Genomic DNA, 72,089 nt, shown 5'->3' with positions numbered 1-72,089 from the left:
ACATAAGACTGGAGATTCTAGGGAAAAAAAAAAAAAAAAAACACATTTTCTAGAGATGAGTTTAACAAGTAGGAACTTTCACCCTTTTTTAGTAGCTGATCTGTGTGACTTACCTGCCTTCAGCCTGGGCAGTCAACATACCAAGGCCCCAAACCCTTACTCACCATCCACTAAACACCTGCTGTGGGCCGGGCGCCGACCACCCAACACCCAGTCTGCACTGCTATTCTCGAACGAGGAGACGCAATGGAACAACTGAGTTTCGAACCTCTCTGGGGTCGAATCTCAACTCCAGGACTCATATGTCACCTTGCACAAGGTATTTCTCCGTGCTCAGTTGCCTCATCTGTCCAGTGAGAGTACCCATCACAGCTCCTCACGTAAGACCATCAGCGTAAATGAGCTCAAGCCTGTAAAGGGCTGAGGACACAGCCTGGCAAACAGTAAGCACTGAGTAAATGTTGGCCATCACACGTGTGTGCTGCTACTGAATTTACAGTCTGTATGTGACACCTACGGAGCGCCAGGCACGGCGCTCAAAGGAGAAGGTTTAGTGATGAGTAAGACCAAGCGCTCCAATGGGTCAGAGTCTAGAAAGAGTGAGGCTTACAAAAGCAGTGATTACAGCAGAGGGAAGTGATTCTGCATTAATACTGATGAAGGAGGGCGAGTGTCTGTGGTGGGATTTGTGGGTGCCAGGTACCAGGTAAAGCTAGCATATACTCCATCCTCCCTCCCCCAGAGCTTTAGGGAGACACCCTAGGTTCTAGGTTCTACTTAAGGAACCAAGGTCCCTCAGCAAGGGATGCAGCTGGTGTCTTGATTCAGACCAGAGGCCGCACTTGTAACGCGTGAGCTCTACTGGGGGCACAAGGAGGAAAAAAGCTCGTCCCCCAGGGGGTGAGTGGGGAGGCCGTGCAGAGGACTCAACCTTTAAAGGATCTGTCATTTAAAGGATGCTGAGAAAGAGAAGGGTTTCCGGGCGGGTGAGGGGACACGTGATGCAAGGTCGAGCGGTGGGAATGGTTCGGCCATTTACAGAGAACGGTGAAAAGTTGTCTTGCCAGAAGCAGAGGGCAAGTGTGCGAGCTCCGACCCTAAAGAGGCCTTGAACGCCGAGTACAGTGTTCAGACTTGTTGCTGGAAAAGCCGGAATCAATGAAGTTTCTAATCAGGGGGATGCTGAGCAAAAGGAAGCAGCCTCCCCCCCCACCTCCACTCCTCTGTACCTCTCACCCCCGGCCCCCAGGAATCTGGGCCAAGGCAGGATCCGCAGGCTTCTAATTAACACACCCCGTCAAGGAGCCGGTCCGGCCTCCATATGGTGCGTAAATAATTTACAGTGACGGAGCGTGTTTATGTGGGATGGCAGCCAGCCGCCTCGCTCCTTCAGCCTCAGTGCTTCCTCTCGCTCGGCTGGCCAGCAAGTTCCCCCAGGACCCACAGGGAGGAGTCGGAGGCCCAGGGGCACCCAAAGACTCCTTCCAGCATGGTCCGCCCCTGGGGAGGCAGAGATTTCACAGTCCGGGAAGGCTGCGGAGCCCCCCAGGGAAATCAAGTCTAACCCTGTGAAGGCCTGACGGGGCCTTTGTGTGTTCTCAGCACATTTCTCAGAAACAGGCCGGAGAGGTCTGACATGGGCGAGGGGACAGGGCTGAGGGCAGGACCCCCAGACGTGAGAGGCAGGGTGCTGGAGGCATGGTGCACTGGGCTGCCGCCGGAGGCTGCAGTGGGGGGCCCGGCCCAGCTTGGTCATCAGCTGCTTCGGCAAGGCAGTCACTGCGCCTTATTTCCCTCCCTGCCCACGAAGCGGGTCCCAGAGCACCCTTAAGCCTATGTACCATCTCTCCCTCCATGGCAAACATTACATCAGTCTACCAAACGCAGTCATCATGAATGTGATTGCGATTCATAAGAAAAAAAAACAGACTTTTGTCTCCGTCCCTGTTCCAGACACAGATCTCCTAAGACCCTTGGAACTTCCTAAGTGAGGGGGTGATTGAGATATCTCTTGTTATGTTAAATGAGGTACGTTTTGGAAAGCCCCTAAGTCACCTAAGGCTGAGGGCTGGTTGCCAGGATTGGAAACTTCAGCTCCACCCTCTGACCTCCTGAGATTAGAACGGCCTTGAGGTTGAGTTCTGTGGCCAATGGCCAATGATTGAATCAATTTTGCCTATCTAATGAAGCCTCTATAAAACCCCAAAGAAGAAGGGTGTAGGAGAGCTTCCAGATTGGTCAACCGGAACACCTGACATGCTGCTGGCCCAAAAAAACTCCAGGGGGACAGGATTTCCTGCGTTTGGGAACCTGGTCCTATGGGTCTCTTCACCTGGCTGTTAAGTCATATCCTTTAATATCCTTTGTAATAAACCAGCAATCCAGTGAATAACCCGGTTTCTTGAGTCGCGTGAGCTGCCCTCGCAAATTTATCGAACCCGAGGAGAAGATTATGGGAACCTCTGATTTATAACCCATCAGTCAGAGCACAGGGACAAACCTGGACCTGTGGCTGGCATCTCAAGTGGGAACAGTCTTGTGGGACTGAGCCCTCAGTCTGTAGCAACTGATGTGACCTCAGATAGACATAGATAGTGTCAGAATTGAGATTCTAGGACACCCTGGTGTCGCAGAGAATTGCTTGATGGTGTCAGAAAAAACACACATCTAAATTGGTGTCAGAATCATAGCAAAGAAAGCAAAATAATCTCCAATTTAAAATCTTCCTATAATCCATGCCCAAGTCACACTCGACGACACTGGGACACCAAGTTTCATTAGATGTACATTTGTATCTAAACCAAGTTGGTGAGATGTTGTGAATTCAAGTGCGAATGGAAGCTCCTTCAGGACGAATAGAAAAATGCCTTTTGCTCAAATGGTTAATGGAAATGGTTAAATTGGAAAAGGATTGCCATCAGATAGGATTAGCAAGAGAGCTTCCAGAGTTTACCTATCTAGGCTTGGATTTTACTAAACTCTTGCTGCAACTCTGAATTATCTTGTTAAATATAATAACTTGTAATATTGAGCAACAGAAATACTTGGCAGGGGCTTACTATTGCTCAGAAGCAAACAAGTACGCAAGTGTGCGCGCACGCGCGCGCGCACACACACACACACACACACACACACCCCAATTCTCATTATTCATGGTAATTATGTTCTATAAAGTTGCCAGGAACATTGAATTAGGGAATGCCGTATCATTGCTCCTAGGGGAAATGAAAGGTTAGGGTCTGGGAGCCTCTGGCCACATTTTCATCAACCCATTAATACATAACCGTGTTGTGTGTGTTTCTGTTTAAAGGCACCTTATTCAACACATATTGTTGATTCATTAGCACTGCACTCATGGCCTACAGCTCTGGATCTCATGATCGAATGCAGCTTATCTCACACACCTGTTTTCTCCAGAAGGCACATCACAGCTTCTGTGCTCCCGACCACAGACAGTGCTTCAGAACATGGTACTGACAGACTGCAAAAAGGACCCTGGTTTCAGGACAAGAGCTGAAACACGAAGTCAGAGCATCATCCCACCCGGAACATGTCAGGTGAGTCCAATTTTGTCACGGCTCTGCACATGTCCTTGTATGGCTAAAAGGGCCACGAGTATTGATTGGGGGGGTTCCAAGAAAATATTAGCCAGTAGGCAAGTGTACAAATACAGAACCCACAAATCATGAGGTTCAACTATGTGCACGTGTGTACATATGTATATATTGCAGGTACATATAATATTGTGTGTGTGATATATATGATATATATGTATTATATGTGTGTGTGATATATATAGTGTGTGTATAATATATACATATATACGTATTATATACGTGTGTATAATATATATATAGTGTGTGTAATATATATGATATATAAATTATATACGTGTGTGTGTAAGATATACATATATATATTATATACGTGTGTGATATATAGTGTAAGATATACATATATATGTATTATATACGTGTGTGTAATATATAGTGTGTAAGATATACATATATAGTATTATATATGTGTGTGTAATATATAGTGTGTGTGTGTAAGATATACATATATAGTATTATATACGTGTTTGTAATATATATAGTGTGCGTAATATATATGATATATATATGTATTGTGTGTGTGATATATATAGTGTGTGTATAATATATACATATATATGTATTATATACGTGTGTGTAATATAGTGTGTGTATAATATATACGTATATGTATTATATACATGTGTGTAATATATATATGCTATATATATGTATTGTATGTGTGTGATATATATAGTGTATGTATAATATATACATATATATGTATTATATACGTGTGTGTAATATATATATAGTGTGTTGTAATATATATGTATAGTACATATACATTTCATACTTGACTGTGGTCCGCAGGGATGCCGGCCACCGGAGCTCCCTCCACTGGCTTCCCAGGGCCCTCCAGGGACTCAGGGCACAGCTACAACCACGCTTGGCAGCTCCAGGATGGCTGAGCTGGAATATTACTCTGAGCGGCACTCACACCACACCTCATGCAGTGAGCGCTGAGCCAAAGCTTTTTCTGTGCACTCTTGCAAACAGCCTATGCTGCCCTCTGCCCAGAAGTCATGCCCTCACATGACCTCCTGGTTAGTGACCACTAAGGCCCGAAGGCGCACGCAGCCCCCTTGTCCTTGAAGCCCTACCTGAATTCCACTCCGGCACTGCCCCAGTATCATCCTGTGTGGTAATGAAATTCCCTGTATCGCCTGTTTCCTCACCTAGACCGCTAGACCCAAAAGGCAGAACCCCTGCCTTGTGCATCTTCATATTCCTAGCCCCCAGCATAGCTCTCCATGACCGGGAGCTGTGGAGTTTCTGGAATCGTGGACGCCAGAAACGGCACGGACGATCACGACCAGCCAGCCCCAGGACACTCAAAGGCGGGGGGTAGGGGCAGGGTGGGGGGGTCTGGGATCCAGCAGAAGCAGCAGCCTCACCTGGGAGCTCGATAGAAATGCAGATTCCCTGGCCCCTCTCCAGAACCTTCAGAAACGGAATTTCTGGGATGGGGCCCAGCAATCTGTATGGTAACAAGTTTTCTAGAATATTCTTATGCCTACTAAGTTTTAAAAGCTCGGAATCTGTTCTGCTCCCCATCCCCGTAGAGACTTGGTGAAGGAACCTATTTCCCCAAAGCTATACATTTGGTTAAGGGCATCCCATGGGGAGGAAGTCAATAGGTGCCCTCGCCGAAGGCAACCCTTCACAGGGCTTCTCCTCAAGACAAGCATGGCTCTCACTTCGGTTCTCATTCACAGGGCTTCTCTTCTCTGCCCTTCTCTTATTCCCTCTTCCTCCTCCTCCTCCACCTCTCTCTCTCTCTCTCTCTCTCTCTCTCCCTCTCTCTCTCTCTCCCTTTCTCCCTCCCCACTTCCCTGACCTTCCCTTCTCTCTCTCATCCAGGGGAAATAATTTATACTCTCTGGGCACCTGTTCACCATGCATGTCACGTGGAACTAACCCAGCGTCCCTGGCCAGCTCAGGTCAATCCAGGGAACACATTCCTTGCAAGGGGATGTTTTCGTGATGGCTGGAGAACGGGACCAGGTAATTACAGCAGTCCACTCTGAGGGCAGGAGTTATCTTGAAGCTCTTCCTCCATCCAATTGTCATCCCTGTTTCCTCCCCACCTCCTCCCCCTCCCACCCATGAACCTTGCCACCCCCTCCTTCAGCTGTGACAACAGGATTTGTTTTTCTCTGCAGTGGGCTCTGGGTTATACATACAGGCAACTAGGTGAACGTTCTGGGAGGCCCGTTACGGTTTCTCAGAATGAGTCATTTTTTCAAAAATAACAAAACCTCTCGACATCACTTGATTTCAGCATTCTCGCCAGGCTCTTGTAACCTCTTTTGCAATTGCATTCCAAGCACGCCTGACTTCTTTCTCAGGCCTGATGGCAAGTCCCCCCTCCTCCCGCCCCCCACAGGACTTTGCTGATAGACAAGAACCCAAGCTCAAGATCCACAGGTCCTACTCCAGAGCACACTGACGTTGCAGATGATGGGAGGAAAATGTCTAGAGGCTCCAGGGGGCAGCAGGCGAGGGGGGCATGAGGTCAGAGAGGCTGCCCTGGCTTCTGACCTACAGTGGCTCGCTGGAATTTGAGAAACCACCCTGCTACAGTGCCTTCACCATCCTAACTAGAACAGGCTAGGAATCCCGAGAGAGGTGACTACCATTTTTTTTAACACCTCACAGTGATACAAAGCACACTTCACTTCCATCGCCTCGTGCACAGATAAGGACTATCAAATCTCCCAGAGCCTTGGAGAAATTGAACGTCTTGCCCGGGTTCTCACCATGACGATGGTCTCTGCTTCTGGGGCCAGACGCAGTAGCAGTAGTAACTCGAGGGTAGACTTTATTCGTCAGTGCCGACAGGGAGGGTAGTATTCTGCCCATTTTCCAGATGGAGAAACTGAGGCTCAGAAAGGTTAACTAGCTCAAGATCACACAGTGAAAGCCAGCACTGGAACTGAACCCAAGTGGGCTCGGTTTCAGTGCTTATGTCTTCCAATGCATCCCAGGCAAATACTGCTCTCAAACCACTGTGCACCTTTCTCCACTGCCACTTAGCATCATGGATTTTTTTTTTTTCTTTTTCTTTTTTTTAGAGAGAGAGAGAGCATATGTGAGCAGGGATGGGGGAGGAGGGGCAGAGAGAGAGAGAGAATCTTAAGCAGGCTCCACACGCAGGACAGAGCCCAACGCAGGGCTCCATGTCACGACTCTGAGATCATGACCTGAGTCAAAATCAAAAGTCGGACGCTTCGGGGCGCCTGGGTGGCTCAGTCGTTAAGTGTCTGCCTTCGGCTCAGGTCATGATCCCAGGGTCCTGGGATCGAGCCCCGCATCAGGCTCCCTGCTCTGCAGGAAGCCTGCTTCTCCCTCTCCCACTCCCCCTGCTTGTGTTCCCTCTCTCGCTGTGTCTTTCTCTGTCAAATAAATGAATAAAATCTTAAAAAAAAAAAGTCGGACGCTTCACCGACTGAGCCACCCAGGTGCCCCGTAGCATCATGGATTTTAATTGACACTTGAAGGATCTTTGTCCTGTGAGCTCTTTAAAGCAAGGAGAGTGGTTTGCTCATTTCTGGACCCTAGCACAGAACTCCCTAGGTGATATACACACACAACCACTGCTGGATAAAAGCAGGGGTGAACTCCACCTCTGGCCCTCAGACTGCAAACCTGGACATGTCCCCTCTATACACACCACGACTCCCGTTCCAGAGCCATCAGAGCTTGTGGTCCCTGAGGAACCCCAGATCTAAACTTGACTGCTGTACTTCCCGGCCGTGGTGAAGACACCTCACCCATCTCGGGTCCAGCTTTCTCATTTGTATAAACATGCTGCTGGGCAGGAGATACACAGAGGGCCCCCTGGGCTCTCACAGAAGAAGGTTCTGAACATATGTTGAGTTTTCTCAAGAAGACAGGGTCTCGCACATTGGTTGGTTGAATAGTATTTTTTTTGCAAAAAAAAAAAGGTGGAGCCAAACTCCGGTTTGTACCATCGGCCCAATGGTATTCTTCATATTTACTTTTGTTGCTGTCAGATCCTTGCACAAAGGAGAAGTGGAAACTCAGAGGTCTTAATGCTCTGTGACTAAAATCCTGTGTGAATGAGCTACATCATGCCCACCCAGTATCACTATTGGTTTTTGCTTCCGCTTTGAGAGACATGCTAGATGTCACTTTCCCCCCGCCCCACCGCCTTCCTGTCACCTCCATGCCCAGGCTGAGCTGGGCTGGATGACCCTTCACCATGCTCACCTCTAGGCACACGTCATTTTTGCACCGAAACTGCCTGCTTAGGTACCTATCTGCCAGGAGACGTGCACCCACGCTTGTGCGTCTATTCCAGGCCCCCACTCTGTGCCTGACGGCTCTTCTTATCTGCAACCCTTAACCAGATGCAGCCCAGAGCTGCTCCTTGAGAACTGCTTGACGATCGTACAACGTCACCAATTCCGTACTCCTGCAGGGTCCTTGGCTCTTCTCAGGGCACATCCATCCACATGCTTCCTCCACATGAGAACCCTGAGAACTCGGCAGCCTTTCTCTCCTTATGCCCATTTTTAAGATGAAGATGCTAAGACCCACTGTGCGGACTGACTTATCTACCACTGCACAGCCAGGAAAAGGTAGAGCCCACACTCAAATCACAAAATCACAGACAATGAAGCTTGGGGAAGACCTTGAAGGCCACCTAAAACAGAATTCTTGGGGCGCCTGGGTGGCTCAGTCGGTGAAGCGTCTGCCTTCGGCTCATCATGATCCCAGAGCCTGAGATCAAGTCCCACACCATGGGGAGCCTGCTTCTCCCTCTCCCTCTCCTCCTGCTTGTCGCATTCTCTCTCTCTCTGATAAATAAATAAATAAATAAATAAATAAATAAATAAATAAATAAATAAACAAACAAACAAACCTTTTAAAAAAATTCTTTAACCTGATCTTAGCCAGGAAATCTTTGTTTTTGTTTTTTTCCTTCTTTCCCTAATGAAATCATACAAAAAATCATAATATGAATAGGACCTGCTCTTGATGAAGGAAAAATAGAAAAATTGAACACCCATCAGCTCAGCCCCTCAGCCTACCCTCAAGAGGAAAGGAGAGGTGTTATGAGCCCTGTTGGAGACACCATGGGTCCAAATAAACATTCTAGAATGGCTAGATCTATGTTCGAATCCCATGTTCTTTGCACTATAGCACCCCACCTCCCTGAGGTTACATCCCTCATTCAAAAGCTCCCTCTTGGTCATCTCTGTGTCAAACATTGTGCTAAGTGCTGTCGAGGATGCCAACCAAATATGTTGGGCCGAGGGTCCACGGACCCCCTTTGGTCCCCAATCCTACCATTTCCTGGCTGAGAACCTTGGGGAAGTCACTAGCCTAACCTTGAGCCTTGGCTGCTTCATCTGCAAAATGGCCCCAAGGCTCACATTGAATCAGAGTCAATTGCCCCACGAACATAAAACACTGCAGGACTCGACGTCTGCACACACTACCAAAGCATTGATGGTCTCTGCTCTCTCAGGGCTCTCCACCGTCCAATGAGGAAACCACTAGAAGGGCCTGAGATCACTTTTATGAGGATGTCTCCTTTTTTACCTTAATAACTGTGCCTTTAAACTTAAAGCAGCTTGCCTTGTCTCACAAGGGAGTTGGGTTTGCAGGTATGACCCCGTTTCTGCTAAAGATGTTGATTTAAGGATGAAAAGGGAGCTGACGGGTTGACTTCATCTGGAAGATCCAGAAAGCCAGGGGACAGAAGGGAAACAGAAGCAGTCAACGTGGTGCGTCCAAAGCTCAGGAGCCTGACAAGCAGAGGGCCGAGGAGAGTCCCCAGCGAGGAGGAGGGGCACAGGTAAAGCAGAGGGCGGGGAGGACAGCCACCCTCTCTAAGGCACCTTCTACTCTCCCCACCTCTGGTCGCTGTCTCTCTAGAGGGGATGACAGGTGCCTAGGCAGCAAAAAGTATTCTACCAGGTAGCGCTGTGTGTGTTGGAAGCCTCCCAGATTCCCTGCAGGCTTCGAAGGGGAAAAGGAGACAACGATGTCACAGGCAGAAGCCTCCAGGAGCGGCTTTTCCCCTCTGCATCCAGTATCTTCAGCTTGATCTAAAAGCAGCAGCTTGCTGGCAGGGGCTGCTTCTGCAGGAGCCTCTGATCCAACGTCGAAGCTGTCTATTCTCTTTAACAATGATAATAGTCCTCTAACAGGTGCATTGTGCACCGGTGCCTTTTGCTACATTGCTTCACTGCCTTTTAAATCTCATGTCTTGGGGAAGAAGGCGGCTGGGCAGGGGCCATTAGCCCCCAGTTGCTGGGGGTCACAGAGCACGCAGGGAGAAGCACCTGGACTGGAACCTAAGGGTTTTCACTCTGACTCCAGCCCTCCTTCTAAAGGCCGTTCCTTCTAGAAACATCCAGTAACCTGAGCCCTTTAAGCGGGAGAGGGCTTGCAATGCCCCTTGCCTTGCAGACTCCCCTGGTCAGCCAAAGGGCTCTGGCAGGCTTGGGGCCTCATTGCATGACGACATTGCCCCGGGGCATCAGAGCAGGGCTAAGCCAGCGGCACCCTTGCGAATTCTTGGACTGGCCCCCAGGGCCTTGCCAGCACACCCAGGTCTCTTGTCTTCCCTCTATGGTTGGGTCATGGGTTGGGTCCCCTGGGGCATCCACAGTCTTTCCCTTTCTCTCAGTCCTGGAGCCCTCAGACTGAGGCTAAGTTCAGAGGGCTTGGGGCCAGAGTGGAAGCACCGTCTGACACAAAGCAAGAGGCCAGGGTTCAGCGTTAATTGAGGAGTCTATCCTTCACATCACAGTGTCGGAGTGAGCTGGGCAGTGTATTTGGGACAAGCTCTCCAGCTAACTCATACTGCTTCACCACAGAACCCAGTGCCAAAGAAGGCACTTCATTTTCCAAAGAGGGAGGCAGAGTCCCAGAGGGGATAAGTGCTGGGCAGGGGTGTCAGCGTGTATATCAAAGGAAACTGGGGCTCTGTGACTCTGGCCCAGGACGAGGAACTCTCCACTCTGAGCCTCCTTTCCCACCCTAGGACAGTGTCACTTTGAAAAAAAAAAAAAGATTTTATTTATTTATTTGTCAGAGAGGGAGAGAGAGAGCACAAGCAAGGGGAGCAGCAGTGGGAGAGGGAGAAACAGGCCCCACACTGAGCACGAAGCCCATTGTGGGACTCAGTCCCAGGACCCTGGGATCATGACCTGAGCCGAAGGCAGACGCTTCACTGACTGAGCCACCCAGGCGCCCAACAATGTCACATTTAGGTCCCTTCTAGCTGACAATCTGCTCTACAAGGTGTAAGTCCAGCCTTGGTCCCCTAGAGCCAAGCAGAGTCTCCCGTGGAGGAGGCAGTGCCTCCAAAAGAACAATTCTTCAGAGTCCTTCTTTAACGGAACAGAGGCCAAGCTTTCATAGTCGCACCCCAAAGCCTTGAGATTCCTCATTATCAAAACAGGCATAGAAGACAGAGGAATAAAAAGGACGATTAGGGAAGGCAGGACAAGGGCAAGTGTGGTGCCTATCAGTGTTCATTCCCGTACTCCTTCCTGCTGATTTCCTTCCCAGGGTTTCAGAAGAAGCCAACTTCTGCCCCTGCTCCAGGAGTGAGACCTTGGCTAAGTCCATTGTTGAGGTCCATCTACCAGCAAACAGTGATTGGTCCAAGAGTAGGCACTGGCCCGGTGAGAAAATTTCAGGATGTTTGCTGAAAACATAGGAGAAAAATCATTTTCTGTCTCTTTCTGGTTATAAACGAAGAAGAACATAACCAAGAAAGTACTAAATGCTGGAAGCCATCTTGCAACCAGTAAGAGAACCAGCTTTAAATGAAGTTGACATCATAGGAGGCCGAGTGAAGAAACAGAGACAAACCAGGTCTTCAGAGGCATCTTTGAGCTGCTGGATCAAGCATTGCCTGAAGCACACATTCTAGACTTTTCACTTACATAAGCCAATAAATTCTCTTCATTATATAGAGCTTAGCTCAAACTAGATTTCATTACTTTCAACCAAAAGATTCCTGATACTACCTCCCTCTAGTTCTGAAACATGATATAATGGTTTAGCTGTTCATGGTAATAAGGCTCCTTCATAGGCCATGTCTCAGCTGCTATATTAGCCAGGTCAGTGTTACTTACCTCACTAAAGTCAGGTTGCCTCAGAAAGTGGTGAGCTTCCCATCTCTGGAAGCACTCAAGCAGAGGCATTTTGAGTAGAGAATAATAGCAGATGCTAAGTCTGTGCTAAGCATTCTACAGACAGGATCTCGTTTAGTTCTCACCACAATGCACGTGAGATACTCTGTGTATTATCCTGGTGTTCCAGCATCCTGTCTGCGGAGTCTTCGATTTATCTTCTGCTTCAACTCCACTCTCCTGTCAAGTGTCTTCTTTGGACAATCCCAGCAGCCTCACAGCCAGTCTCTCTCCCTCCAATCCAGCCTGTACCCCCTATCCATCATGCTCAGCCCAGCCCCAGAGGGACCTGTGCAAAATGCAGACTGGCAACGTCTATTCTGCCCTGCGAACACCCTCAGTGGCTCCCCAGTGCCCCCAAAATAAGCCCTCAGCCTTCACGTAATATACTGAAGTGGCTCCAGTAAGTCCTTGCATGGACATTGTCCTGTGTACACCAGAGAGACTACTGCCCCTTCTTCCCCCGCCACCCCCCCCACCCAGCTCATGGCACCACGGGAAGGCACCTGACCAAAGGGCAGCCAGTCGATGGCCAGAAAGGGGACCACCAAGTGACTGTGGCGTTGTGGACGGGATGTTTGTGTCCCCCCCAGAATTCGATATTGAAATCCTCACCCCCACTGTGATGGCATCTGGAGTTGGGGCCTTGGTTCTCATGCCCTCTCTCTCTGCCATGGGAGAAAATAGCTATGACCCAGAAAGCCCATCACCGGACACCAGATCTACTCCTACCTTGATCTTAGACTTCCCAGCCTCCGAACTAAGAAATGCATGCTTGCTGTTGAAGCCACGCAGTCTAGGATGTTTTTGTTACAACAGCTTGAACTGACTAGGACACCTGGCAGGAGTGCTTGGTCCATGGAGGTGAAGGTGAGCACGCAGATCCATCAGACCCTGCTGGTGGCAGGTGTGGTGGGGGGGTAGTTCATGCTTCTCAAATGCTCTGGGCACTCCCCCTCCTCTCCCAACCTTCCTGGCAGTTAGGTGGGGCCATCTGGCTACTTCTCGCCGATGGATTGTGAAGATAAGCATCAAGAATATTAAGAACTAGTGGGCCTCCTCTGTCCCTCTCTTCTCTTGCCATGAGAGACTTTGGAGGCCACACGTTCCAGGGAATACTTTGTGTAATTGTGTAAAGCTACCAGGATTTTAGGGTCTATCTGTTGTCACAGCAGAGCCTAATCTATCCTAACCAGTACACGCTCAAGAATTTGAACTGAAGACACACATTGAGACTTGAACACAAGGGGGTTTCGTGTTAATGTCAAAGCTCTAGGCTGGCAACCAATGAGTTTTGCTACTGTGCAGAAGATGAGATAATTCGGTTACAAAAAGTAGGTTCAGTCCTGAACAATTTTATGTAGAACAGTTTTATGTTTACCTTCCAACCGGGGCGCCTGGGTGGCTCAAGTCAGCTAAGCATCTGCCCTCGGCTCGGGACATGATCCCAGTCCCACATTGGGCTTCCTGCTCAGCGGGGAGTCTGCTTCTCCCTCTGCCTCTCCCCCGGCTTGTGCTTGCTCTCTCTCTCTCTCAAATAAATTTATAGAATCTAAAAAAAAAAAAGTAACTTCCAACCTCTATGAGGCCTGGCTCTCCCAAGGATCTTGTTCACCCTGTGATGCTGGTTATGCTGTATGCCTGGTTCCCTAAGAAGCTTGGCCCTAATTCTGGAAGCTCTTTCATTCCCACATGTATCCTCACAATTGCCCTATTAGTTGAAGTTACCCGATTGCCTCTGCAACCCAAAGAGGCTGCCAACATACCAGACCTTTACGATCTGGCCCCTGCTGACTTCCAACCCCACCTCCTCCATATGTTTCCCAAGACCCCCAGGCCCCAGCCCCAAGCACCAGCCACATTTGCCAAAGTCACCCAGCCCTCTCATGCCTCTGGGCTTCGTAGTTCTTGCTTTAGCCAAGACCACTCTTCCCGCTGCCTCTCTGCCTATTAAAAGGCTGTTTGTCCTTCAAACCCCCGTTCAAAACACTCCTTTCATGAGGCTGCCACCGTTTCTCCATAGTATTTAAACACCAAGTTGATCTGTTTCATTTTGTTCTTACCTCTAAGACAGGTATAGTAATGATTCTTACTTTACAGGGAGGCTGAAGAGCCAAAGGAAACAATGTGAGAGAAAACCCTTAGAAAAATGAAACAGACTGTGTCAACATAAATCCGTACTGTGATTGTCCTCCCCTGCAGGAGCATGTTTCATTCTGGCTGACCTTGTGGTTTGCTGTGTGCCTTCCTCCTTTTCTTGCATCTATTAGGATGGTTTTGGTTGCATAAAGAAATTCTGCCTACCTCAAGCACCCTCTCTATAAGAAAAAATGCAAAGGAAATAAATAGATGGGGTAGCAGTTAAGAGGTGCATCTGGTTACAAGTAATGGAACCCCCCAACAGAGCTGTTTGAAGCATAAAGGATTCTGAGCAAGAAGCCTAAAGGGAAGTTGCTGCCTGATATCTGTGCAGCGCTTGTAACCTTTTCCTCATGCTTACAAGGTTTCTGCCACAGCCCCAGCCATCATGTCCACATCCCAATAAGAAGAAGGAGAGACGTCGAGGGCAGATGGACACTCGTTGGCTAAGCCACATGGCCACCCCTAACCGTAAGGAAGTCTGGGCAGGTGAGCTTTGAGCCTTCCACTTCCTATAATAGAGAAAGCACAGCTGGAAGAGACTTGAGACGTGTGTTGAGTGAACCAACCTAGAGTACCTACCATAAGGAAGCCCTCAGAAAGGGAGAAAAGCTGAAGAGCCAGAAGGCAGGAACTAGCAGGTAGTTAACCTTCAGGGCGCTGCTAACCGAATCACTCAGCTCTTGCCGTGTTTAATTCTTGCGTCACAATTTACTTTCCCAGTGTCCAGTTCTCCAGTTTGAGACAAATGGCCACCCGTTGTCTGGGAGAGTACAGGAGACTTGACTGGAAATACCCCAGTGTGGCATGCGAGGACGGACAGGGAGACCCCATAAAGAAAATGCTAGGGCTGGGCAGACGAGAACCAGTCCTCTTACATTTCCCCTATTAGGGTGTAAGCTCCCCAGAGACAGAGTCGTCTGACTCTCTCATCTGGTAATCTGCCCCTCTATGCGGCCAAATGATTCGCTCACCAAATCCTCCATGACTGGGGTGATTTCACTCTTCAACCTTCCGGGCCAGCTTGTTTTCTCCTCTCTGTTTTGGTTTGCGTCATTATCTTCATCCTCAGAGACAGCATGGGTCTTGAAGCCGGACAGACCAGGGATGGAATTCCAGCTCCTGGAACCCTCCCTCTGTGGCTTTGCTCAAGATACCTTACATCTCTATGCCTCAGTGTTCCTATCCGCAAAATAGGAAGACTTAAACCAACCACACAAGGTTGCTAATAGCAGAATTAAACAACGTGGTGCATATAAAGCCCTCAGCACAGTGCTGGGCACAAAGTGGACACTCCAGCATCAATGGCCCATTAGCATTTTTATGTAGGAATTTTAAGCAATAAGAGTGCAATGAATAACTCCCTATATCCAATTCCCCAAAAATTCCTGTTTGGATTCTTACAGATTGCAGGTTTGATATTGAGGAGAGAGCAAAGTTCTAATCTTTCTAGTTCATCCTAAAAATAGTTAGCTCTTCTCTGTACATTCTGTCAGCTCAGCACTTCCCATCTAGGGAACTGGGAGATTGTGAAAGGCAATCTTTCTAAACAGGGGTCAAATGTTTTTCTTTACCCCAGAGTAACTCACAGAAGATGCACATGAAGGGAAAGAGCTGACCCAGGAGGACAGGGGTCTTCCCACCCAGGCTGGGATCTGGGGTCTGGAGTCTCAAAGATATAAGGCAAATGGTACATGATTCATCCTAGGAAAAGGGATATTTTTCTCATATTTCTTCATTCAATGATTCAAGTTATCTGAAAGACATTTACTGAAAGCTATCAGCTCAGAAACTCGGTAAATGCAGCAGAGACAGAAGTAATTAGGTGCGCCGCCCCTAGAGATTTCATGATAAAGCTATTTGTTGAAATCTTCAAGCATTCAATTATAATAATGCATAATAAATACTATTTTTATTGAGCATTTATTAGGTGCCATTCACAATTCTAAAGCTTTCCACACATCATTTACTTTTCATCCTACCTTAACCTCATGAGGTAATTACTTTATACCCATTCTGCTGATGAAAACAGAGGGGTATATCAAGAGTGAAATAACTTATCTGGGTCCTTTAGAAACTATCTGGAAGGCTTTCCATCATTCCTCCCCACCAGTGTTGGGGGGGCATCTAACAGATGAGGGGTCATCAGTTGTCATAGAAACAGCAAAAGAACTTGAACCTAGTGCCACTTTGCTGCTAGCAAGCTAATAACACCCCCGGACAAGTTCTTCTCCATGCTCAGGCGGCTCTCTCCCCGAGAAGTTCTTTCCCAATAACTTCTCTGTGTAGCTACAACCTATTCATCTTTCAAAGTCCAGCTCCACTGCCACCCCATCAAGAGAACTTTCCAGAATCCCCCATGCACACCACCTAGCTAGGATCTCTCAAACCTCCATGTTGGTCCATGTCTATTGACCTTTGTGTTCTGCCAAAAGTTATGATGGGCTGTGTGTTTGGCTTATTTGTCTCTGTTTAATGAGTTTCCCTCCAAAGCAGAGACATGCTCCAGTCAACTCTCTATCTCCAGACACTGGCATTCATGTGTGGATTAAAGGGGTACTAAACCCATAGTGCTTGGCTCATTGCAAGCCTTGTGCTCAGCAACCACAGACAGAATAGAATTGAATGTGGAAATAGACAAAATGGCAGTGCAAGGAGAATCCATTGCCTCCCAGGGTGGAAGCATGTTGAAAAGATGCCAGCAGGTGCTTCAAATAAGAATGGCCAACAGGTTAGAGAACCAGACCTTCTAAGATTTAACAATTAGACGGCCCTTCGATGTAACCAGCTCTGTCCTCTCAAGCAAGCTGATGGATCCCCCAGTTGCCATCCAGGGTAGATGAAAAACAGAAGTCATATTATTATCTTGTGCAACTTTTGGGGAAAACCACAGCTTCAACTCCTATGGCTTCCACACCCTCTTCTGTCATTCTCTCCCCATTCAACGTTTTCCTCCCATCCACAGGAAAAGCCAAATGTTCCTCGCTTTCAAACCTAGTTCATAAAATCAGATTTACCAAGAGTATAACTCAGGAGTAATGATTTACTTTACCTGAAATCATTTACTAAAAAAAAAAAAAAAAAAAAAAGATTCTTTAATCGGCAAATTACCAACATGGTACATTGAGAGGGCACTTTAACTTTCAGAGACTCAATACATAAGTTTGTTTTTCCCTGAACACATGTCAGGTGCACTACGGGGTCAGCAAAGGCACTGGTGGAGAGAGGATGGAATCTGGGGAGAACTGGGGAGAACTCGAACAGGGGAGGGCTAGTAAGAATCTGGAACCTGACTCCTCCCCCCAGAAACCATCTGCAATGCCTCTAGAGTTGATTTTCACAAAACTATGTGCCTTGAGCTGATCCACCGGAAGTAAAGAGTCCCCGTGATTAAAAGAGTTTAACAAGTGTACCTGCTCTGTTCCTGCCTTTAAAGATCCTGATCATCATTTGGTTATCCGAGACTGTGAGGAAGCCAAAAGTAAAGCAGCTTGTTTCATTTTTATGTAATATTATTATAGAATTTCTAAAAATAGGCTGCAGAATTCCTTTCCAGAGGAGGTAATCTTGAGAAAGACAATAAAGTGAAGCGGGTAAGAGCCTGGTGTCTGCGGCCAGACAGCCTGGGTCTGGATCCCAGCAATGCCCCTCACTCTCTGTGTGACATAAGCACGCTACTCTACCCATGCTCTGTGCTTTCATTTCCTCATCTGGAAAATGTGGATGATAAGAGAACCTACCTCATTAGACAGGGTGGATGTGAGAACTAAAAGCACTAAAATATATACAATTCTTGGAATGGATCCTATATACAGCAAGTGCTCAATAAATATCAATTATTTAGAATGTAAGGCTCATATATTATCCAACAGCATGAAGACACAGTTGTCAAATACCTCAGAACGTTCTTCCTGCTTGGCCCCTAAATTTCTGGAGAACAGGAAAACGTAACCTAACTATACTAGGAAAAACCAGCCAAGAAAACATGAGGTGTAAGGAAGACTTGACTAGGTCTTGGTAGTGATCCATGAGGACCCGCAAACAATGGAGGAGAGAATTGAAGTGGTCCAAGGCTCTTGGTTACTAGCACGGCCTGTGGAGGGCGACCGCTGAGGGTAAAGCCCAGGTACACCCCACACAGGCTGTGTGATCCGAGGCAAGCAACCTCACCTCTCTGTGCCTGGGCATAAGAACAGCACTGACCTTTCAGAATTCTTGTGAGGATCAAATGAACAATTAGGTGAACAGTGTCTGGCTTCTAGCAAGTAAAGTGGAGCCCTGATTATTCTAGTCCTACGGTTGTGATGTCAATCCTTTTGCTTCTCGTTTAGTTTTGTTTTTTCTCGGAAACACACAGCCTCACAGACTCTTAGAGTTAAAAAAAGGATCCAGAGCAAACATCTTTATTTTGCTGACAAAGAAACAAGGCCCAGAAAAAAACAGTCATTTTCCTCAGGTCACATGGCAAGTGGGAGATGAAGGTAAGATGCAACCTTCCTTCCATGAGATGCAGACTAAGATGGGTCACCTTTCCTGGCTGCACAGGCCCCAGGGGAGGAAGCAGGTCTCTAGAGAGAAGCATAAGCATGGCAGGAAGTGGGCACACATTCCCATTCCCAGAGAGCAGGGGAAAACGGTCCCAAATCAAACAGTGTTCCGTTGGGCCCTCAGCCACATGAAGCACTGTTGATTTTCATCCCATGAGCAATGGAAAAGACTAACCGTGATTCCCTCATGCACTCTGCAGTGTTGTCCTTGAAGAACATTTACAGTCAACATCTCACCTGATTTCATCCTCCTGTCAAATTCCTATGGTAGGTGTTGCTATCCTTATTTTTAAAGACTTTCAAGGGCCACCTGGGTGGCTCAGTCGGTTAAGCACCTGCCTTCGGCTCAGGGCATGATCTCAGGGTCCTGGGATGGAGCCCCGCATCAGCTCCCTGCTCAGCAGAGAGTCTGCTTCTCCCTCTGCCCCTCCCCCTCCTTGTGTGTTCTCTCCCTCTCTTTCTCTCTCTCAAATAAATAAATAAAATATTTCTAAAAAAAGACTTTCAGAGAAGGTAATGACAAGCTAGTAGGTAGCTCAGTGAGAATTTGCCCAAGAACCACGTGGGGTGTTCTTGCTGTAGTTCTCATAATCAACAGCATCAGTGTGACCCCACCAGCTGTGCCAGCTAATGGAAGTCATGCTTTTGTCTGAGGTTCGGTTTCCTCGTCCCTAAAATGGGGATCACACTATCTACCTGTGAGCGCTGTCGCGAGCGTTTATATTGCTCACGTACATCATCCTCAAAGAAAGTGAATGAGGGCACTATCGTCCCCACTTCAGGGATGTGGAAACAGAGACTTAGGTGCTTACCTGAGGCCATGACCTGCCCACCTGATTCAAAACATTCAGGCCTATGGGAAAGGAACAGCCTCGAATCTGGGGCCTAACGTAGATATGCCTCAGGTCTATCCGATGTGGCGGTGGTGGTGGCAGTGGGCTGGGCTTGACTGTCATCGCCGTGGTCCCTTTCAATAGCCAGAGGGATCCTTAAATCTTGGTCACCCCTCCGTTCCTCCAAAGGCTTCCCATTTCACTCAGACAAAATCCAAAGCGACCCCCGAGGCTCTCAGTGTCGTACAAGACCAGCTCAGGTGCCTCCCCGGCCTCCTTTCCTGGGACCCACCCACACGCTCCTGCCTCAGGGCCTTTGCCCTTGCTGTCCCCTCTGCCCAGTGCACCCTCCCCCGTACATCGGCAGGGACGCCATCGTCACCTCCTTCTAGTCTCTGCTCCAGTGTCACCTTCTCGGTGACACTGTGCATGACCACCCTTTGTAAAATAGCACCCCTTCCCTTTTTACCTCCTCATCCTGTTCAATTGCTCGTCTAAACAAGCACCCCCACCCGACCAATCAGGATGAGGCATCACTTCGTTTCTTGTCTTTTTCCCCTAGAGTATCAGCCTTCCCTGCTGGAGCCTCGTTGCTGAAGACAGGGCCAGGCACACAGTAGGTGCTCTATGCATATTGGTTGCACGAGAGAATGGCTTCTTGGGCTCCTCGGGCACCCCAGGCAGAGGGGCAGAGAAGGCAGAAGGCAGCAAGCTGCGCCAGGTAGGGAGGGGAGCGTTGGGGGAGGCAGAGCCATATTCTGAAGGAGGAAACTGCCAGGGCTGCTGCTGGCTGCCGGGGCGGGGGGGAGGGGGCAGCAGGGCACAGCTGGGTGCAGATGCTCATCTTCCCCCTTCCCCTCCAAGTGCAAGAGCACCCCGGAACCACTGAGCTGAGCCCTGCCCCAGAGCAGGCAGGAGAACTGAAAGCCAAATCTAGAATCTTCAGAGTTGAAGCAAACCCCCAAGTCTCTAGTTTGCTGACCCGCTGCTTTATTCGGGACCAAAAGATAGAACCGAGGAGGGGACTGGGAGCTCATCCCAAGAAAAGGAAGCTCGGGCCTCCCAGAGTATCGATGATAACAAGAACAGGAGGTGTATCCACCTGGACGGATTTACGGAATTGACCCCAGACGGTGCAAATGAAAAGCGTTTCTCGAAGGGACCACTTACTGATGGGGGCTGGCAGCCCAGGCTCCCAGCCATCGCACCCCCTGAGGGGCAGGGGGTGGAAGCACGGAAAGGGGGATGGGAAGACGTCGTGGAGGAGCACAGCCTCTCCTTTGGCCCGCTGGTCTCCTGCAGGGACCCTCCATGCCGAGTGCCACCAGAAGACCGGCCAAGGGAGCAAGGGACGCAGTGGGCAGGGCAGCCCACAGGGCACAGAGCCGGGCAGGAACGCCCCCTGGGAACGTGAAGAAGAACCAGCACTGGGCGGAGAGCAGGGCACAGACAAGACCCTCGGTCTCTATTTGCTGACTGTGGCCAGGCGTCCCCAGCCCAACTCCCAGCGTCCTCTGCAAACTACTCAGTCCTCAGTGCTCAGCCCAAGCACCAAAGGCACCGAAAAGCCTTCACACACACACACACACAGGCACGCACTCCCATGCAACTCTCACACGCACACAACACATACACAACTCTCACACATGCACTTACATACTCACACACACACATGCATACACCACATACACTCAACCTCACTCACACATGACACACACCCCCACAGATACACACAAATGTTCACACACACACATGCATGCTCACACTCACACAATCACACTCAACACCGCCACACCTTCACACACACAACTCTCACACTTGCATTTACACACACATCCATATTCATTCTCACACGCTAGACACCTCCACACCTCCACGAACGGACCCACACACTTACACACATCTGAGCATGAGTTCATAACCTCTTTTCACTATGTTCTCAGAACACCCCATGAGCAATCTTGCTCTTGTCTACCTCTCCCCAGACTGTGAGCAACCTGAGGGCAGGAGCTATGTCTTCTTCTTATCGGCATGTGTTAATACAAACTTAGCACGGGAGTGTAATGATGGGGATAGCATGAGAGGCCGCTCCTACTGAGCTCCTACCTCACACTGCGCATGCCTGAAGTCTTTATTCATGGTATCATTTCCATTACTCCCCATGAAGTGAGTGTGGGTGTCCCTATTTTTCAGATACGAAAACGGAGGCTCCAAAAGCTTAATAGCTTTCCCCGAGATAACTCAAGTAGCGAGGGGCAGAGCTTAATGCAAATGTCCCTGCCTCCCAACACCATGTTCTCATGTCTGAGCCTAGCACAGGGCCTGCCAGGTGGAGAGGTTCACGAATAGTGGCCAAAGGGAACTTTCTCTGCAGTCTCCGTGGGGGTGGAAGATTATGAGCCTGGCTCTGAACATCATCTGTCTCCAATCCAAAATCACTAGGTGTGAAATGGAATTGCTCTGGCGGATCTGAGACAAGCCTGTGGGAGGGCTGGGGGATGGAACACAGGCCTCCTGATGTCCCGGGTCACCCTGACTCCAGGCTCACCGGGGAGGGGCGCCAGCCTCCCTCCTCCCCCACTGCACGTTGACCTTGGAGGACCCCACCAATGGCCACACGGGTCTGCACAACTCATCAGCTGGAAGTTTCACTTCTGTGCCTACACTTTGGAGGGGTGTTGGCAATAGGGGCAGAATGCTGGATGTGTGGAAACCAACCGACTCCAAATTCAGAAAATGAACCCAGAAAGAACACTTGCCTTGATGGTGCAACTCTTGTTTGCCTACCATTTGACTTCTAGCAGGAAGTATTTTTAAAGGGTATTTTTCTCCCTTGCTGGCCAGTTCCTCATTGAGAAATTCTCTTTTGTGACACTTGGACATCTTAGCTCCCAAAGTGATGATTGGGACTTTTTTTTTTAATTTCCACTTCTAGGTTTGGATTCACTTCTTCATTCATCTGGAAGAGCAGAAAGGATTTCCAAATGCTTACAGAATGTCTCTTTTGAGCCCCGAAGACAGGCCTTGTCCCCAGACCCTGACTGTCACCTTTTGGAACCACATGGCACAAGATGGGATGTCTCCACCTCCTGTTCCTCTCCCCTGACCCCTACTCCCACACCCGGCACGGTTTATCAGCACCCTCCATGTCCCACCATACGTTATGAAGCAACATGATAAAATCTCCTGCTAGGTTTGGTAAGAAATAGAGTGTAACCCGATGGTGAAACCGTAATGGGCTTCAGAGCTGAAGGGGAACATGTTGATGCTGGACACTTCCTTACTCCCTGCCCTTCTTGGAGACCAAGAAAACAGAAACTATCACCCCTTATGGCAGCCCATCAGCAGGGTCCCTCTGAACCCTAACGCTGCGTATTTGCCCATCACCAATCTTCCAGGCCCCTCTGGGCTTCCATCCTTTTGATGATGACAGAGTGTGAGCTCCTGCTTACTCTGCTAGCCTCGCCTGATTCTCCTTCACTCAGACTCGACACTGGGCAGCACCAGGCTCCTGCCATGCCTTCCACAGGCTGTTCTGTCTTTGCCTCATGGTATTTTCTTTGCCTGGGATGGCTTCCCCCCCGCCGCCCCAGATTTTATCCAGGAAGATCCTCCTTACACTGGACTCACCCTGAATATCATTTTCCAAGCCCCAAGCTCCATGGCACCCACTTGGAGCCCCAAGCTTCCCTCTGCCTCAACATTCACCACCTTGTGTTGAGAACATCTGCCCTCTGGTCTACCTCTCACCTCTGAGTTCTGGGAAGACAGAGAAACCATGTCTGGCTTCATCCTGATTCCCGGAGCCGCCCAGCACAGGGACTGGCATATCGTGGGTGCGCAGAGGAGCACCTTCTAGAATCTGGCTCAACACCCTTCATTTGCCTTCATCCTCTAAATAGGCATGTGAATTGGCCCAACCTGGGCCCAGAGAAACAGGAACTTAGAGACAAGTGCAAAGTGACCAAATCCCCTAACCCACCATGTGTCGGGTGAGAAACAGAGCAAGCAGCCCAGAGCAGGCACCCCAGGAAGATATCGGTGGTGGAAGTCCCCAGGGCAAGATGATTCCAGCAGGGAAGCAAGTGGCCCTGTGTGGTAGAGGGTCCATGGGTGGTTCCAGACCATACATTCCACCAGAAATTCCAACTGTGGAGCAACTTGCCTTTGGCTGAAATCTTTCACCCTGGTTAAAAAGGAAAGCCCTGGGCAAATAATTCTAAGCTATCTTTATTTCTACAGCTTTCTTTATAACCATAAACGTTCTGCTCTACCAGAACCTGAGTCCATCATCTAATTAATTTCATATCAACTCTCTGAGATTGGGATCATTTTCCCCATTTTATGAATGAGGAAACTTAAGTAGAGAAAAATTAGGTTGCTCAAGATCCACACATCTCAGAAAGTAGAACTAGAATCCAAACCCAATTCTGGTTGGCCCCATGGCCCTTTCTTTTACCCAAAAAGTTAAACTACCTACTTGAATAAGAGAAAATTCTCCAAACAGGAACCAGGAGACCTGTCATGTGACTTTGGCCTGGTCATAATCACTCTGGCTCCTGATTTCCTCATCATTTCCCTATAAGTTACACTTGGCTCAAGACACATTCAACATCACTTCCTCTACAGAGCCTTTCCTGACCACTCCATGTCATAGTCAAGGGCAGCTAACCAATCCTTCCTTTGGGCTCCCACCAGCCTCTCTGTCCCAGCACCTATGCATCAGTAAGCTATCGCTGTGTAACAAACCACTCCCAAACTCAATGGCTTCAAACCAGTGGTCAGAAAACATTTTCTTAAAGGCCCAGATAACATATATTTTGGGCCTTGCAGATTATTGGTCTCTGTCTCCACTCCTCAGCTCTGCCTTTATAGCTCCAAGAAACTCTAAACAATACATGAATAAGTGGGCACAACTGTATTCTAATAAAACTTTATTTACAAAAACTTGTAATCAGCTTACTGATCCACAAGCCATAACTTGCTAATCCATGCGTTGAGCAATAAGCATTTATCATTGCTCATGAGTTTATGAGTTGGCTAAACCAACCTACTCATCTGAGCCAGGCTCAGCTGTTCTTGCCTGAGCTCATTCATGCATTGTGTTCAACTGTCCAGACGCCTGGGTGTTAGCTGGTTTAAGATGCTCATTGCATACCTGGTAGTTGGCCTGCTCTCAGTAAAGGTGATAGAGATGACTGGGCCATGAGTCTCTTGTCATCAAGGAGGCTATCCTGGATTTGTTTTCTTAGAAACTCTGCAAAATCCCTAAAGATGGTGGAAGCACACAAGGTCGGTTGAGGCCTAGGCTCAAAATTGGCACACCACTACTTCTACCACATTGTATTTGATAAAGCATATCACAAGAGCAGCCTAGGCCCAAAGGGTAGGAAAATAGCTTCAGCCACCTAATAGGAGAAGCTAGGAACTCACATCACAAAGAGTGTGACTATACCATGAACCAAGGCATTGTGACCAGTCATTCCACCATACACAGGTGCACCTGTGTGTGTGTTACATGTATGCCTCCCCCTTTTTAGACTATAAGCCCCTTAAAGATGGGTTTCCATATCTTATTCATCGTTGTGTCTCCAGTGCCTATCACAGGGCCTGGAACAAGTCTATTTCACTGTAAAGAGATCTCAAATCCATCCATCTCCATCGTCAGCACCTCCACTCTGGTTCAAGGTATTGTCAGCTCTCACCTGGCCCACTGCCATTGCCTCCTGACTGCTGGGGTGGGGCGGGGGGGGGGGGGGGATGGTTAACATTTATTGGCATTGGGAAAGAGTTTACATCCACTGGAGTCAGAAAACAAGGCAAATGCTGAAGAACACCAAACACTTGGGGGGGGGAAAGTTGGAGGTTTCTACTAACTAATACAGGGAAATAGGGCAGAAAGGGAAGTTTGGGGATGCTGGTGCTCTGGTCATGACTCTGCTCCGTGTTGGTCCTGGTGCAGCTCCTATCAAGACAGCTGGGGTCAACGATGGCAGGAAAGTCCAAGAACTTACACAGGGAGCCCACATGGCCAGCCAGGAGCAACACGGCTTCAGCATTGAAATCAGCACCCAGCTCTGCTTCTTTACTTTACAAATAGCTTAACCTTTCCATGCCTTACTTCATCATCCGCAAAATGGAAATAAAAACAAATAACTCACTCTCATCACCAATATGAAACTCAGAATGAAAGAGTTTATGTACAGGATGTTGTGATAAGAGCTGCCACTCATGGGGCACCGGGACACATTTTACATGCTGTAGCTCATTGACTCCCCACCATGACCTTCATAAGGCAGGCGCTGCTGCTAACTCCAGCTTACAGATGAGGAAGCAGAGGCTCAGAAATGTTTAACAACTTGCCCAAGGTTGCACAGCTAGTAGGACGTGGATCTGGGATTTGAGTTCACTCTCTTTTGTTCCAGAGCCTATGCTTGTGATCACTCAACACACTCAACAAACTCCAGGTGATGTTATTATTAAGGCCCCCAGTCATCCCCAAGGCCAGGCATGCCTTCCTCTTCCCTTCCTGTCTACATGCGCCTGGCCAAATGGCAAAAGAGAGGCCCGTGTCCCGTGCTTGCCTCTGCCACCTCCTCACCCGCTGACCTAGAGCAAGCAAGGTCTGAAACTCAGTAGTCACCCTTTCCCTAAAATGAGTCTAATAATTCGTTCCACCCCAGCAGATCATCACAGGGAATAAAACCAACGTAACCAACCACACATTGCAAGTTACCCAGCAATGCCTAAATCGAATGGACTACGAGACAAAGCACTTCCAGCTGAAAGAACATGGACACTGGAGGCCCCAGTGCTCACTGAGGAGCTAGCTCCTGCAGAGCGGACCACCCCTGCCCAGAGGCCACCTTATTTATGCAATGATCGACTCACGTCGAAAACTCGAGAGGCTGCATCTGCCCTCAGAGCAGGCCCAGATGATACTTTCCTCTTTGCTTCACTGGCTTCAGGTTGGTGTTTTTCTTTAAAAAAAAAAAAAAAAAGTTTGGCAAGGGATGTTGTCCCAAAAACTTTAGTGGTTTGGTTTTCTTTCTCCTTTTTTTTTTTTTTTTTTTTTTGATTGCATGCAACTTCAAACAATGGCGTCATTTACAGGCTCCAGGCGGCCTCCTGCCATGGGTCCCATGCTGAGCTCTGCTGTCTAAATCGTTGGCTGTGGCCACTCTGACCTTGAAACCGCCGCTCTCCTCTGAGGTCGGGTCACGTGGCATCTGAGCGCTCAGCAGCCTTGGAGTGACAGTGTGGACTAGCCAGAACGCTGATTTTCTATTTTAAACTCATCTGTTGTTATTAAGTGACCAGTGGTACATTTTTCTCTTTCTTCCCAATGAGTCTCCAAGATTCTCCATGTTAAGCTCCATGGCTCTAACCCTCCCACTCTTGATTCCTTATTCTGGGAGATGTCATAAATAAGGTTGGCCAAAGTCCACTGCCCTTAGGTGTGTATAGTGGGCATAACACGGGTTTTCTGCCCTCCTGGATTCCTGGAATTAGGACACTTTATGTTAAGACAATATTTTGGAGAGGAGATCCATTCCACCCAAAAGTCATTTACACTAGAGTATGAATTGGCCTTTTTAACAGATCTGAAAGCAGTTTCTAGATGGAGAAGGTGGAAAGGATGAGACTTCTGGGAGTTATAAGTGAGATGAAATACTACAGAGGGTGGGAAAGGGGTAGGAACAGAGGATTGTCAGATGCTGAAAATGAACTTCACCTCTGTCATGAATTTGCCTTGTGCTGCGACCATGCCAAAGATTTACTCTGAAAGGAGGTGGACATCAAAGAGCACACCATATTGTGTATGAGATTTATCTTTATTCGCATTATCCAACAAATTTTATATAGCACATCTGTGTGTTAGGGGCTGTGTCTTTACAAATGTAGACTAATTTAATCCTCACAACAACCACGTTAGGTAAGTATTATTACTATCCCCATATGACAGATGAGGAAACTGAAGTACAGAAAAATTGAGTAATTTGCAGGACATCACACAGCTTCTGAGGGGCAGGGCTGGAATTCAAATCCAGGCAGTTTGGCCCCAAAGTCCATGCCATTAACACCTAAGCTATAAAAGCAAAGGTACACAAAGCCATTGGTGTAATTTCATTTTATTTTTTGGGCAACTAAATGAGTAAACTCCTGTGATGAGTAAGTCATTTCAACATTCAACTTGAAAGGCATCATCAAGACTTCAGAACCAGGAATCAGAGAGTGGCTTCTGAAATTGATGATGACATTGACTAATTCATCTTTCTGACTCATTCAACAGGTATTACCAAGCAGCCTCTATGCCTTTGGCCAGACACCGAGTAGACAATCATTAGTAAGATGGTCATGGCCCGGCCTGCTCAGAGCTTACCATCTGGACAGCACTCGGGCCTCAGCTGGTAATTGCAATACGGATGGCAGGTGACAGGTGTGGGCCAGCTCACTCGAGGAGTCCCGGGATGCAGAGGGGAAGGTTTAGAGAAATGACATCGATGCTGAGCCCTCACAAATGAGCAGGAGTCAGCCAGATGATGAGGCAGGGGCAGAGGGAGCCAAGCAGAGAGAGCCCATAAAAAGTCCCAGTAATGATGGTGAGCAGGATGGTTGGGAAAACAGAAAGTTGAGTGAGGCTGGTGGGGGACTGTGAGGAGAGGGTGGGGGGCTAAAGGCGGACAGACAGCACAGCCAGATGCCAGAGGGCCATGCGGCCCCTAGTGCACCACTGAGGCTTACCCTAAAGTCAAAGGGGAGTAGACCAGGGGAGGCACGCGGGGTCTTTAAGGCAGGGAGGACCCGGTAGAGGTGTGAGCAGGAGAGGACCTACAGGCAAGCCGGAGCAAAAGACTCGTCTCTCCCCCCAAACTGGGCCTCTAGATCTGTGGGATGATTGCAGAAGACTGCGCCTGATCACCACAAGTTAAATATAACAGTTTACCACAGGCGTCCTGCTTCTCCTTGAAACAATACAGACTTGGCAGAGAAAACACGCCCATAAAAGAAATAATCTCCAGCAAAGAGAGAAGCCAAACTAAAGAGTCTCTATGATTACAGGCTAGAAGACACGTGTCTCTGGTTAACTTTCATTTCCCGGAACCCCATCAGGACAGGACGAAAGGGAAGACCCACGGGGTCACGTTCAGTAACCTAAGTGATGCCAGGGGCTTGTCCCGCCCCCACCAGGGTGTGCCAAAAGCTCCGTCCCTCCTCTCAGATCCAAGGAGGCCTGGGCCTGCCTCCTGTGCACAAGACAGTTCTCCCCTTAATCTGCTGATATCCATTCACCTTCCCTTTGCCACTCACATCGTGCTTCCAGTCCCGTCCCTGGGGGCCTCCATCAGTCACGGGGCGGCTCATCCTGCTGGGATTGCCCATGCTCTCGCCTCCTGTCCATGGACCTGGCCTGCTTCCTAGCCCGCTCTCTGCCGCACCGTGGGGCAACTGATATTGGAAGCCCTTGGATGCAGCCACCAAGCTGAGCAAACACGCTACCTTAGATCCTTAGGAACCTGTAGGCACAGCCCATCCATTTCCCCGACAAGCTTATTTTGAGTGCCTGCCAGATGCAGGGCACTGGAAACACAGGGATGGATAAGACCCATTCCTGCCCGTGAAGGGAGCCTAGCCTCATAGAGGAGGGGAGAGTTCTTCCGTTGAGCTCTCCCTCTTGAAGACTTCTTAAAGCCTGACACCCAGGTACTGGCACGAATAGAACATCACCAGGTGATGGTCGGGGGAAGGTATTCCAGGAAAAGAGCGCATACAAGGTACTGTCTCAGCCTGCTCTGCCATGAGGGCAGATCTCCCCCATCAGTGCAAAAGAGAACCCTGGCGCTCTGCTCCATCTTGAGCTGCTAGAGACTAACAGCAACAGTAATAAGAGTAACTGTGTTCTAGACCAGCTCTGTCCAATAGAATTTTCTGTGATGAGGGAAACACTGTATATCTGTGCTGTCTAGCATACCAGCCACTAGCCCCCTGTGGCAAGTGTGCACTTGAAAGGTGGCTAGTGCAAGGGATGAACTGATTTTTTTTTAATTTTAGTTCATTTAGAAAACCACATGTGACTAGTGTATTAGACAGCACAGTACAAGATATTGTGTTAAGTACTTTATGGGTAATAAATTAATTCTACTGTTGGTGGGAATGCAAGCTGGTGCAGCCACTCTGGAAAACAGGATGGAGGTTCCTCAAAAAGTTGAAAATAGAGCAACCCTATGATCCAGCAATTGCACTACTAGGTATTTACCCCAAAGATACAAATGTAGTGATCCGAAGGGTCACCTGCACCCCAATGTTTATAGCAGCAGTGTCCACAATAGCCAAACTATAGAAAGAGCCTAGATGTCCTTCAACAGATGAACGGATAAAGAAGATGTGGTATACATATACAATGGAATATTATGCAGCCATCAAAAAAATGAAATCTTACCATTTGCAATGACATTGACGGAACTAGAGGGTAATATGCTAAGTGAAATAAGTCAATCAGATAAAGATAATTATCATATGATCTCACTGGTATGTGGAATTTAGGAAACAAAACACAGGATCATAGGGGAAGAGAGGAAAAAATAAAACAAGATGAAACCAGAGAGGGAGACAAACAATAAGAGACTTTTAATCATAGGAAACAAAGTGAGGGTTGCTGGAGGGGGCAGGGGTGGGGGGAATGGGGTAACTGGGTGATGGGCATTAAGGAGGGCATGTGATATAATGAGCGCTGGGTGTTATATAAGACTGATGAAGCACAGGCCTGTACATCTGAAACCAAGAACACATTATATGTCAATTAATTGAATTTAAATAAAAAATATTATAGAATGAGAAAAATGTTATAAAAATTAGTTAATTAGTTCTAATAATGAACGATGAGATAAGCGTGATGATCATCTCCATTCTGCAGATGTAGAAACTGAGGCCCAGATAGGTTAGATAATTTGACCAAGTCACTCAGTAAGTATAGAGCTAAGATTCAAATCCCAGAGACCAAGCCTGGAAAGAAGAAATAATTCCCTCATTGTACTTTCATTTGTTCATTCACTCCAGAGACATGTATTTGTGCCCGTTGTGAGTCACATACCGTGCTATGTGGTGGGGTATAGATGTAAATGGGATAGGGCTGTTGGCCGGGGGAGCAGATGATCTAAAGAGGAAGACAGACAAACTAAAGGAAACCTTCACACCAAGAGACACCTACCATGTTCAAGGTCACCTCACAGAGCTAGCGAGCCCTCAGCTGGGACCGCTCACCCAGCATTGCGATGTTGGGGGTGGGGGCTCTTGGAGATGAGTGGGACTTCTGTATTCACAAACAGAAGCCCTGGCCAGGTCCCCTCACTCCTTTCCAGGAACCCCTTCCCCAGGATGAGGAGTGCCCGAGAGGAAAGAGGTGGGCAGACTCGGGGAGGAGGGATAAGGTCACCCCTGTCTAATGAAGCTCATGGGACACTCAGCAACTTGAAACTGCCTGTGACATGCCCTCAGCTGTCCATATTACCCATTGGTACACCATTCAGACTGTGGCTTCCAGAACTTCCCAAGATTTGCATCGTCCAGAGCCTAACCTAGCGCCCCAGAACAGGCCTTCAACAAAGGTGTGGAGCTTTACCATCAGCTAGAGCCTGTTCAAGTCCCGGCTCCACCACACAGTGGCCGGGTGACCCTAGGCAAGCTTTTTGTAGCTTTCCGAGCCTCAGTTTCCTAATCTGAAAAGCTGGGATAATAATACTTATTTTCTAGGTTTGTGACGAGGATTAAATGTGTATGAAGCCCCTGATATTTTGCAGGCTTTTAATAGATGGCTACTATTATGAAAATAATTACTGATTAAAGCTAAAAGTAGACCACACCCCCTTGCTCCCCAGTCCTTCCCACCAGGGCATGGAGGCAAAGGGAGGAAAACCAGAGTGTGGAAAGTGGCTGAGTGTGTGGCGACCTGGGATCCCATCTAAACTTGATCACTCACCTGTGTAAATTGGATGGGTCCTATCCCCACTCTGGGTCTCAATTTCCTCCTCCGTAAAATGAGACTATTAGCCTAGACTTGGAGATCCTATGAGCAAATGCCTACTGGAATAGGGCAGCGACAAAACAGAAAGGAGCTAAGGGAAGCTAATGTAGGAGCACCTACCATTCAGTCCCTGCGGACAGTCGCCAGATGGGAATGTCAACTCACTGTTCCCAGATATTCTAATTTTCATCAGAAGCTGGACATCTGGATGTTTTGTAAAGAATCTTGAATTATAAAAAAAAAAAAATAGTAACTATTTGCAGCTTTTAATCTCCTCAAACACCATAAAGTTAAACAAAGCAGGTCTTCAAGCCAAGGCTAATCCAACGGCTGCGATTTTGGCACCTGCAGGCCGGATAACTTCTATGGGCAGCGATTCTGCCCCCCACCCCCACCCCAACTCCGCTGCCCCCTTTGCCTGTTTCTGAGAAAACACATCTTTCAGGTCCCCTTTTCAGTTCCTTCCCCCATGTGCGTCACAAACCTACGAGGCCTCAGAGGGTGCCCTGCTGAGGCCCAGGACTCCCTAGAACCCTACAGAAATGCGTCCTAGCAAGTTCTCCTTGCATTTCCAGAAGCCTCTGCACCTCTCAGTTCCCAGTTCCAGTTTGTGACGACTGATTTCCTACACTGACCTCACTCCCCACTTCACCAAATGGAAAGGGTTGATGAAATCATCATTTCAGCCCCAACATGGTGGAGCAGGTGTGAAAACCAAGGCTGAGCTGAGAGCCAGAGTGTATTAAGAGCCATCAACATGCCAGGCACTGTTGAAAGCATGAGGTGGATGTTCACCTACTTAATCTTTGTGGCAAATCTATAAGGCATGTGCTATTATCATCATTTTGCAGGTGAGAACAGAGGTTCCAAGAGGATAAGTAACCTGCACGAGGTCGACCAGCTAGCAGGTGGCACCACTGAGACCCAGCTGGGTCTGGATCCAGGCCCCCACGCTTGTAAGTTCTGTCCCTTCTGATGCTGAAATGCATGGTCAGTCCCCACCTAACCCTTCACAGCCTCCCCATCCCAATCAGGAGGAAGTCCAGCCTCCACGGTTGGGTCTGTCTGATCCGATCCAGCCCTGTTCCCAGGCATCATGCCTCTTTGTGGAATCATGTGTGCCTCTGCGCCTTTGTACATTCTGACCTCTCTGCCTAAGATGCTCTTCCCTCCATTTCCTGACTGGCGAGGTCCATGACTGACCCTTCAAGGCATCTCTCTGTGAAGTCATCCTGGATCTGAAGTCTTCCTGCATCTGCATGGCAGGTATGTTTCATCATTGCAGGGCTCCCATTGGACAAGCACCACACCGTATATTTGTCTTCTTCATGGGACTAGAAACTCCTTGAGGGCAGGGCTAGGGCTTACTCATCTAGCCCTGACAACACAGCAGGCTCAATGCATACTGTCCAGGGAGACCTACTCCGAACCCCTCCCCTTGTCCTGCCTGTACTCCTTTAATGTTGGGGCTCACCTGACCCCAGAGGGACCCAAATACCACAGCTGGGGGACACTGTCATTGCGTCCACGAATGGCATCACCCTCTATCAACTTGCCAGGACTGTCACAGCAAAGGACTATAGACTGGGTGGCTTAAGCCACAGAAACTTATTTTCTCGGGATTTTAGAGGCTAGAAGTCCAAAATCCAAGTGTTGGCAGGTGGATTTCCTCTGAGGCCTCCCTCCTTGACTTCTCCTGGTGTCTCCATGGTTTTCCTTCTGTGTGTGTCTGTGTCCTAGACTCCTCTTCATATAAGGACACTAGTCAGGTTGAATTAGGACCCATCCCAATGACCTCATTTCACCTTAATGACCTCTTTAAAGGCTCTGTCTCCAAATACAGTCACAATCTGAAGTTAAGACTTCACCACCTGGACTGGGCGGGGGGTGGGGGGCAGGGGGAGGGACACAATTCAGGCCAATAACAGACCTCAATTTCCCTCCTTCTTCCTGCTTCCCAAGGTAACCCATATGCAGCTAGAATCATTAACAATCAGTCTGGAAGAGCCCTTCATGCGCTTCCAGCCCAAAACTTTGTATTTCACAAGTGGGGAAACTGAGCCCTACAGAAGGAATGTACCTTGCCACCAAAATCACCCAGCAAATTACATCAAAGCTTCTGACAGTTGGCCCAGGGGTCTTCCTGTGATCCCCACATCCATCTGTAAATACCATTTTTGCTATTTTAAGAACTCTTCTCACCTGCAGAGCAGATGATAGGCTGATGGGAGTCAGGAGCAGATTTCTCACCAGTCACTCTCCTCCCTGGTCCTGATCAGTGAAGGCCAGGCCTCTAAAGTTATTTCCAGACACCTGTGAGGTGTCCACAAGATGTCCTGGTCACTCAGCTTGACCTCAGAGCTCCCAGAAAGCGACCTTGATTAGAGTATCAAGTGTTTGATTTTTCTCCTTCCAGTTCATAGAGTGTCCATTTAAAGGGCCCTCTTGCCACCCCACGTGCTTCCCAAGACCTGAGAGACACCGCCAATTGCCCTGGGGGCCTGAGGAACAGCCCCTGTACCCCTTGTCCTATAGCCACTTTAAGCCTGCACAGCCCAGGCCAGGGCTGCTCACATATGTCTAGTCCAGTCCTTTCCAGAACCACCCTCAGTGCATCTACATTGAGAGTCTTTCCACGGCTCCAAGTGCCTGCAAAAGAAAGTTTGTCCTCCCCAAACTGCTTGGGTTCAAATCTTCTCTCTAGCACTTTCTAGCTATGCAATTGCAGAAAAGTTAAATAGCCTCTCCGCAGGGCATAAGAGCAAGACCTTCCTTATAGAATTATATGTATTAAATTAGTTCATACGTGTAGAGCACATGGAGTAGTACCTAGAATATATTCAGCCCTATGTAAGTATTTCTTAAATGTGTATATACGTGCTCCCCATTCCACCCAACACAACAACAACAAGCTTCCTTAAGAACCTACAATGTACAAAGCACAGTTCCTGGCAGGAAAGGGTTTATGGATGCAGGTATACTTGATGAGGGCCTTGAAGGCTAGGGAGAAATTCGTGGGGTGTGGGGGGAGTTGGAGTAATGCAAGTAAAGGGAAGATGGTGAGTAGGGTCAGCGGGCTTAAGAGCCCGTGGTGTTGGGCAAACACTGGGTGTGGCTAAGGCTCTGAACAGAAGGGGGAGGTTGTAGGCCCTGAGGCTGAAAGGACAAGAAAACCAGATCTTGGAAAAGTGGGAGGCTGGGGTGACAGGCCTCGGGCGTGTGAAGCACCAGGAATGCACCACATATATGCCCCTCACTGGGCCTTGCTTCTCCTGGTCTTGTCCCTGCTCACACTGCCACATTTTTTCTCTGTTCCAGCTCAGCATTAGGCCCAGGATACAAAACTGCATAGGATGTATGTAGTCTCTGCTCTAGAAACGAGCACAAAGTCAAGAGGAGAGGGGGCAGCCAATTAGCCAATTCAAGAGTGGTTAAAAGGAAGAATGAAACCCTGGACGTGGAGCAGCTCCAGCTGAACATGGGAGGTCAGGGAGGGCTTTCCAGAAGACGGGACACGGGAGCACAGTGGTGAAGGGCACCTGAGCCTTTGCAATAGGGTAAGGTTAGGAATGTTCCAGTCTGTGAGAAGGCACCAGAGCGTGAAATGCAGCCTGGCATGGCTGGAGCAAAGGGCACATAGGGGCCAAGAAGCAAGGGACAGGGCTTTGGGGGAGGAAGGGACCAGAGCCAGTGGAGCTTTGCGGGACAGGACAAGGAATAGAATCGCACCATCATCCAGGAGTTAATGGGCTCTAAGAGGTGGCTTTGTGGGAGAGGAAGGGCATAAACAGAGCTACATTTTAGAGCAAACCCTGTAAAATTCCCCCAGCATCGGAGCCTGAGATAAGAAAGTGAGTGGGGGTAGTTTATGGGTGAGGTGACCCCAGGAAGCAACAGTGACAGAGTGAGGAGAGTGAGTGGGGGATGGGAGTAAGACTAGAAGGGGTGTGTCCCTGAGCTGGTCACCTCTGGGAACAGCAGAACTCGGTCCTGCTGGAGACCCTCTGAGAAACCATTAATGACCTCCCCATTGTCACCAACTTTCAGTCCCCATTGCTTGAAGGTTGCCTTGGGAGGCATTAACTCTCTCTCCACCCATTGCTCTTCCAGGCACAGAGGCTGACTGGCCTTCCCCTGACCGTGGTTTTGAACAAGCCTTGCATGTTTGAAATAGGACAGTTATGGCACGCATGGAACTGTCCTCGCTGCCGTGCTGAAATCAGGTGGTCTAAGGGAGGCGTGTGGGGCACAGAAATATCTGCAACTACCTCCTGGGATTAAGATGCATCCGTGAGAATTACATTCCATTGCAAATAACAGAAAAACAAACAAACAAAAATAACAGTAGCTGAATCAAGTTAGATATTTAATTCACCCTTGCACTGAAGATGTCCAGAAATAGTGGCTTATGGCTGGTACACTTTGTGAAGGGCATTCTCCCAGCTGTGGAAGGCCATCCTCCAAATGGCCCAGTGTAGCCGTTAGAGCTCCAACCATCAGAACCATGTTTTCAGGCAGCAACATAGAGCCAAGAGGAAGAGGAATGCACCCTCTCCCTTTTAAGGAAACTTTCCAGCACCTTCGACATGACACTTCCACTTACCTCTTCTTGACCAGAACTTAGGCACATAGTCATTCCTAGCTGCAAGAGAGGCTGGCAAATGTTGTCTTTTAGATCATTGGCCATGGACATAACCAAAGTGGGCATTCTTTAGCTAAGAAGGGAGAGAGAATGGACCTTCAGAGGCAGCTAGTAGCTGGTTAATTTGGAAGCTGTCATAATCCAGGGAGAGATGAGAAGCGTCCAAGCAAAGGGAGCAGCCGGGGGTGGATGGAGAAGGAATGTGTGTGTCAAACGTCTGGGCGTGGATTTGGCAGGACCGGGTGAGTGGTGTCGAGGGGAAAGGAAGGGCAAGAGTCAGGAATGAATCCCAGGCCCTGGCTTGGATGACGAGGTGAGTGGAGATGCCATTAATGCAGGAAGAAAATATGGGAAGATACAGTTTGGGAGAAGGCCATGAGGTCCTCTGTGGTCATGCTGAGTCTGTGATGCCAGAAGGACATTTAGAGATGTCCAGGAAGTAGACAGTTGGGTGACCAGGTGGTCAGGACAGAAGTCTTGGCATGAGACAGCAATTTAGGGGCATTAGGCATTGGAGCCGAAGAGCCCTCAGGGTAAGAACACAGAGAAAGGGGAAAGAGACACATACAGCAGGCTGACATCAGAGTGTAAGGAGCACGGGAAGAGTGACATCAGAGTGTAAGGAGCATGGGAAGTTGGCCTTGTGAACTGCATCAGAGGGCAGGAGGAGAGTCAGGGGTATTGATGACCCTGTTTGGCTGTGTCCCTCTGTGTAAAGCCCCTCTTGTAACCATAATCTCTGGGTTCTGATCACCACTTGGCCTTCCCATCAGGCCTAGATTGGGTAATGTCTCCCTGATATTATTCATGCTAGAGTGCTGCACCGTTTCCTGGTACATTCTTCTAATCCTTTCATACTTTTGTAAAGAGTGCCTTCATTATACTCTCCTTAATTACACAGATAGATGACAGATGATAGATAGATAGATAATAAATGGATAGGTAGATAGATGGAAGGATGGATGGATCGATGGATTAGATGGATGGGTGGGTGGATGGATGGATGGGTGGATTGGATGGATGGATGGATGGATGGATGGATGGATGGATGGATGGATGGATTGGCTGGATTGGCTGGATGGTAGGTAGATAAGTTGCAAGGGAAGATGAGATCACAAGAGAAACTGGGAAGCGACAGTGGGGGAGGTAGGAGGAGAACCACAAGTCAAAGGAGAAGTGAACTGTGTCAAATGTGACCCCCCCCCCCCGCCATTAGTTAAGAGAAGGGTTATGAGACATCCATTGGATTTGCCACAAGAAGGTCACTGATGACCTTGGTGAGAGCAGTTCCATGTGTTGTGGGAGAAGCCAGATTGCAATGGGTGGAGCTGGAGAAATGAGTGGGAGATGAGGAAGTAGAGACAAGTGCTTTCTCCCTCACCTCCCCCTACAAAGCCTGGCTCAAATGTCACCTCCTCCACAAACTTTCTCTGAACCTCTGTTCTTCTGTGCTCCCTGAGCATCCAGTTGCCCATCTGCCACAAATCATGGCTGAGCTCCCAGGGTCAGGGCCTATGACTCTGGACATACACAATGTCATGAGAAGAGCACTGGACTTAGAGTCTAAAAAACATGGGCTCCAAGCCGGAAAACCCATCCAGCCTACCTCCTCCAACTTCCTGAGAAAGAAACACCTTATCTTGTCTAACTTGGTCAAGAACAGGTTTTGAGGCCCTGTCCAGTGCTCACAGCCCCACACTATGGAGGGGTGCCCCTCCAGCTGCCATCCAGTTGTATGGCCTCCTACCAGGTCAGTATCCAGTAAAAGGCCACAGCCTGCCCTGCCACTGCCTTCATCTGCTTCCTTAGCCATGAGAAAATGTAGGAGTATCCAATGGTCATGGACATCCCTCTTTCCCACCATCTCTAGGACTGGTCAAGGCCAAAGGCAATCTCTGTTGCAAAATAATAGCCAAATTATTTCTGGGGGCTCCCTAAGGAGCCCAGCTGCTCCCACCCCACCAGGCTGGGCTGTCACTGCCTAGACCTGTCACTCTTGGGTGAAGTCAGCTCAGCCCTGCCTGACCACTGAGGCCAAAACACCAGCCAGGGCTCCATCACTAGCCAGAAGAATTATCTCGAGGCGGCCATGAAGCTGACCTTTATGGGCTATCTTTCTGTGTAGAGGGCTCTGTTCTAGAATGGTTCTTTTATCACCTCGACCTTTACAACAGCTGAATGAGATCTGTGCTATTTCTCTCACTTTATGAACAGGGACCCAGAAAAGATCAATCCCTGGAATAATTGGCATCTTCAGATCCAAAATCTCTCTCCTTGGCAAAATTATGAAAGAGGCGAGCATGAAGGAGAAGGCAATGAACACTTTTTCCTGGGCACTTTGTATGTGCCAGGAGCATTGTCCTATTGGATCTTTACAACAACTCCCGGCAGAAGCATATGTTACGGATGAGCAGCCTGAGACCTGGAGAGAGTAAGGGTTGCCAGCGGGTCAGGACTGAAGCCCACACTATGATTTACACCAGGCCACTTCTTCTGCTTAAATCTGCTTGAATTTTCTCAGCCCTGCAGGTAATGTTACTCCATTACACAGATGAGAAAACTAAGACTCCGGAGAGTCAGAACACCTTGCTTGAGGTTGCTGTGTAATTTGTGAGATCTGAGGGCTGGGCGTAGGGCAGCAGAGGAGGGAATGAAGTGGGGAGCTAGGATTCAAAGCGGGGTTTCTGACTTTGCAGCCTGTTGGACAGGCAGGCAGGGAAGACGGGATTGGGGAACAGAAGACTTTTCTCTGCCCCTCAGTTGTGCATGGCCTCTGTGGTTTTTACACCCTCCCCCCCGCTTTTGGACCTTCAGCATAGCTTTCCCCCTCTCCCCCACACACTCCCCACCCCCCAACTCCCCAGCAGGCTTGGTACCCAGCCGCGAACATGGTGGCGGGGGGGGGGGGGCCAAGGAAAGCTTCTTGGAAGAGGTGACATTTGAGCTAGGTGTTGAATGATACCATAGGTATGGCCATCTATCACACAAGGTGCCAAGCTCTACACCTGATCCAGAAGAAAGATAAACAGGACACAGTCCTTGCCCTCACGAGTTTCAGCCACCTGCGAGGGGACCGTTCCCAGTCTCATCCTCCGACCTAACCTTGCTCCTCGGGGGGAGAAAGAGAAATAAGAGGAAGCATGGGCATGACAGTGCTGACCGCCGCACACCTTCCCAGCTCCCTCCACTGGCAAGGCTCCACTCGGAGCCCTTGTGAGGTGTGCGGCGGACAAAGGATGGGTTGGCTCCTTGGAAAGTGATTCATCACCTTTCACAGAAAAGAAGCAGACTTTCTTGTTTTCTGCACCCAAATCAAGGTCACCTTTGTGCACTTTTGCCCTTTGGGGTCTCCGGGGTGATACCCAGTCTGGAAATCTATGCCTTTTGAGACTTCAGACCTGTCCATTCTCCTGCTCAGTAGCACCGACCATCGCAGCCCAGGGCCATCCCCCAGGTCCTGCCTGCGGAGAGACCCTTTCGTCCCCACTCAGGATCCTGAGGACCCGTCCCCACCTCCCATCTGTAATGACAGGAAGCCCAGCACCTTGAGGTTTTCAACCAAACACCTCCCCATCTTCCCAAAACTGAGAGTGGCCCATTCCCAGGAAAGGAGGGTGTGTCTGCCTTACCCAGGGAAACATCTGGGAACCATTCAGAGAGTACTTAAATAAACCCAAACGCTTTGGGGCAGCCATCCGAGTAGTAACGTGTAGTGGAGGAAAGCGAATACACAGATATCAGAGTAGACAGATGGGGATTCAAATTCTGACACCAGCGAGGTGCTTGAGACCTTGGGGACCCTTCCCTTCTGAGCCTCTGTGTTTCCCATCTGTACCACAGAGGTTGGTTATCATGAGTGTTGCATATCGGATGCAGTAACGCCTCTCGGGGCTGTGTGAAAATGGAAGCAAACAGCACAGAAGTAAAACGCCTGCCCTCTGTTTCGATCCCCATTGCCTGCTTTCTGCAGCCAACTTTGTTACGTGATCCTACCAGTCCTTCCACGACCCTGCGCCTGGACTCAGCATCCCCAGTGCCCTATGACTGTGGAGGTACGTCTTTCCGGACTTCCATTGTTGGGCCCCTTCATCTGTCATCCCTGGACAAATGTCTTTTGCCACTACATCAAATTCTTTTCAGGTTTAGAGATAGGATTTCTCATGGTCGGCTCAGGTCTCAAGGGCTGAGAGCCTGGGCTCCTTCTACAGTGGCTGACCCTTGTCCTCTACAAGGTCCACAACCTCCCTAGGCTAGAAAGTACCAGGCTCCTGTTCCCAAAGAAGGTTCAGCTGATACCGCTGTCTGCACAAAGGTCCCTTAGGGGTCTCCCAGATGCTAGCTGGAGCTATAAATGGTTACGTACTTTTATTTCCACCTCTAATCCATAAACTTGGCAAATTGTAGCGAAGACCACGCAACACCTCGTGACCCCGTTGCCTGATGGTCATGGAGTCTGTAGGGTTCTTCTCCCCACCAGGTCTGGTCCTCACATGTAAAAACAGGGAGAATACTAGCTGAAGAAATCAGCCCTTTGGACTCCACTCAAAAGAAAGCAGCAAGATAAAGTTCAGAGAAGATGACCAGCTTACTGGGGTCACAGAGCAAGTGTGAAGCAAAATCAGGCTGAACTTCTCCTCTGCATTCCATCTGCTCCCACAGGCAACCCACCTTCCCTCGGAGATTCTCCCGTCCCTTCCCTGGACCCAGGACACCAGAGAAGTCACTGACTTTTGTACTATCTTACATTCTTATCTTATGTTCCATTTGACAAATCTTGAGACCCTCGACCTCAGAAGAACCAAAGAAGCTTTTTCTAAAGGGCGGAGGCCTTGGCCCCACCCAGACCCATAGGCTAAGAATTTCCCAGGGGGCTTCCAAGCAGGTCTATTCCTGAGAAGGGCGGTTCTGATGTGGAGCCAGGGCAGGGAACCACCACATCTAAAATTAATCATAGGAAATGAATAATGAGCACCTACTAGGTGCCAAAGCAGTGTCACCGTGGCTACCTCTGCCACAACCCGCCAAAGCAGGTTTCTCAACTCCACTTTCTGTAAGGAGGGGAAAGCTACAAGACACCGAGGGGCTTCCCAAGACACACAGTTGATAAGAGGCAGAACCAGGCTTTGAATCGGAGTCTTTCTGACTGCAAAGCCCACACTTGCCTGAGCCCTTGATGTGTAGTCCTACTGTGTGACAGCCCTGCGCTAACGGACCCCAGGGATAGGGGACAAGTCAGGCTCACGACCGGTCTAGGAGCCCACACCTGAATGGCAGTGGCTGATACATAAAAGTTGACTGACACACAAAGCTGCCTGAGAAGGATAAACAGAGGTTCCAAGGGCTAGGAGAGCCCAGTGGGGGTGTGGGGGAGACACTGGGGGACGGGGGGTGGGAATCAAGGAAAGCTTCTTGGAAGAGGTGATGTTTGAGCTAGGTGTTGAATAATACCATAGGTATGGCCATCTATCACACAAGGTGCCAAGCTCTACACCTGCTCCAGAAGAAAGAAAGATAAACAGGACACAGTCCTTGCCCTCACGATACTGGGAGTCTAGCACTCTGCCTTCTCTGAATCTCCCATCTTTCTCTACCAACCCTCCCTCCTCTCCTCCCTCTTCCCCTGTCCCCCCCTCTCTGCTTCCTTTCGTGCCTCAGCTCCCCCCTTGGCCCTGCACAGTGAGCCCGGCCTTCTGGGTCGTCCAAGAAATGGGGTGCTCCAGGCCCAGAGCCAGGGAGGAGAGAGGCACGTGGGCCCTGCCCAGGCCAGGGGACAAGGAGATGAGCTTCAGAGCCATAGAGTGAGTCACAGTACACAGACACTTAAGCAATGGGGATAATAAGACACACTTCCCTGGGAAGTTGGGGAGAGCGATGAGGTAGGAAGGGAAAGTGCTTTGAGCTTCTCGGGAGAAAGAACCCATAAACAGATCCAAGGTATTATTACCCCGGTCATTACCTGCCTCAATTAAAGGGGTACGCATCTAACTACATGAGGAATCATTAACTCGTTCTGCAACCCACACATGGTTGTATTTTTAATATAATTTCATTTTTATTAACAGATAAGACTGTGAAATATCCTGCGAGTCATTCTGACATGTTAATACTCCCCTTCGGCCTGGGTGGGGTGTCCTCCCTCCCACGGGGCTAGGAAAGGGTCCGGGCCAGGGAAAAGAGGCTGAGCCTCCCTTGGTACTCCAGCTCCCCAGCCCCAGGTCCTCCTCAAAGAAGTCTGGAACCATCTCTTGGTCCCTGAGCCCATCATCTGAATCGCCCTTCCTCTTGGCCCTCCGTACCTTTCCCTGCTTTACACGTCTACCCACACCTGCCCAACCTACCCTTCCATGGTGGGCAAGGAGGATGGGTGAACTACTGGGTGCCAGGCAGTGGGGGACCAAAGCTCAGTTATACACAGTCCTGCCCTTCAAGCAGGTAAGCGCACCAGGCCGGTTCATTCATTCACCCAGCTAGCTAGCTCTGAGCCCTGGGCTCTGTGCCCAGTACTCAGAATGGCAGGTGAATGACACATGTCTCCACCCAAGGATACACACCTGGGAAGGGAGACAGACACCCCCCCCCAACCAACCACAGAAATACCTACAAATGTGTGCTGTAATAAAGCAATGCCCCCAAGGGCGGGGGAGACTCAACAGAATAATTAAGTCTGCCTTCGAGTAGGACTGGCAGGAGCATGCCCAGAAGGTTCTCCAGAGGGAACAAGACATGAGCTAGGCCTCAGGGTGCTTAGAGAAGGAAGGGCATCGCAGGCTCAGGGGACAATGCAAGCAAGACAGACATTGGTGTTCTGGGGCGGGGTGGAGGGGTGCACTAGGGCTGGGGAGGTGAGGCGTTTGGGAGAAAGGATAGAAAGGACAATGATGTGGCGTGGGGGTGACAGGGAAGGGCCTTGTCTGCCATGACTATACCAACAGGCAGTGTCTACAGAACCAACCAGGAGCCAGGCCAGGGCAAGGCACTTTCCCAGCAGCAGCTTCGTAAACCCTCACGGCCGCCCTACCTAGGCAACTCTGTGACCACCCTCTCTCCACTGAAGACACGGGCTGCCCAGCTAGGGGAGGAAAAGCAGGCTCAGAGACACCCTAGCATTTAATGCCAAATAAGGACTTTTTGAGGATGGAAGGGGAGTTTAGTCAGAGGGAAGAGGGGCCGCAGGCTCTTTGGGGTAAAGTGATGGGGTAACTGGGGGACACAGGATAACTGAGGGGCATCGACTACTGACGAGGGCAATGGAGGAAGAAGGTACAATAGGCCCCCCGCCAACCCCCCCGCTGCAGGGAGCAGGCTCTGCAGCCACAAGCGGCCCAGCGCAGCACAGAGTGCAATCACAAAGGGCCAAGCTGGAAATGACCTTCCAGAAAACCTACCCGGGAGGGTAGGACGTTCCCCTCCTAAATCATTTGCCAAGCTGCCCCATCGTTATGCTTCCTACACCCTCATGCAAGTCAATAGCATCTCTTTGCTTAGACTGCTTCAGATGAAGTCCAAAATCCCTCCTAGGGCCCAGAAGGTTCTGCATGACCTCTTCCTGGCCTGCTCCTCACCTCCCCAACCCTGTCTCCTTCACTCACTACCCCCGCGGCCCCCCTCCCCACCTTGACTTCCTATACTCTGGCCACACAGGACTTACTCAAGTGTCTCACCAGCGCCTGGCTCTTTCTGTTCCTGGAACTTCATGCTTGAAATAGTTCTTGCCATCCCTCCCACCCCCCCCCCCGTCCCCCAGGCTGACCTCCTGCCCTTATCCTTTAGGGTTCAGCCCTCACCGACCCTCCTCCCGCCCCCTGCCTGTCCCACCCTCCCGTGATGCTCTGGTCTTTTCCAGCTGATGTTTTCTTGCTTGGAATATTTGTTCATGATCGGCTCCACACAACTTCATAAACCAGACTTGTTCACTGCTCTGCTCTCCAAGGCTGAAACAGTGCCTGGCACAGAGCAGGGCTCGTGAAGTAGTTTTGGGGTGAATGAGTGAGGAAACAAGAGAAAGGATGTGCAAGCCCCACATTATACGTTCGTTAGCGCGTGCGGTTCCTCTGGCCTGGACCATCTCCTGTTTTCTTGCCCACGGCCCCCCTTAGTCCCACTGACTTCGAGAAGGCCTCCTTGGTATCTGTAATCAAGACAGAAGAGGAGACTCCGCTTAATGTCTGCGGTAGGACACGTTGTCTGAACATCGTGATGCTTCAGTAAATCCACCGCAGCTCGTGATTATGCTCCTCTCTGTCTGTGTAAATCTTGCCTCCCCTGTTACAAGACAGCTCACCGAGTCCTGACGCTGCTATACACAAAAATGGGCACCAGAGAAGGGAGGTGAGGGGTTCACATGCCTGAAAGTGAGCTCAGCCACCAGAAGGGGATGACGCACCGTAAAGGGTTTTGAACATGACATAGCATCATATAAATGCAGCCTAGCCTCCTTTCCTTTCCTGCACTGATCAAACACTCCCTGCACATAAGGGTCTGAGTTAGGCAGTATAGGAGAGAGAAAAGAAACTGAAGCTCTGATCCCTGGGCACTAAGTTTATGATCTAGTTGCAACATAAGACCTGATCATAAGCAATCACCATAGAAGACTATCAGCTAAGTGCCCAAAAGAACCCCACCTTCGGAATTCTATGTCTTTATCAGGGAATAATCCCCAAATCTGGCCCCATGCCCACGAGCACCTGGGTGCTCAGTTCCCTTTCTCACTGGGTGGTGTTCACTTCCACAGCACCATCCCCACTGGATCTCCTATTTGCATTGCCCATTTTATCTCCTCTGGTGGAGAGAGAGATACAGTGAGCTTGCCTCAGACAAAGTGCATGTTGCCAAAACCATTCCTGGGCTGTCTGCAGACTATCCTGCCTCCCATTCCTTGGAATTGTTTATGAGTGCTTGCACTCAACAGCCTGCCTCCAGCAAGTTCACCCAGTTGGGCAATGTGGCCAAACGGCCGTGGAGAGGGTAAATGCTAGCCCCTGGAGTCCAAAGGTTGCAATGAGTACTTGGAGTTTGTAAGCACACTTTCGAGATCCCTTAATGGTGAAGGCAAAGGTGTTTTAGCTATATATGCAGAGAGAGAGCCCTGAAACCATAGGACTATAGATGAGTCGGGGAAGGTGACTCTTGGCACTCTTCGGGGACTGAGACTCGGGAGTTGCCAAAGTTTCTCAGATTCTACAACCCCCACCTTGAGCTGCCTGGATGATGAAATATTCTGAAGAGCTTGAATTGCTTACACCGGTGAGCTGAGCTAAAACCCAGCACCCCAGCCTACCTCCCTGGTCCAACCCAGCACCCCAGCCTACCTCCCAGGTGATCACAAAGGACGAGGGGTGGGACCCGCTGTGCCCCCACCGACACTCAACAGACCAGAGCACAGTTCCCTTCCCCCAATGCTGCCAGTATCAGGAGGAGTTCCTTCACTTATTAGTTAACAAATGAAATGCCAGGTGGAAGCACAGTGTTGAAACAAAACTCCATGCTTCCCCACCCCGAGGCGTGACGAAACACTTGGAAGAGATCTTCACAGGCACTTGGCTCATGCCTGAGAGAGCAAGGGAGGTGGGTGCTGGGGCTGAGGACACCCGGGCCCGCAAGGTTTGCACTTGAACTAAGCATGCCACACCTCATGGCAGAGAGGCAGAGGATGGGCGGGAAGGGGACTTCGGGAAATTAGTGCAGCCGCGTGGGGAAAGCCCAGTTCGGCAGAGTCAGCCCTTGGTGGCCTTAGAGTCTTTGCTTTCTAATTGAGTACTGCAACCCAAGTCTGGGAGTCCTAATGGTTCCCTAAGACAGGCACCACTAGGAAAAATCAGGAAGAGAGGCCTGGTCACAGAATGGGGAGAGAGCGGAGAAAAAGGGGAGGGGGGAGAGAGGGGGAAGGGAGGGAAGCAAACAGAATGAAACCTTTGAGATTATGTCTGTAGTATTTCTGATCTGAAATAATCAGATTCCAGCCATTTCAAAAAAGTTTCCCAATGAATGCAATGGTGCGTGTGAATGTATGGGCAAGTATATATATACCTGGTGTGTGTGCACACCTGTGGGTATATTTGTGCACGTGTGTTTGTGTGTGAGCTCAGGTGAATGTGTGAGAATGTATGCATTTGTGTGGTGTGTGGGTTTGCGTGTGAGAATGCATGCAAGCGTGTGCATGTGTGTATGTACATGTGTGTGCATATTTGTGTGTCTGCCTGCGCAGCATCTCAGGTTGAAAACAGCTCTGAAATAAAGCCTCAGTAAAAGAGGGATCTTATCCTGCTCCGCTGCAGACCAACTGGGTGACCTTGAGCAAGGCATATCACCACACTGGGCCTATTTTCTCCCATGTTCTAACTCCCAAAGCAATGCCTGGTACATAATAATCACTCAATAAATTTTCACTAAATGAGCAACTGTTATTTAACGATAATGCTGCCTATTTCTTTGGGTTGAAGAAATGACAAGATGAGAAAGCACATGCATAACTATTCTCCGACTCTCTTCATGCTTCGCACATAATAGAAGCCCAATAACTGTGAGCCCTCCCCCTCCGCAAAATCAGTTTTTATCCCCTTGGTAGAAGGAGGGCGATGAAGGAAATGCTGCATAAGGTCGCACATCTCCTACAGCTCGCTTCCTTGGGCTGAATACCACTGACCATATTCCTTTTTATTTTTAAATTTTAATTCCCGTATAGTTAACATACAGTGTTATATTGGTTTCAGATGTACGATATCGTGGTTCAGCAATTCTATACATTACTCAGTGTTCATCATGGTAAGTGTACTCTTTTTTTTTTAAGACTTTATTTATTTGAGAGAGAGAGAGCACAAGAGTGCGCATGAGCAAGGGGAGGGGCAGAGGGAGAAGGAGAAGCAGACTCCTGGCTGAGAAGGAAGTCCCATGCAAGGCGGGGCTCTAACCCGGGACTCCAGGATCACGACCTGAACCGAAGGCAGCCGCTTAACCAACTGAGCCACCCAGGCGCCCCATAAGTGTGCTCTTAATCCCCATCACCTATTTCCTCCACCCCCTTCACCCACCTCCCCTCTGGTAACCATCTGTTTGTTCTCTATAGTTAAGAGTCTGTTTTTTGGTTTGTCTCTTTTTTTTCTCTGTTAGTTTGTTTTGTTTCTTTAATATATGAGTGAAATTATACAGTAATTGTCTTTCTCTGACTGACTTATTTCACTTAGCATTATATATACATATTTGCCTGCCACATTTTCCTTATCCATTCATCAGTCAATGGACACTTGGGCTGCTTCCATAATTTGGTTATTGTAAATAATGCTGCTGTATGCATAAGGGTGCATGTATCCCTTTGAATTAGTGTTTTTGTATTCCTTGGCTAAATACCCAGTAGTGCAATAGCCAGATTCTAGGGGGTTCTATTTTTAACCTTTTGAAAAACCTCCATACTGATTTCCAGAGCGGCTGTACCAGTTTGCATTCCCACCAACACTGCAAGACGGTTCCTTTCTCTCCGCATCCTGCCCAACACCTGTTGTTTCTTGTGCTGTTGATTTTAGCCAGTCTGACTAAAGGTGTGAGGTGAGAGCTCGTTGTAGTTTTGTTTTGCATTTCCCTGATGGTGAGTGATGATGAACATCTTTTCATGTGTCTGTTGGCCATCCGCATGTCTTCTTTGGAGAAATGTCTGTTCCTGTCTTCTGCCCATTTTTAAATTGGATTATTTGTTTTTTAGGTGTTGAGTTGTATAAGTTCTTTATATATTTTGGATACTAATCCTTTATCAGATATGTCATTTGCAAATATTTTCTCCCATTCAGTAGGTTGCCTTTTAGTTTTGTTGATTATTTCCTTTGCTGTGCAGAAGCTTTTTATATTGATGTAGTCCCAATAGTTTCTTTTTGCTTTTGTTTCCCTTGCCTCAGGAGACCTATCTAGAAAAGAGTTGCTACAGCTGATGTCAGAGAAAATTACTACCTGTGCTCTCTTCTAGGATTTTTATGGTTTCAGACCACTGACCATATTTTTGAGCCAATTTCCAGAGGCTTCTGAGTTCCCATTATGTTATATATTAGCTAGGCCTCTTCTCCCTGCTCTCAGTCAAGGATTGACAGCAATTCATTTGCAAGAATTAAATGCAAGACTGAATTTTAATGACTCAGAAATTTGAGGCCAACTTCGCTTTCAGTGACCTTTAAAGAAAGGAAGCCCAGTAGGTGACCTGGTACCTGTCCTTCCATCTGGAGGTATACTTGTGGGTCACAATCTTGCAAGATAGGAATAATTATCTTCATTATGCATTTAAAGGGACAAAAGCTTGAAGAGATCAAGTGACTGGCCCAAGGTCACCCTACTCACTCCAGGGTCACAGAGCTGCCTCCCAGCCCAAGTGATATTCAGAAGCTTATGGAAGGTAAGATCCCCTCACTCAGACAAACAGAAATGAGGTCCCTTGAGTTCTGAACCCATAAACATCTCAAAATCTCTGACTAGTCAGCCCTGGTTGAGTATTGGCAGATAGAGCCAGGGCCATGTGGCAATCAGAAAACTAGTCAGGTGGGACTGGAACAGTGCCTCTGAGGTATTTCACAAACACGGGGAACAAACACATTGGTGTCGCAATCCTGGCCACCCGGAGCTGCCGTGTTGGCTGTTTTTTGAGCAGGAACTGTGGATAAGGAGTTTGAAGGCTTGAGGGCTGAGGTCGCTAGGACTCCTTGATGGGTGGCCATCTTGGAGACTGCATCAGCCCTCAGGAGGCAGCTTTTCAGTCCCCAAACCCCTGATGGGTATAGCCAGATGGAACTGCTCCTTCCAAAGTGCCCAAGCTACTCCATACCCCTTAGCGGAGGCACCCGAGGCTTTCCATGCTCCAGAAGTAACCTGCATTTCCATCTTCTCCAACTACTCTCTCTGACAGACTCGAAGACCCAGACTCACCAGCCTTCTGACTGGATCCCAAACATACCTTTGGCTCCATCACCTCTATGCCCAGGAAACAGACCATCCCCTGCCCTCAAAAGACCTATTCATCTTGTAATCCTAAAAACAAAAGTTAATTAAGACCAAATCTCTTCTTAGCATTTCACAATGCCTTCTGGGATAATTAATATAACTGGTATGAACTGCTCCATAAACTCAGAGCACAAATATGGTCACATTCCACTTATTTTTCCAATTAATCTCCCAAGCACACATCTACATGAAAAGTCCAGCATCTCCCTCTGGAGGCTTCCTCCCTTCCCAAGAAATTGTCCCATAGCCCTGGGGACAGGCCAAGTAAAAACAAAAATGAGCTTCGCACATACCAGGCATAGAGGAACTGGAGTCTGTTCAGTTCAGAACCGCCGGGGATTCTCTCGGCCACGGATTCCTGCTACCACACAGTGTCACTGTTGAAACTCACGCCTACACAATTTCTTGGATACACGCACAGGCAGAAACCAAGCCCCTGACCAGCAGCCAGAGGCCCCATGTAGGGCTCTTCAAGTATGATTCTTACTCATTTTCTCATACTTCGTTATTTCCCAGGGCACAAGAACACAGCAGGAACCCCCAAGCAGGACTGATTCTACTCTCCACCCCAAACAAATTCCTTTCCCCTGGCCCATGAGCACCACGGGGAACTCTCTTTTAAATATCCAGAATTGTAAACACCTGTTTGTTTCCTTCTCTCAAGAGCATGAGGGCTCCTTGCTGTGCACCTGCCCTTCTCAGGGAAGCTGGCCTCGGTGCCTTTCTTCTCCTGCCTGCACCCTGATGTGCCTGGCAACCACCTCCTGAAAGAAGAGAACAAAAGCCCAGGTTAAATCTCCAGCAGGGCACCTCCTGTTAGTACCCCTGTGACATGTCCATTAAATCTCAGGCCATAGCCGGAGGATAGTAATTATATTTGGGAGGGGCCTACAGTCTGCCAGGCATTTTGACACATATGAGCCTGTTTAATCCCTCAACACAGGGCAAAGCAGTGAGAGCAGCGTTTTCCAGAGGAGGCAAACGAGGCAGAGTGTGGGGGGGCCCAAAGCCAGACACCTGTACTGTGCTTGAGCGCTCTCTCCTCACCTGGAGAGACCACAGCTTGCCCCCACCTGCAGAGGGTTACTGCGGATGAGTCCAAACTGAAAGAAACAGCCTGAGCAGCCTGAAAGAGATAAAGGAATACCAAAAGGGCATCCCAAAGGGTTGTGTGAGGCCAAGGAGGGGCTGTTACCTTGGTGGAAGGTAGGGAAAGAATGGGTTCATATAGCCCCCAGAACACAGCCTAGCACATAGTAGGTGCTCTGTTTATGTATGTGTGTGTGTGTGTGTGTGTGTGTGTGTGTGTGTGTGTGTATATATTTTATATAGTATAGTTGCAATTGATGTAATGGATATCTGCCCTGAATGCTGCTTATGCACCTGCTCTGTGCCCAGACCAGTGGAGCCTACGGGCTGATTCCAACACGAAACCTCATCTCTGAGTTTACCATGAAAGAGAAGACTCATTTCTCGATTATTCTAATTCAACAGTAGAGGAGAAATATGATATCAAGAAAACTAGAGAAAGGGTGAGAAGAAAGCCCAGGGGGAGAAAATGCTAACTTCCATCTGGAGAAGGTCAGGAAGGCTCCCTGGAGGAGTGAGCATTTTCGCTGGGCCTTGGAATGTACATAGCAGTAACGATAACCATAATCCATTACTGACTCTTGACCACTTGTTATGTGGCAGACAAGGTAAGCCCTTCTTATATATATAGTCTCATTTAATTCTTCCAATAAATCTACAAGACAGGTACTCTTATGATTTACTCTATGCGGGTAAGGACACTGAGATCCAATAATGACAAAGCAGTAATGGTCGAAGCAGAGGTTGAATCCCAAATGTATCTGGGACTTATCCACCAGGTCAGAGGTGAGGCTGGGATAGAGGAGAAAGGTGTGCGCCGTCCAGCGGAAGGACTCCCCTGGGGTGGGCTTCCCACGGGAGGCGAGGAGACATGACTAGTCTTCTTCTGGGAAGGAGGCAGAGTCTCCCTGCCCACTAGGAAATAGCAACAAGGTGAGCAGCAAACTATAACAGATGAAATAAGACATTGGCTGCTTGCACAACAATTAGAAATTGGGATTGTTTGCTCCAAACTTCCCCAAGTGTGAGCCATGGTAAGAGAGGGAATGGGTTAAAGGGCTCATGGCCCACCAATCAGAGTTTATCACTTACTGTGGGCACGGCATATACGAGGCTTTTGTAAGCATTATCTCATTGTCATTTTCATACTAACAGTCTAATAATCATAGATAATATCCATCGATTGTGAATCATGTGCCAGGCATTGTTCTAGAGGCTTCTATGTGTTTAAACTCATTGGATCCTCACAGCAACTCTATACAATAAGTAGTATTATCCCCATTTTACAGAAGAGGAAACTGAGGCAGAGGACAATTAAGGATTTATCCGAAGATAATACGGGTGATAAATCGAAGAACCTGGATTCGAATTTGGGTAGTGTGGCTCAAGAACTCACGTTCTTCACCACTATCTGTTCTGCCCTATAAAGTAGGCATTATTATCCACATTAAATAAACAAAGGGGTAGAGGTCTGGCAAGATTATATGAATCATCCAGTCATTTTGGTGGCTAAACCAACATTTGAACCCAACATCCACACTCTTAACCACGTGGCAATAGCAGCCCTCCTCCTGCCCTGACCTATGGCCTGATGCTCACACATCACGTCTCTCTTATGCCTCTGTTTCATCACCTGGAAAAGCGGAAGAAAAAACTTGGTATTTTCCAAGAGCCTGGTCATCTCAGACCTCCCAGGACAGGTGGGAAGTTTGAACATCCTAAGGGATCACCTGAGTAGGAAACCAGTAACTCTCTGGTAGGCAAAAGACAGCCTAACTCTCAACAGCTATTCATTTGCATGCAGATAATTCAAGGTTCCTGTCACCAGCCCTGGTCCACCCCTGTGGTAGAGTGTCCAATATGGCTGCTGACGGTTTCTCCCATCTCTGCTCATGCATTCTGCTCCTCACAGCAGGAGGTGGAGTCTATTTTCCCTACCCTAGAATCTGGTCTGGCCTTGTGATTTACTTTGCCCAACCAGTGTGGTAGCAGTGATGTCCTGCAACACCTGAGCATGGCCTGAAGAGCATGCGGAGCTCCAGCTCCAGTTTCTTAGAAGCCAGCTGCTAAACCACAGATGATGGTAAACCGCATAGAGAAGAAAGGTCCAGATGAGAAACTGTCTTGGATGTCCCAGCCCTGGAAAGCACCCAGCCAAGTGCAGCTACTTGATTATCCCTGGCTATTTCACATGGAACGGAAAACTGCTCAACTTTGGGGAGAAATAATAAATCTGTTTGGAGTACAGTTTGTTACACAGCAATTGAAAGAACCCCATTTCCTCCACCTTATCTTTTTTTCACCACAAACGATTACTCCATAACTCACAGGTGTCAATGTCCATTGGCTTATGGCATGTAAGTGTCCTCATGCCTTCGTGATTAGGGATGACTAACTACCTAAGGCAAAGGGCAGTAATGTGGCTTCCTTCATTCAGTGAGCATCTATCTGGAACATCCTTGGGTCTAAAGACCCAGAGATAAATAAGACACAATCCGCGCCTTCAGAAAACCATGTTTTGGGAAGAGCTGTGACCCTTTCAACACAACACAGAGGAATGGGGTCAATGCGTTCATTCATCCAATATCTATTGAATGCCCACTACCCACATTAGGGACTGTGCTACCCATTTGTGCTAGTGAACCAAGCCCTCATCCTGCTTACATTTTAAGAGTATTTCATTCCAATAATCACAGAGGTGCAAGTGAAGGTCTGTGGGAACACAAAGGAGCTAAATGCTGGGCTGGGTAGGGTAACAAGTTTTATCCCTATTTTACAGATAATGATTCTGAGATCCATGAAAGCTCAGCCTTACTCCACCACTTATAAGCTGTGCGACCTTGCACCAATTACTTAACATTTCTGTCCTTCACTTTCCTCACCTATAAAATGAATTTAATAATTATGCCTACATCATAGACTAAAGATTAAATGAGTTAATATTTGTAAAGCACGTAAAATAATTCATGACCCTTCTTTAAACACTACATTAATCATCGTTAAATGAATTTTAGAAACAAAGCAAAAGATAGAGATATGACTGGCCCAAGTTCCACAGAACTGGGTAGATGTCAGTTGGAACTGACCCCTGATCCGGTGCTCTTTCCAAATAAATCCATGCTTCCGTTTTCCCTGAGAAATTTAAATCATCTTTGCACTCCCTCCAAACCTACATATTACAGGAAGGCTCTAGCAGGTCCCCTTGTCAAAGGATTCAGCAGAAAGGACTCCAAGGTTCAAACCTCAGCCTCCAGTTGAATGTGTGCAGGGTGGAGGTTGTTGACATGACTCAGGTGGAGGCTAATTTACAAACGCATATGCCAGAAATCATGTTCACGGCCCAGCTATGTTGAGTGGGCCTTGAAGGGTTAACATGCACCATCCTGCAGACAGGGACAGCCTAGCACTGTGACTTGTCCACAGGTATTCCCACCTTCCATTGTCTGGCCACCCTCGGGTCTGCCTCCATGAGCCTCATCTGATGAAACTTGGCCACCCAAGGCAGAGAGTGCCCAGGCTCTCTGAAGCTGGCATCATCCTTCCATGGGAGTGGAAAGCAAGGGTGATAGGAAGACTATGGTCTCATTTGCAGCCTGGCTTCCCTCCACGTACCAACAATGACACAACAGCCTCCTCCAACGAGCATTTTCCAATCTCCACTGAGATCTGTTGGATGAGGAGCCAATTTCCATCACAGCCATGCACAGGCAGCTGTGGGTGGGGGTGTGGATGTAATTCTCTTCCACCCCAAGATCTGGGAAGACAGAGCTCATCTCCTCACCAGCCAGAAGCCCGGCCAAGTATAATAGGCTGCTGCTAGGGGCCGTGAGGAACCAAGTAGGGAAATGGCCCCACAGTCGGGACCGTGAAAGCCACAGTTGTCAGGGAAGCATGCTCATCTGCCTGCTGATGGAATTGTCCCAAAAGGAAAGATTTAACTTGTTTGAGGAACTAGTCAGAGCCTGGCTTGGGCACGCTGCCTGTGTATTACGAGAACCATCTCTGGAAAATGTGGACTGGAGTTATTGCCAAGCAGATCTTAGCCTTGGAGCCTAAGATTCAGTGGCCCTTGGTGTGCAGCCAGCCCCCAATTCCTCAGGACCCCCCTGACCACTACCAGTGCCAGACAGGCTGACCCATGTTTCTTAGTCACTCGGCATGTGCTGAGTCCCTGTGATTGGCAGGAGGTGCGATGACATGGCCTCTGCCCTCAAGGACTTCTCTGCCCGGAGCCCATGGAGAATTACAATACAGTATGACAAATGCCACAACAGCAGAGTTCTGGGATCCCAGAGGGAGGAGTGACTGTTCTGTCTGGACAATCTCAGGAGGACTCAGAAGAGGTGAACTGTGAGCCAGGCCTTGAAGGGTGAGCTCTGCTTCACTAGGGTTTGTGAGGCGCCTGCTGGGTACCGGGCAGAACGCCAAAGCTGGCCAGGGCCAGGGACCTGGATGTAGGGGGATTCCAGCCGAGCCCTGTTCCCACCCTCCCCACCCGGCCTGCCTGCCAGCCTTTCAAACGCCAGCTCAAAAGTATCTCCCTGGCAGGAATCATTTTCCGGTTTCCACCGACCCCTAACTCACCATCTCCTCTGGACCCGTGAACTGAGTTCAGCCTTTTCATGAGCCAGTGAAAAGTCATTTAGAGAGGCCCGGGAGTAGCTCAGAGGAAGCAAGAGCCCTACAAGACTCCCCAGTTGGTACTAGGCTCCAAGAAGAGAAGCTGTGCTCCTGTCCTCTGTTGGGCACCCCACTGGTCATATTTGGAAGTTCATAAAAAATTAGAGATGGAATTAGGGATGAAGAGAAAATATACCCTCCCCGAGAATGCCAGTTGAAAGGGTCTTGGGTTGCTTTAAGTGGGAGCAGGTGTTTGAACCCGGGGAAGCTGCAAGTCCCTTAAGAAGAGAGGTTTGTGTTTTCTTCATGTGGGTAGCCATGTGTCTCCTCCCCGACGCTCATACTTAACTTCCTAGCAGGGATCTCTACAGGGCAGAATGTACTTGCTATAATCTGAATGTTGTGTCTCCTCAAAATCCAAATGTTGAAATCCTAACAGCCAAAGTGGATCGTATGGGAGGCAGGCCCCTGGGAAGTGCTTAGGTCATGAGGGAGGGTGGAGCCCTCGTGAATGGAATCAGTGCCTTATAAGAGAGGCCCAGAGCAACCCCTAGTCCCTTCCACCATGTGAGGACACAGCAAGAGGCACCATCCGTGAACCAGGAAGTGGTCCTTCAATAACCACCTCACCATACCGGCTGGCGCTGTGACCTTGGGTTTCCCAGCCTCCGGAACAGTAAGAAATACATGTCTGTTCTTTATAAACTACCAACCTGTGGTATTTTGTTATAGCAGCCTGAACAGACTGAGACAGTACTCAGAAAAGCCATTCTGAACAGGAAAGGCAGACACCTCGACAGAGCTGAATCTCTCCTGGCCAGTCTGGATGGTTCCCCCTCACCGGGTCTGGGAGTCTCTTAAGGGATTGGGCTCAGGAAGCTTAGACATGCTATCCATCTGTAGAAGGCAGAAAGACAGAACAGAAAGAAGGGGGGTTGCCGAAAAAATGCAAGACAGGAAGAAAGGAAATTAAGAAGGAAGGGTGGATATTTTTCAAGCACCTACTACATGCATGGCACCCAACTACCCATGTTATGCACATTATTAACTACTGTTGTATTTGATTGCTGCTCCAAACCACCCTGTGAGAAAGGTTTCATTGACTCTACTTTATAGATAAGAAACTGAAACTCAGAAAATTAAGTAACTTGCTGAAGGTCAAAGCCCTAGTAAACAGGGATTCGGTCCAAAATCTGAAGGCTCCGAAGCCAGTGCTTTTTCTAGACGGCCTGGATAAAAATAACTGCCATTTATTAAGAACACGCTACTCGCCAAGTCCTGGGAAGGCTCTTTACAAACACAGTGTCACACAGAGATTCTCACTGAACAGATTCTCCCCACAGAGCAGCCCCTGTCCAGGTGCTTGTCCCGCCCAGGAGGCAAGAGCCAACGGTGACCATACCATCCAGCATCCAAAGCAGCGCAGTGCTGAGCACGGCCAGGAGCACTATTTCCATTGTGATGAGCAGCAGGTACACATGACACTGTCTCACGTATCACCCTGACTGTAGCCCACCTTCCCACCACCTACCCAGCCCCCTGAGCAAATATGTTCAAAGAGGTAGAATCCAACTCTACTGTATGATCCTCAAGTCCTCTTCAGCCTCCCCAACAAAGGGTCAGCCAGCCACTCCAGCGTCTCACAGACCCTGATTCCACTGTCCAGGAGGGAATGTAAACGAAATTAGAGCAACGCATTTTTACTGTTTGGCTTTTTTTTGTGAAACCAATGCTGTCCCATTCGAAGAATTACCCTGTGCCTTGAGAACATGTCTTTCTTGCTTTCTTGAGGCTTAAACATATTCTTTCTATGGATGACAGGAAGACTATAACAAATTGAAGATTGATTTTTAATGCCTTCAGTGGACAAAATTAAAAGGTGACAACTTTATGATGTTAGTTTGCTTGGCATTTTCTTTTCTTTTCTTTTCTTTTTTTTTTTTACCATTTTTAAGTGCACAGGTCAGTGGTATTAAGTACATTCACACCGTTCTGCAACCATCACCACCATGAATGTCCAGAACTTTTCCATCATCCCAAGCTGAAACACTGTCCCCATTAAACAATAACTCCCCCTCCTCCCAGCCCCTGGTAACCACCATCCAACCTTCTATCACTACAAATTTGTCTACTGTAGATACTGCTAGAAGTGGCATCAGACAGTATTTGTTCTTTTGTATTGATTTATTTCACTTGATGTACTTTCTTCAAGTTTCACGCATGCTGTAGCAGGTGTCAGAATTTCCCATCTTTTCAAGGCTGAATAATATTCCACTGTCTGTATGTACTACATTTTGTTTATCCATTCATCCATTGGCGGCGCTTGGTTTAATTTTACATGTCATCATAATCCAAAACCCTGGCACGACTGATCCCGTGTGTGCACATACTTAAGTGATGGGGCACTCACTCCCCACCCTACCCAGGACTTCGTTTTGTGGTTTCTACTGAAGCCTAGATGACAAGGGAAGAGCAGATTTAACTGAGGAGGAGCGTGGTGACAGGATGGAGAATGACTTTCAGGCCTGGGCAGCCTTCACTATACTTCAAGATTTGATCGTCCTCGCTGGGGGTCTAGAACCTCATCGTTCAACTTATCCAGGAATGACCAGACCCTAGAAAAGGGACTCCATCCACCTACATCCATGGCCACTTGCTCATCCTTTGTTCATTCCCTCACTTGCTGAGATGTACCCTGAACTCAGATACTCAGACTAAAAACTTTGGAGGTACCTCCAACTGCTCTCTTTATCTCACACCCCATATCTAAGACCAGAGAATCTTGTCATCAGCCAATTCAAACTAGACCTCAACCCAAGCTCCCCTCACTGCACCACCACCTCCCCAGCCCAAGTCACCACATCTTGTGCCAGGACGATGGCAATAGTGTCTTAGATGATCACCCAATGTGAGATTTTCCTTCTTAACAATCCTTTCTCCCCCCCCCCGCCCCCCCCCCCCCCCCCCCCCACAGCCAGAATGTCCTTCTAAGATGTAAATGTGTTCATGTGAGTTTCCTAGAATACGGCAGAAACCTGCCCAGGTTAACACAATAAAAGTAATGGATGAGGTCTTTTTAAAACATATTCCAGAAGTAAACCCACAACTATATGGTCAGTTAATCTTCCAAAAAGCATGGAAAATATCCAATGGGGAAAAGACAGCCTCTTCAACAAATGGTGTTGGGAAAACTGGACAGCAACATGCAAAAGAAAGAAACTGGGACACCTTCTTACACCCTACACAAAAATAAGTTCAAAATGGTTTAAAGACCTAAAGGGAGACCTGACACCATAAAAATCCTAGGAGAGAACAGAGGCAGTAACTTCTTTGACATTGGCTGAAACAACTCTTTTCTAGATATGTTTCCTGAGGCAAGGGAAACAAAAGCAAAAAGAAACCATTGAGACTACATCAATATAAAAAGCTTCTGCACAGCAAAGGAAACAATCAACAAAACTAAAAGGCAACCTGCTGAATGGGAGAAGATATTTGCAAATGACATATCTGATAAAGGATTAGTATCCAAAATATATAAAGAACTTACACGACTCAACACCCAAAAAACAAATCCAATTTAAAAATGGGCAGAAGACAGGAACAGACATTTCTCCAAAGAAGACATGCAGATGGCCAACAGACACATGAAAAGATGTCCATCATCACTCACCATCAGGGAAGTGCAAAACAGAACTACAGTGAGCTCTCATCTCACACCTGTCAGAATGGCTAAAATCAACAACACAAGCAACAACAAGTGTTGGCCAGGATGTGGAGAAAAGGGAACCGTCTTGCAGTGTTGGTGGGAATGCAAACTGGTACAGCCACTCTGGAAATCAGTATGGAGGTTTTTCAAAAAGTGAAAAATAGAACCCCCTAGAATCCGGCTATTGCACTACTGGGTATTTAGCCAAGGAATACAAAAACACTAATTCAAAGGGATACATGCACCCCTATGTATATAGCAGCATTATTTACAATAACCAAATTATGGAAGCAGCCCAAGTGTCCATCAACTGATGAAAGGATAAGGGAAATGTGGTGTGTGTGCATATATTTATATAGCTATTACTCAGCCATAAAAAGGAATGAAATCTTGCCTTTTTCAAGGACAGGGATGGAGCTAGAGAGTATAATGCCAAGTGAAGTAAGTCAGTCAGAGAAAGACAAGTACCATATGATTTCACTCATATGTGGAATTTAAGAAACAAAACAAATGAGCAAAGGGAAAAAGAGAGAGAGAGAAATCAAGAAACAGACTCTCAGTTTAGAGAACAAACTGATGGTTACCAGAGGGGAGGGGGATTGGGGGATGGGTTAAATATATATATATATATATTCCTTAATGAATGGCTGAGCTAGCGGAACAGAAAAGGGATCTCTTAAAGGCCAGAAACAAAAAGGCTTGAATCCATAGGGGTGAGCAAACAGTGGAGTTGACGTGTGCCTGAGGTATGCATGATCCCCAGGCAGAAAAGAGGTATTAATGGATCTTGTGCACAGTGGGGTGTGGGGGGAGGTATGGTGGGGAACAGGAGACAAGGCCTGGTGCCCTAGCAAGGTGGGATTCCCATAAAAAAGTACCCTCAAAAATGGCAACCTCGGTTGGGTGAATGAAGAACAAAGACTCACTCCACAGAACGAAACTTGCTGGGCGAGGCTTTGGCTCTGAATGAAGCCGACACAAAGAAAAAGAAAAAACTATTCCCTAGACAATTCCTAACCACAAGCCTAAATTCACAGTGTTTGGGGTCATTATTTACATCTCCTATGTGGCCCCAAACAACCCAAATAGACCCAGAACCTAGCAAAAATACCACAAATATTCCCTGGAGGTGTACACTTCAAAGTTAAGCCTCAAAGAATTACCACAATATTGTTCCAGGGAGCATAAGCTCACAATGGAGAATCGTAAACTTGCAAATAAACAAATCCTCCTAAGTGAGAAGAAGCAGGATCAACAAAGTGTGGCATCAACCTCATAAACACTGCAGATGTTGGAATTAACAGATACAACATGTAAATCAATCATGCTTGATGTAGGTAATGAAATAACAGAAAGAACTAAACACACAATAAAGGAATAAGAAACCAAGTAGGCATATTTGAAAAAGAACCAAATAGAACTTCTAGAAATGAGAAGGTATAATAATTAAAATAGAAATCCTGCAGACTGCTTAAGCAAAATATTAACACATCTGAAGAGAAAATTAATGAAAACAAATCTAAAGAAATTATCCACGCTGCATTACCAAGAGAAAAAACCAAACAAGCATGGTGGATAGAATGAGGGGTCTAACATATGTCTAATTTGGTGGCCAGAAGAAGAATTGAGAGAGACTAAGGAAGCAGTTGAATTTGAACACATCAACCCCCGCTCAAAATCTTCAGTAGTTTCCCTCATTTGGAGGGAAATTATAAACATTATATTATACTTTAGTTTATATTGTATTACTTCTCCCCCCCCCCAATATATAGACAGATGCCTTGCCCTGAATATGAATGAGTGAATGAGTGAATGAGTGAATGAGTGAAACGTACATATGCCTGCTGCGTGATTAGTGTTGCAGGGCATAGAGATAGGTGAGGCAGAGACTCTGGCTTGCCTCACATTATCTACCCTTCCTTTCTTCCTTAAAAACACAATCCTGATTTTGTAAGGAAAGCAATTCGGCCAGCTGAAAACCTCTATTTCCCAGGTTGGTTGGTTTGTTGACCATTTGGCTATATTCTGGCCTCTGTAGTATAGGCACTTTTTGTTGTCTCTTGCTTCCAGGAAACCCCTAAAAAGGATGAGTGGACTCAACTGGGAGACCTTATATTTCTTTCTCCCTTCTCTTTCTTGCTCTCTGGACTGTGGACATAAGGGCTGGGACTGCCATGGCCATTTTACAACCATAAGTCAGCCTTGAGGATGGGAGCCACAAGCTGAGGACGGTAAAACAGACAGATAAAAGGAAACCAGGACATCAATGATGTCACACAGCTGTCATTCCAGGCCTGTCTTCTTACCCCAGTAACTTTTTTCAGTCACTACCTGCTGGAGGTACTTCTCAACTGATACCGTACATATGATTGAGTCCGTGACTTCAGGAACGTACAAGCAACGATGGGAATTCAGACACACTCAGTGACCCCCAGGGCAACAGGCTGACCAGGGTCAAGTGTTTTGTCCAGCGTGGGCCTTGGGCAGAAAGAAAGCACTGGTATCTCCCCAAGGAAGGATTGGGTCATCAGCTTGGCTTTCACACTCCCAAATTGTTGGGTTAGGCAAGGGTTGGCAGTGTGAGGGGTCAAACCACAGCAATTTCTGCTCCTTCTGGAGTGACCCAGTGGGGAAAATGTCACAGAGGCTCATGAGGGGTCACTGGTCCATCGGCAAGCATGATCTCAGCACCATGTCTGCACCAACACCATGCCAGGTGCTGTGTGGGGACGCACAGTGGGGAGAAGATGTGACTCCTATCCTCAGAGAGCTGACACTCACGTATTCTCGCAAACCACCTTGGTGTCCTGGCTTCACGTTTCCATGTGGAGGGACCTTATCCAGGGTAACCCTTTCTGCCTCGTTTCCACACTAGGCTCGCTCCTCATGAGAGATGGAGCCACTAATCTGATCAATGAGTTTGAGGGAAGAAACAGATAAGTGCTTTTGGGTTCTCTTTCTTTAGGATCTGCCTTAAGATCTGCCAGTAGGATCATGTCCATGTGGGGGAACCCGGAGACGACCAGAGTATCCACTGATGGGGTGATCAAGTCTGTCGAATTTTGGGAAGCAGCGTACGAAGCTCATTCATTGTGATCACATACCTGAGCCACATCTTTCAAGTCAACTTTTATCCTTAGAAAAATCAATGTTTTTATCTCCGTCTGTCTTTTGGTTCTGAGTTCAGAGATCAGGAAGTGAAGGAATGAGTCATTTTGGGCCCCTCAGGATAATTCATGTTGACAGCTGTTAAGAACGACCCCCAAATCACCATCTTACCACCACAAAAGTTGTATTTCTCATTTCACAAAGTGCAATGATGGTGTTCCTGGTCGGGAGACTCTGCCGTACGAGGGGAACTTGGGGACCCAGTTTGCTTCCATATTGTGTTGCCACCATTGTGTGTCTTCCAAGTCAACCTGGAATCTTCCAGCCCCGAGAGATGAGGAAAGCCTGGAAGGTCATGCTGCCAGATGTTTTCTAGTGTAAAAAGCCCGGCCTGTAAATGTCATAGATCACTCCCACTTACGCTCCAGGAGGCAAAGTAAGTCCTATGGCACCTCTTAGATGCGAAAGAGGCTGGGAAGTGTGGCTTGTTCATGTGCCAGAGAAGAGAGGGGAACTGGATGTTGGCGAATTTTAGCATTCTCCACCACACCCCAACATGGTCTAAGCCCTTCCTCACAAAGATGACGAGTTTTAGAATCAAAGCATGGGACTAAGTTGCCAAAAGCACACAGCCATTTAGCAACCGAGCTAGGAAGGAAACTGGGGACTCTAAGCGGTGTGTGTGTATGGAGGGGGAGGGGTGACACTGAGGGCCTGAGCCCAGGTGAGACATCCACCCTGCTTCAGGGAGTAGTGAGATCCCTGTCATGGGAAGGAGGCAAACAGAGGCCAATCACTTGGTGGAGATATGAAGAGTCATTTTTCATTAGATGACTACCGCGGTTCCCACACTTTCTACTCTCAAGAGACCCTTTCATAATTTTTCCCTTTGGACTTCATGTTTTGAAAGATTTCGTCTAACAAACAAACTGTACTTATTGAGTAATAACAAATACATTTCCCCACTTCTTCTTCATCAAGGTTGTGTGTGTGTGTGTGTGTGTGTGTGTGTGTGTGTGTGTGTGTGTTATCTACAATCAGACATGCTCACTTTGGACACCATGACTATCATCTTTTTGGTCTGCTAATCATATTTCAAAAATACCTAGGATGTAATCAATAACTAATCTGACTTGGACACCCTGCATTAATGATTTAATTCCAGCCAAAGCAAAGAAACTAAGAGTTTAGTTACCCCTGTCAAGGGATGAATTAACAACTTATAAAGAGATTATTTGGAAGTGCTCCCAGACCCATGGTACCATTTAGGACTTGGACGACTCACTGGCTTCTTCACTCCAAACCCTTCATTGCCCCAAACAGAAAATGTTGCGGTGCCTTTTGTCCCCCCACTGAGTAGGAACATTCTCAAGGACAGGGACCCCCATCTCTGTATCCCCATTGCCTAGCTGGGTGCCAAGTAGTTGCTCAATAGTTATCCATAAAAAATAAAATCTGTGAATGACTACAATGAACTCCATTTTTAGCTTTAAGGTAAGGCTGGTAGATCAGAAGAAACCTTGAAGCCTCTGAACTTGGCAGTTGCCATGATCCAAAAGGCAAAGTCAAAGGTCAAATATCTGGGCGGGGGTCTACCACTCTGAGCAAAAGGTCCTCATTGTGTATCCCTCTAGGACGGAGTTCCTGGAGAATAGCAACTCTGCCAATCTTTTTTATGGACGGAGCCCCTCTTCTGGCACCTGCTGTGTCGTAGACCCTTCTAAAAGACCACAGGGCCTCTCTCTGGTACCAGCTTCCTTCTCCATCCCCCACTTTCTGCCCACGCCCCCTCCCTTTTGCCTGTGTTAACACTACCAACTGCCTTCCTCATATCCAGGCCTGGCCCAAATTCTCAGGACTGCCCCGCGTACGGAGTAATTAATTCTGGGCATGCCTGAAATCACACAGTCACTGTAGAGCTCATGACATTCCTAAATTGGAGCTTAAAAAGAGCTTTCTGGCAACATGTCCCTGAATGTGTATGATGGATTTATCCTCTGAGTTTGTTTCTTATACCCCACCTTGTTCCGCCACCCAGACCCTGAATGGGGAATGGAGTGAGCTGGTGGCCTCTCCTCTGCACTCCTTCAGGCCTGGTGCTCCTGTTCTTGGGAGTCATGAGTGGTCCCCAGCTGCCATGCCACCCCCAGCCTGATCCCCAGAGCCCCTGAAGACAGAGCACCTCCCACAGGCAGGAAGCAGAAGGCAGCAGGCCATGCAGATGTCCTCACCCCTCACCCGGTCCCCGTCCTTCAAAAGACTCCTCCCTGTCTACGTAAACATATTTGCATGTGTAAAGAATCCTTTACTTTCTGTAAGCAGAGATCCTGGGTGCTGTCAGGGCTGCATCCCCACTACCCCAGCACAACACCTAGAGCACAGGAACCATTCCATACAAGCAACAATTGAAGGCACAAATGAATGATTACATCAACTCTGCTCCGTTCACTAAAGGATCATTTGGGTCCCTTTCCCCTCCTTGCTTTGCTCCAGGAAAGCTGTTGATGCACTGGAATAAGGATTCCACTGGACATGAGGAGACCCAGGTTTTATGGTCCAGCTGGACCTTCCCTGGAGGACCTTGGGGAGGTCACCAGGCTTCAACAGGCCAGACATTCCTCATGTGTGTACCAGCAAAGTGGGGTGAAGGAGTTGTTTGCAAACTGGTCTTTCCGGAGCCCCAGGTTCTGTGACAACCCCTCAAGGACCACTGCCCGGAGAGGGAAGGGCAAGGAGGTGGGACCCAGGCCCCAGCCTTCTTTCTTACCCAGCAGCTTTGCTTTTAGCTGGGAACTCTTTGTCCTGGAGCCAACAATCGCTAACATTTGAACATGGGTAGTCTGGCTGGGGCACCCAAGCTTTTCATCACAGTGCTGTGCACTGGCACCTTCACACGGAACGAAGGCAAAAATCCAAAGTGGTACCTGGTGTCTCAAATCGTACTTGGAATGTAGCAGGTGTTGAAAATAAACAATACCTGTAGGTTGAATGCATAAAGTTAGGAATGAATGATTCAGTGTGAAAGTACAGGAGGCTTTGTGGAGGAGGTGATATTTAAAGTAAGTCTGGGGAACACCTGGGTGGCTCGGTGGGTTAAGCATCTGCTTTCAGCTCAGGTCATGATCCCAAGGTCCTGGGATCAAGCCCCGCATCGGGCTCCCTGCTTGGCAGGGAGCCTGCTTCTCCCTCTCCCACTCCCCCTGCTTGTGTTCCCTCTCTCGCTGTCTCTCTCTCTCTGTCAAAAAATAAATAAAATCTTAAAAAATATAAAAATAAAGAGGGACGCCTGGGTGGCTCAGTCGGTTAAGCTTCTGCATTCAGCTCAGGTCATGATCCTGGAGTCCCAGGATCGAGCCCTGCACTGGACTCCCTGCTCAGCAGAGAGTCTGCTTCTCCCTCTGACCCTCACCCCACTTGTGTTCTCTCTCACTCTCTGTCTCTCTCTCAAATAAATAAAAAAAATCTTAAATATATATATATATATGAAGAAAAATAGTAATAATAAAGTCAGTCTGGAAGGATAGGTAGAAGCTTCCCCAGATGAGAAGGTGGAGCCACCACTCTGGGCAGAGGCCATAGCAAAGGCAGGACATTGGAAGGTTCTGGAAAGTCAAAGGGGTTCTGATTCCCTGGATAAGAAGGGCTCTCATCTTCCAGGGAGTAACTCCCAGTCATCCCCTGTCTTTATTCCATAACTGGAGATCCTAAGCCCCAGTCCAAGAGCAGCATTGCCAAGAGGCAAGAGGGAAGTATCAGCCCCTTTAGTTTTGTGCATCAGGGCCTTGCTCCCACCAGGTGCCACCTAACACCCAAAATTTAGAAGGGGTTCAGACACTGGGCAGCTGAAAGACCCTACCTGTGTCCTCTGCAAAGGCGAAATGGAAAATTCAGGAATGGACCTCAGTATCAGGCCTCTGTGCGATTCCTTTTTACAGTCATTGTTTCTATCGCCTTTGTATGAGGTTATTTAAAAAAATTTTTTAACTATTCCATTTCTAGGAATTCGCCCTACAGATAAACTCAAACATGAAAGCAAATAGACATGCAAGAACGTTCCCTGTAGCACATGTTGTAATAGTAAAAATCAACAAACGTAAGTTAAAAACAAACGAAAGGCCCGCTTATAAGTATCAATTAAACTCAATATGGTACACTTTCTACAATTGAATATTATGGGGCTACTTTAAAAGAGTAGACCAGTTTTGTTGATATGGAAAGACACCCACAATAAGTGTGAAAAATCAAGATGCCGAACAATGTTATAGTATGCTACCATTTGTGGTGTTTTTGAGACTATTTATGCAGATAGAGATTATATACATGGAAAGTTGGAGTAGTGATATTTAGAAACTCTTGAAGGTGATTACCTCTGGGAAGTAGAATTGAGGGTCTAAAGTGGGAAAAAAATTATTTTTTTCCTTGGTGTATCCTTCGCTTTTAAATTTTTACCAAGTGCATTATTTCCATAATAAAAATTAACGTGCAGGTCTATACACCTGTAAATTAGCTCTATTAATTAATTTTAATAGAACATGTGCCAGGTATACAAAGTCCATTTATAAATTCACTCAATTAACATTGAATAAGGGCTTATTATGCCCGAAGCAAGCGTTAGGTCCTGGGATTATGTATATCCGCAAAAGAAAATTAAGATAGAGATCCCACCTTCTCATAGCTCATCATCAAGAGGGGGAAGCCAGGGGCGCCTGGGTGGCTCAATCGTTAAGCGTCTGCCTTTGGCTCAGGTCATGATCCCAGGGTCCTGGGATCAAGCCCCGCATCGGGCTCCCTGCTCAGCGGGAAGCCTGCTTCTCCCTCTCCCACTCCCCCTGCTTGTGTTCCCTCTCTCACTGTGTCTCTCTCTGTCAAATAAATAAATAAAATCTTAAAAAAAAAAAAGAGGGGGGAGCCAGTCAAATAAATTTATAACAGGAAAAAATCAGTGTCACGAGTAAGAAAAAGCCCTGAAAACTATGGGACCGTGGAATATGATACCTGACAAAGATGGTATGTGGAGGAAGGCTTTCTGGAGGAGGTGTTATCTGCAGAGTTTTGAGAGATGAATAGAATAAAATTACAAGGAAGAAGGAAGGAGAAGAGCTTTTCAGGCATAAAGAACAAAACACAGGGGCACCTGGGTGGCTCAGATGGTTGGATGGCTGCCTTCAGCTTGGGTCATGATCTCAGGGTCCTGGGATGGAGCCTCATATCGGGCTCCCTGCTCAGTGGGGAGTCTGCTTCTCCCTCGCCCTCTGCTGCTCTCTTGCTCACACTCTCTCTCAAATAAATGAATAAAACCTTAAAACACACACACACACACACACACACACACACACACACACACACACACACACACACATCCAGCACACTGGACAATATGGAAAGATGGGTGGGTAGGTTTTTTTTTTTTAAGATTTATTTATTCATTTTAGAGGGGAGGGAGGGGCAGAGGGAGAAAGAGAATCTCAAGCAATAAGAAAAAGCAATAGCAGTGAGACATTCTCCCTGCACTGCCTATGGATTGGGCCATATGGCTGGCTTTGGAAAAGTGGCAAATGTGACCAAATGAAGGGCTTGAAAAACACTTGCACCCTGGGGGTCAGAGCCCTGCTACCATGTGAAGAGCCCAAGCTAGCCTGCGGAGTGAGGAGCGACAGGAAGTCCACTCCCACTACCGGCCAACAGTCACCCAACCACCAGACATGGGAGTGAAGCCATCTGAGACCAGACAGCCCCTGCCGACCGCAGACACGTGAGCTGGCTCAGACAGCCAAGATCATCCAAGCTCAACCTAGACCAGAGAAGCACCTGGCAGAATCATGACCTAAATAGACAGCTATTATTTCAGGCCACTAAGTTCTGGGGTGGTTTGTGGTCTTGTCTCACAACAACAAGTAACCGATACAAATTATTTTAGTCACATGGCTTCTAAACGAAGTGATCAACCATATGTGATTTTTCAAATGGAAAAAAAAAGTAAAAATCCTACAGCAAAATCACCACCAACTTTTGCAAAGGACCCTTCGTTTTAAATGAAACTGTATCAAATTGAGGGCTGCCTTTGGAGAAGGACCACAGATACAAGAATATGGTAATAGTGTATATATTATGTAATGATACATAATATTCTTATACATAATATTTTATATTATATTCTCATATATAATATTTTTACATATTATATAATATTATAATGCATTAAGGGCTCTAACTTTCTGGTTCTAAGAACCGCCAAAGCTCACCCTGGCATAATATATTGTCTGACTTCCTTTTGAGATGATACAACATGTAGTAAAGTGATTGATTAAATTTCTTGAAACCTTTATATATCTTCACGATGAAGTCATTTCTTAAAAATCACCCTGAACCTCTCTCTTTGGACATTCCTGAAGCATGAATAGGCAGTCAACCCACTAGCAAGAACACACCTCTCCCAGCTGGGTTTCATGTTCACACACATCCCCTCATTTGTTCCTCAGGGCATTCCTGAAGATAGGTATGATTATGCCAACCTAACAACTGAGGCAGTGAGGCCCAGAGAAGTCAAGTGACCTGCCCAAGGCCACACAGCAAATAGCCAGCAGTGCTGGGATTCAGGACCAGGTCTTCCACATCCAGATCTCTCATTTTTATCACTTCACCACACCTGCTCTGAGATACTTCAGTGTCATTGGGGAAATGAGATGGGCTTACCCTGAGCACCCAATAATTGAATGATAACAGTTGTGCAGTGTTTGCTGAATGCTAGATATGACTCTGAGGGCTTTATGTACATGAATTCATTTTATCTTCACAGGCCAGAGGTAACTACTCTGATTATCTGCATTTTATAAATGAAGGAACTGAGGTATATAGAGTTTAAGTGATGCGACCAAGATCACATAGCAAGCAAGTGACAGAGCCAGGATTCGAACCCAGGAAACAGCTCCGAAATCGATACTCCTAAACCAGTAAGCTACACTGCACCGGGACCCACCGTCCTGGTTTGTCTGGGACTGAGATGTCTGCATGGATGCTGGACTTTCAGTGCCAAAGCAGGACAGTTCCAGGCAAACCAGGACAGAGGAACACCTTATCTCGAACAGAGGTTGCAAACCAGCCGGTCCCAGGCCACCTCGCACCCATTCTGTTTGGACCACACAGTGTTTTGAAGTAAAATCGAGCCAAAAAGAAAAGAAAAGAAAAGAAAAAAGAAAAGAAAAAAAGAAAAGAAAGAAAAAAAGAAAAGAAAGAAAAGAAAGAAAAGAAAAGAAAAGAAAAGAAAAGAGAGAGAGAGAGAGAAAGAAAGAAAAAGAAAGAAAGAAAGAAAAAGAAAAAAAAAAAAGAAAAGAAAGAAAGAAAGAAAGAAGAAAGGAAGAAGGAAGAAGGAAGAAGAAAGAAAGAAAGAAAGAAAGAAAAGAAAGAAAAAAAGAAGAAAAAGAAAGAAAAGAAAGAAAGAGAAAGAAAGAAAGAAAGAAAGAAAGAAGAAAGAAAGAAAGAAAGAAAGAAAAAAGAAAGAAAGAAAGAAAGGAAGAAAAGAAAGAAAAAGGAAAGAAAAAAAGAAAGAAAGAAAAGAAAGAAAGAAAGAAAGAAGAAGAAGAAGAAAGAAAGAAAGAAAGAAAGAAAGAAAGAAGAAAGAGAAAGAAAGAAAGAAAGAAAAGAAAGAAAGAAAGAAGAAAGAAAGAAGAAGAAGAAAAGAAAGAAGAAGAAAGAGAAAGAAAGAAAGAAAAAGAAAGAAAGAAAGAAAGAAAGAAAGAAAGAAGAAAGAAAGAAAGGAAAGAAGAAAGAAAGAGAAAGAAAACAATCAGAAGGTATCACGTGAACAGCTGAGTTTGGGGGAGATCCGGCCCCACACGGGGTGTGCATTTAAGGACGGCAACCATCAGCTGCAGCTCAATAGCCAGGGGGCCCTGTTGTTCTGACAATAGTCCTCCTCCACCCCTGCGGCCCCCATATACACACATGGTGTCACAGGCACTGACCTCAGGCAGTCCGTCTCACTTCTGTGCCTGACCGGACATGGTGTACATTTATTTGAGTGTGGGACCCAGCTTCACAGCATCACCCTGATGTGCTAGGTCAGAGCTTCCGCACCTTCAAATCACCTGGGGAGCTGTGCAGGTTCCCACAACACACCTCAGCCTAATAGAATCAGAACTTCTGGGAGTGGGTCTCAGACAGCAAAGTTCTTTAAAACTCCCAGGATTCCACTGTGCGGCCAAGTTCACACACATCTCAAAATTCAACGTGCCCATGACTCATCAGGAGAACTTGTTAAAATGCAGGTTCTGATTCAGTAGGTCAGGGTAGGGCCCGAGAGTCTGCATTTCTCACAAGGTCCAAGGGGATGTGCACAGTGATTTCCAAGGACCACACGTCGAGAGGCAAGGGGCCAGAAGACAGCACCTCCTTAGCGTGCGTTCTTCCCAACTGAGCGGGCTGGACTCCACAGCTCCCCGTGTCCTCGGAGACTCACCAGTGCTTTCAGCAGCAAGGACCAGAGAGAGGCAGTGAGCAGCCCAAGGTCACACAGCGCTGCACGAACGCCCTGATCTCTGTTGTTTCCCGCCAGACGGTGCTGCCTTCCCCCCCTCACCAGGGTGACTCCACCCACCCATCCCAACCGTAGCACCTCCTAGCGCACTTTGTGAGGAGAAGCTACAGTACAATTCCCCACGGAGAAGTCAGCCCTGGCCGAATCTGCTTCTGGATGCATGTGGGCGTCAGGCCAAGGGGCAAGGGGGTCCAGGGCACATCAAGTCTCCAGCATGCATGCCACTGAGAGAGTGGAGGCTGACGAAGGGAGGGGGGCCCACTGAGGAGCTGGAGCTCAGGGGCACAGGACCGCCTCTTCCCCTGGCCCAGATGAGGACACCCCATGGCGCCTGAGTCAGAGGCCCTGTGAGCTCAGCCCCCCGGGGGCCGCTGGGTTGGGAGGCTGAGTCAGAGGGTGTGTAGTGGAGTGAACTTCTCCCTGGCCAAATATGGGGCTCTGCTTTGCTTCGTCTTGCCCTTCACGCTGCAAGAGGCCAAAGGCTGGGTCTGCTCCGCATGGCAGCAAGGTTCCTGATGCAGAGGGGAAACTGTTCCACACTCCACCAACCCCTCTCCTCCTCCCTGCCTGGCGGGTGGCGCTTGGCTTTGTTCTCTCTGAGTACCTGGTCAACCCCTCTGCTGCACATCTGTTCGCCCCACATCATTATGTGAAGCATAAAATAGAGAAGTAATATCACATATTGAAATGGTGGTTTGGTCATAACAAGGTCCTGCTCTGCTGTCTTGTAGCCACAGGACTGCAGGCCTAGAGGAGGCAGGGAGGCAGGAGTCCACATCTTCTCTTTCTGATAGCCCCCTCGGACCACACACAAAGCCTGGGACAGGGTAAGCATGGGCAGCTATTGGCTACATAAATTAATTACCATGTGCATTTTGTGTATGTGTGCGCTAGACCTGCTGCTAGACCTTAATTCCTTGAGGAAATAATAATTTACATAGATCACCCTATGTGCTAGGCACTGTTCTAAAAATCTCCTATGAGCTCATTAAATAGGAGTAGTAACTCATTTAATGCTCACAGCAATTCCATGAGGAAAGTACTATGATGATCCTCATTTTACAAGTGAGGAGCCCGAGGCCCAGAAAAGTTAAGACACTCACCCGAGGTCATACAGCCCTAAAGTTGTAGAATCAGGATTTTAACCCAACAGTGTGGCCTCAAATTCTGTGCTCTGAATGGTATTCAATTCATGTCTTTTTTTTTTTTTTTTTTTCAATTCATTTCTGTATGTCTGAAGCCCAGCACAGAGCCTGCCATGGGATAGGCAATAATAACTGTGTGTTGACTGAATGAATGGAATAATTAATCTATTAAGTACTGTGTGTGTGTGTGTGTGTGTGTGTGTGTGTGTGTGTCTCCCAGCAGACACTGAATTTCTCAAGAAAGTATTGGGTATGGGTCTTGCCACTGCCTTCCAATATATTTAATAAATGGCTTAAGGGAGGATTCTTTGAAGAATGGATGTTTCTAAATGCCCACACGTTTGGTATGTGATCCAGAGTACCCAGGCAGCTGACTGAGGTTTTCAGAGTTTACTCAGATGCCCAGGAAGAGACAGAAATGGCCAAGAGTCAGGGCCAGCTTCAGGGCCATGTGACCTGGGCACAGGATCCCATGCTCAGAAAGTTCCCCCCAACTCGGTTCAATGTTCTATAGTCCCCATCTTGAAAGTCTTAGTTTTTGAACAAAGGGGCTTCCTGTTTTTAGTTTACACAGGGCCCCACAAATCACGTAGCCCATCCTGCCAAGACTGAATAAAGCCCACGAAGATGCCTGTAGAAAAGGATAGGCAGAGGAAAGTGTCTCCAAGGAGCAGTGTGTCCCCTGGCCTCCAGAAGTGAAGCAAAGTTTGGTGGTGGTGAGCATTCTGGCAGTGGGGCCCCAGGCTCAGCAATCCCAGCCCTGGCGTGCCTCCTGAAGGGCCACTGAACCTCATCACCCCTCCTAAGAGCTGCCCCGGAGACATTCCTGGTCCCAGATTCCAACAGCTTCAAATGTACAGGCCAATTTCTCCAGCCTTGACCCATTTCAATCACTGGGCTGCTAGTCCCTAGTGTGGTCATGGGCTAAGCAATGCACGAAGCCCTTGTCTTCATTTG

The 72,089-nt window shown here is 47.9% G+C and overlaps 1 long non-coding RNA gene across 1 annotated transcript; it reads right to left on the bottom strand.

The window, feature by feature from the left end:
- Positions 1 to 22,068: 22,068 nt before the first annotated feature.
- Positions 22,069 to 49,553, bottom strand: LOC113908384. The gene is made up of 5 exons (XR_003515462.1): positions 49,225 to 49,553; positions 31,438 to 31,541; positions 26,187 to 26,275; positions 24,454 to 24,563; positions 22,069 to 22,254 (listed from the first exon to the last, which is right to left on the bottom strand). It is a non-coding gene; the product is annotated as an uncharacterized LOC113908384 (long non-coding RNA).
- Positions 49,554 to 72,089: the final 22,536 nt, after the last annotated feature.

Source organism: Zalophus californianus, chromosome 4 (assembly GCF_009762305.2).
Source record: "Zalophus californianus isolate mZalCal1 chromosome 4, mZalCal1.pri.v2, whole genome shotgun sequence".
Classification (NCBI taxonomy): Eukaryota; Metazoa; Chordata; class Mammalia; order Carnivora; family Otariidae; genus Zalophus; species Zalophus californianus.
The sequence above is the reverse complement of the archived record's forward strand: the minus strand, read 5'-3'. Positions and strand labels throughout refer to the sequence as shown.